Genomic DNA, 71686 nt, shown 5'->3' on the forward strand with positions numbered 1-71686 from the left:
GAAGAAACTGATGAACAGTCAAGAGGATCAAATCAACAGGTTGACGCAGCTGGAGGCTAGAGTTGGAGCATCACCACTGACTGTACTTCCTCCCACCCAGAGACCTCAAGAGAGTAGTGACACTGCAGTAAGGGGCGTAGTGTGCTATCGTTGTGGAAAACCGGGACACATCGCACGGCTGTGTCGGACAGTAATGACTGATGAGGCAGCCCAAGCTGAAAATGGAGCAGCGTCCAGGCAGGATTTAAATGCTTAGGGCCTGTGGTTACCGGGGCAACCACAGGCATGCAACAGAGTCCCCAGCAACATGAAACGGGCAGGTCAAAACCAGCTGATACCCCGCTGGTAGGTCCCTGTAATGAAGGGGTGGTTGGAGTGAATGGAGAAATGTGTAAGGCTCTCATTGACTCTGGCTCTCAAGTAACTACAATTACTGATGAGTTCTGGCGACAACATCCTGTCCTATGTACTCAGGAATTGCAGCCCTCAGACATCCCCATTGAAGGTGCCGCTGGCCAACCAGTATCTTATGTTGGTGTGCTTTGTATCAACCTCAAGTTTATGGGAAGGATCTATTCAAATGTTCCTGCTTTTGTTGTCCCTGTAACAGAGTACCGATCCAGTGTTCCATTGCTCATTGGGACTAATGTAATAAGGGTTTCCAGAAATTACCTCCAAGCGTCATATGGCAAAAAATATCTGGCCAAAGTGAAGTTGACCCATCCTGAGTGGCACTCTGCAATGGTTGCTGTGAGTAAAAGTGAACCTGGTGGAGCTACAGGCAAAGTTGGTCAAGTACAGTATGCTGGTCACAGAATAAGGATACCAGCTGGTAAGGAGCAGGATGTTATTGGCAGAGTTATGGGTGGACCTAAGAGAACTCACTACACAGTTCTAGTGGAGAGCCAGTCCTCCAAAAGGGTTCCAGAAGGTCTTATGGTTGCCAGGCTGCTTGCTAATGTGGAAAAAGGTTGTGTTCCCATCCGGCTCTTGAATCTGTCTGAAAAGGATGTTATTGTCAACCCAAGGACCCTGCTTGCAGATGCTTTCCTGGTTCAGAATGTCATTGAAGAGGAAGAAAAGTGCCAAATGCTGTGCCAGAACCAGTTCATGTGTCAGAGTCAGTGTGGGAATTCAGTGACAGCGTCTTGTCAAAGCCAACAGCAGACTACCAGTGTTGACTCTGTTAATGATATGACATGTGGAGTTGATCTTAGTGCTGCAGCAGTAGAAGGTGAGGAGCAGTTGGCGTTGCTCCAGGATTTGCTGAGGAGAAATGCTGATGTCTTCTCCAAACACTCCATGGACTATGGACATACCACCACTGTGCAACATGAGATACCTCTGGTAGACTCTAAACCTTTCCGCCTCCCTTATCGAAAAATACCCCCGTCTCAGTACCAGGAAGTGCGGAAGGCCATATCAGAGATGGAAGAAGCGGGAGTCATCCGTCCAAGCAAAAGCCCCTATGCATCCCCCATCGTTGTTGTTTCAAAAAAAGATGGCTCCCTGAGGATCTGCGTGGACTACAGGAAACTGAATTCCTGCAGCACCAGAGACGCTTTCCCGCTACCAAGAATAGAGGAGGCATTGGAGGCGTTGGGACAGACAAGGTTTTTCTCGACTCTTGATCTTACATCTGGTTACTGGCAAGTAGAGGTGGCTGAACACGACAAGCTCAAAACTGCTTTCAGCACCCCCATGGGGTTATATGAGGCTAACAGGATGCCGTTTGGTCTGCAGAATGCCCCATCAACCTTCCAAAGATTGATGACCTGCTGCTTTGCTGATTTGAACTTTGAGAGCCTCCTTATCTACCTTGACGACATAATTATCTTCTCTAGGACCTTTGAAGAGCACCTTGAGCGGTTGGAAGTAGTGTTCAGCCGGCTCCGCAAACATGGTTTGAAGCTGAAGCCTCAAAAGTGTAGTCTACTGAGGAAAGAAGTTCAGTACCTAGGCCATGTGGTGTCCGCGGAGGGTATTCATACAGATCCTGAGAAGATAAGCAGAGTCAGAGACTGGAAGCGGCCGTCAAGTGTGAAGGAAGTGCTGGGGTTCGTTGGTTTCGCTGGGTACTACAGACGGTTCATCAAGGGATATGCAGCATTGGCGGCACCCCTGTATAGACTTACCTCTGGAGACCCAAAGAAAAAGAAAAGAGGGGTGAAAGGAACTTCTGGACCTGTGAAACCGTTTGAGTGGTCAGATGAATGTGAGAGAGCTTTTGAAGCACTGAAGGAGAGACTGACTACAGCACCAATTCTGGGCTACCCCAACTTCAGCTTACCATTTGTACTGCAAACGGATGCTTCTGGTGAGGGTCTTGGGGCGGTCCTTGCACAAGTTCAAGATGGTGTGGAAAAAGTGATTGCTTATGCAAGCCGAGGTTTGAGACCACCTGAAACCCGCTACCCCGCACATAAGTTAGAGTTTTTGGCTCTAAAGTGGGCTGTTACAGATAAGTTTTATGATCACCTTTATGGGCATAAGTTTTCTGTGCTGACTGACAACAACCCACTTAAATATGTGATGAGTACAGCGAAGTTGGACGCCACAGGTCAGCGTTGGGTATCACAGCTTGCCATGTTTGACTTTGACATTGAGTACAGGCAAGGGAAGTCCAACTCTAATGCCGACGCACTCTCAAGGATGTCTAATCAAGAGGTCATAAAAACTCTACAGTCCTGCCCACAGTGCATTTCCTCCACAAAGCAAGACCAGTCCTTCGCCGATGAGTCAGGGAAGAAGGAAGACGTTAGTGAGCAATCGGAGAGAACTGTTATGTGCAAGGAGGGAGAGTTTCTGGGTCAGGCTGACGAGCTAGCCAATCCGTTTGATGGAGCGGGTACTGATGCGCTGCCTGCAATGACAAAGTTGGAGATCAGAGGATGTCAAAAGGAGGACCCTGTCATTGGGCCAGTCCTACATTACAAGACACTAAACAAAAAGCCAAGACGAGGAGAAAGGTTGGAAAAAGGAAAAGATGCACGGCTTCTCTTAAAAGAGTGGAGGAGGCTGGTGGTCAAAGATGGAATTCTTTACAGGCATGTTAAGGATGTGCAGGGACGGTCCATTGCTCAGCTGGTCTTGCCGGAGAAAATGCGACTTTTGGCAAAAACAAGTCTTCATGACGACTCTGGTCATTTGGGATTTGAGCGTACTTTGAATCTGTTCCGGGAACGATTCTTTTGGCCGAGAATGCAGTGTGAAATAAAGTCATGGTGTGAGCAGTGTGAAAGATGTTGTTTGAGGAAAACTCCCACTGGAAATAGGGCTCCACTGGTGAGCATTCACACTAATGCCCCTATGGAACTCATCTGCATAGATTTTCTTGTCCTGGAGAAGTCTAAGGGAGGAATAGAGAATGTCCTGGTGGTCACCGATCATTTCTCAAGATTCGCTCAGGCTTACCCCACGAAAGACCAGAAGGCTGTCACTGTGGCAAGGGTGCTGTGGAAGAATTTCTTCTGTCGATTTGGTTTCCCAGCAAGACTCCATGCAGATCAAGGCAGAAATTTTGAGAGTACAGTAGTTAAGGAGTTGTGTAAGCTGACGGGAATTACAAGGACTCATACTAGCCCCTACCATCCGCAAGGAAATGGGACCACAGAGAGATTTAACAGAACTCTGATGAATATGTTGGGCACTCTTGATCCTGATAAGAAACCCAGGTGGCATGAATACATTGACGCACTGACACATGCGTACAACTGCACTCAACACGATTCAACTGGTTTCTCCCCATACTTCTTGATGTATGGCAGACATCCACGACTGCCTGTTGATCTCCTTTTTGGTCTGTCAACCGCAAAAGAGCCATGTGAGTACAGTGAATATGTTCAGACTCTGCATGAGTGCTTGACGTATGCTTATGAGGAGGCAGACCGAATGTCAAGGCATGCTAAGGATCTTCAGAAAAAGCACTATGACAAGAAAGCCAAAAGCCACATGTTCCAACCTGGTGACAGAGTGATGGTGAAAGTGTGTTATGTCGAGGGGAGACAGAAGCTGGCAGATAAGTGGGAACCACATCCATATGTTGTGGTGAAGAAACAGCCAGGAATTCCAGTGTATGTGGTTCGTCCAGAAGATGGTGACAGGGAAAGAGTCATCCACCGAAATCTTCTGTCCCAGTGCATGTTTTTCCCAGTGAGTTCCAAGTACCTTGCCCGAGAAGAGCCTGGCATGGAGGAAGTGTCTGGAATGGACTCAAGTGTTTCCGAGGAAGAAGAGGAAGTAGTGGAGACAATTGAAAGTGGAGACAGCACTATTACACAGTGTACAAGTGTGGAATGGTCAGATGTTGTGGATGAAGAGCATGAACAGGATGGAAGTCAGTTGAAAGAGACTGTGAGTGAAAAAGAGAAGCATGGGGAGCAGACGCCGTTGGAAGTCTCCAATCCTGAGCGGCCAGAGAGGAGATATCCTGAGCGGAAAAGACGCCCACCAAACAGACTCTCCTTGGAGATACATGTCCTCCAAAGTGAAAGTGACAAAGAGAAGGTACTGTAGAAAGAGGAAGGAAAGTGTGGGAAAAGGCTAAAGCAAAGAAGGAGCTCTACATTAGCAATACATATAAACACACACCCCACACAGACATTTTATAGAGAATCATAAGATTTAGACCGACTTAATTTTGCTTTTTAGTGATGACTGGGACGGCATCATTTAAAGAGGGGGTGGATGTAGGGAAGATGTAAAATGTTTTCTCCCAGCCTTAGGGGGGAGCTGTTTCGTTCTGTGAGTGAGCCCTTCTTCACATGGGTGGAGCTGTTTTTTTAATTCAGTTATATTTCCTTGTGGAAAGATGTTGCTGTGTGCTGCATAGTGGCTGATGCAGATTAAGAGCCAAATAAAAGAAAGCTTCACTGCTGTGACGACCACGATCTTGGTGTCCTCCTCATTCATCGATCACAAACACAACGCAGAGACATTTGGGGGAGCACACCGACGAAGAGGGTTACATATTCAAAAAATGTTCAGACCTTTTTTTCTAAAATAATTGAATGGATGCTATCTTTTGAACTCTTGGCATGAAAACAAACTGAGGTTTCTACCATTCTTTCATGATTTTTCATGTTCATCACTATTTCAAAATAAAGGTCTGAACACGCCTTAGGAGTATGAAAATATTCTTGTTGCAAATTGATAAATTACGGCTCCTCTGTAATTTATTTTGAAAATCAGTCACCAAATATGTAAACTAGACTTTCAAATGATATATAGTTTGTCAAGACTAGTTTAGGTTTAGTATAGGATTTTACTGTTTTAATTATGTAATGGCTGTGTATATATAATATAAGGGGTTAAATAAACACTGCATTTGGATCCTCAACCTTTGTGTCTCAGAACAGTTTGTGACACACATCGTTGTTTTGCACATTATCAAGTTTTGCTCTGTGGAAAAAAGGGCTGATCTTGGGCATTAAACTTCTCAGCTGCAAATGAGCTTCATTCCAGTCCTGCATAAATCTCACGTCATCTCAACACATAACCTGATGTGATTTTAATGATATCATGGAAATATGTTCATTTATTATTTATGGAGATCAATCGAATTGAAATAATCATCTGAGAGTGATCTGGCAATGAATTCTGATCTGCAAACGTATATGATAACGGTCAGATAAGTATGATTTAAAGGATTAGTTAACTGTTAAAATGAAAATTCTGTATGAATTCTTAGTTTCTGGTTCCCATTGACTTCCATAGTATATTTTTTTCCTACTATGGAAGTCAATGGGAACCAGAAACTGTCTGGTTACTGACATTCTTCTAAATATCTTCCTTTGTGTTCAGCAGAGGAAAGAAATTCATACAGGTTTGAAACAACTTAAGGGTGAGTATATATGATGACAGAACTTTCATTTTAAAAGTGAACTAATCCTTTAAACCATGTTAGTGCAATTCCACTAATGCCAACATAATGTTCGAGTCTAACACTTTAGAATAATGGTCCGTCATTAATAAGTCAGTATGCAGGAAGTAATGCAGGACTAAGGAGTGGCTCTATATTAATATTTCAGCTGCACTGTAAAAAAATATATTAAACATTTTTTTTACAGGTAATGTTCTGTTCTCTTTCATAGGTTCACCCAACGCTGCGTAGCTTAAGACGCAGTGGGAACGCCCTCTGGTGTGCCGATTGTCTGAAGCCCTGATAGAATCACGGCAATTTATTGGCTGATAAAATGAGAGCTTGTGGATGAGTTTGTTGCACAAATGTCAGATGTTTTGAAGGAAAAATGTGTCATCTGACATTTGTGCAACAAACTCATCCACAACACAACTTGCAAACGTGCAAAATGCACAACTATATACTATTTGTAAGCTTAAACAATACAATTAATCCATAAATACATGCAGGTTATTTTTGTATCTGTAATTCAATTCCACAAATAAATCTGTCATGCCCTATCATTCACATAATAATGCATTATAGACTTCTATAAGTCAATGTTAGGCTGCATAGATTAGGTCAGCCGGAACTGGGAACACTTCCCTTAAATCCTGATGTACTCGTTACATCATAAGAAGAATGGTATCTATGCTAATTTTAGTGTCTTTGTTTATCCCAAGGTTTTCCCGCAGCCTGCCGGATCCAGGCCGTATCCAGATCTGACGAAGGACCTTCGCCTGGACCCGATGTCAACGCAGTGCTGAAGTGCCAACTAGCCTCTCCCTATGAGGATCCCTTTACCACTCTACAGATAAAGCATTGTGGAAAATTTGCATATCTACCCCATAGTGATAAACAATAAAATAAAATTCTGTATCAAATTTATAGGCAGGACAAGTAGTTTGTTAAGGCTTGGTTTGTAGAGAATTACAAAAATGCACACATATATTCAAATGCGCATAACTATAGAATGAATTCTTAATGCGCACGTGAGCACCATCAGCGTTTCTCACAGGTTCGTGTTTAAAGTCTGTGTAGAGAGAACGGTGTCGTCTTAGCGGCCCCAAATCTAATAACAAATTATCCTTTCGACGGAAGTGAATCAATCAAAACTAACTTTAGCTGGAAAATAACATTATTCAAGAACCGCTATAAAGTCAAAATAATCTGTTTCCTTAAATTATACGTTTATGTCTGTAAAGCAGCGTTGAAACATCTACATTGTTAAAAGCGCTATATAAATGAAGATGACTTGACTTGACTATTTACATTTAAAATATCAACATTTAACATGCAAAGGTCATGTTGTTTTTTTTCACTTACTGATACCCAACCACAGACATGCATTGCACACAGCCAAACACATTTACAAGTCCATGTTTGCATTGCAAAAGCTTTAAAGGGGTCATGACATGAGAAACCAAATTTGCCTTGATCTTTTATAAGAGGTCTTTGTACCATTAAAACGTCCTGCAAGTTTCATAGCTTAAGACGTCCTCCCCATTATAAACGAATCATTTATTTAATCAAGCTCTAAATACAGCTCGATCTGGATCCACGGTAAGAAGTGACGTCACGGTACGAAGTGACGTACCAGCGTTTGCATATGAAAAATTCTCAACTTCTGCCGCGAGCAACGCCAGTGAAGCGCCGCCGACGGATCCACAATTCTTTTCGGCAACGCTTGACGTCACCCATTCAAAGTCAATGGGAAGCGTTGACGCCGACGCCCCGTGTGAACGTACCGTCACAAGTGTTCAGTCGACGGACAGCGAGTGGGTCTGTGTACAGGGAAATTACGATGCCGCAGATGTGCTGTTCCTGGCTGTGGAGCAAACAACATCTTTGAACACGCTGCGAAAGATCCAGACGTCAGGGAAAAATGGATGCACTTTATTTTTTGCGGACGTCCCAGTCCATTTGAAGGATGACTGTTTTGAGAACAAATCCCAAAATGATGCTTGCTTTGCCAGAAAACTGTTGCTCAAAGATAAGTCCATGCCGACTATTCTGGGCTCAACAACGACGACGCTAACTGTAAGTAATGTATTTAAAACTTTAAACTACTTTTTAAATACGCTGAATCAGCAAATGTTCTGGCTGGGGCGTTAATAATTGATGCATAGGCACTGACGTTAGCCAATCATAACAGTGGGCGTTAACACTGAACTCTTAAAGGGGAAACACCCCCAAAACAGACTGTTTGAATCAGAGGATGAGAAACAGGGTGGGACAAGGTCATAAATCACTACATTTTAAACGTTTTTTGTAAAAAAAAACTATAGTAATACTATAATTGCACCTAAGGGAACATAATAATAAAATAAAAAAAACCATGTCATGACCCCTTTAACAAAAAGTTGAGAATGTCGGTTTAAATGTGCTTGTTCTCCTGAGTATGGAAGCTTTCTCCTTTAAAATTAATAAATAAAACAGTTTAGAGTTTTTTTATGCTGGCTCTACTGTGGTGTGACCGACTAAAAATCTGGGAACAACAGGGCTGAAAACATTCATGGTCAAAAGATTTTTTTTTCCTCTTGCAAAACAAGGAACTATTAAAAAAAGCCTTTACATCTGTTTAGCTATATGCAAAATCACATGCACTGACAGATCATTTGATTAAACTTTAAAAAAATACTTTTTTTAAATGTAGGTGATAATCACATAAAATACGTGATTATATATACATATTCCTCAAGCTTGACAATGTGATCAAAATGATGAAACTCACTCTGATGTGTTTATTAAAGATTCAGTTTTTGTCTTTCACAATGTCTCAGGTCTTCATGATTTCAGAGGAAATGAAACTCATGATTCTAAACAGGTTGCTTCACGTCCCACCCAGTGTGCAGGTTTTATACTTCTGAATTGCAGCTTTTGTAATTCTTTACTGTTTGAGCTTGTGTCCTGGCTTCTCAATAACTAAAGCCTTTTTATTTCAATTGAATTTTATTATGCAGAAAAAAAGAAGATACTTCTGTGTTCAGAAGAATGAAAGGCATACAGGTTTTAAATGACATGATGAGTAAATTATGACAGAATTTTCATGTTTGGGTCAAACCATCACTTTAAGAAGTTAGTTCAAGTAGACCTATACATTTCTTGCAATTCATAAACTTTCCTTTATCTTTAATTGGCAAGTACATTATGTAAGATTAAGTTTCTGTTTCAAGAACCGTTTACGTGTTAAACTTTCATTTTCTCACGAAGACCCTCCCATTTTGATACACTATAAAATGGCACTGAAACGGACACATTATTTTACTCTCCTCCTGATCAAAGATGGATCTGCAACTCTCAGTTTTTCTTCTGTTCATTCTCTTCACTGCAGGTATGAAGATAAATTTTTTTTGTGATTTTACTGTGTACAAATACAGATAATTGATGTCTCTTTCTCTCTGTTTTATTCCTAAAGGACACTCTCTCGACTGTTATAAGTGCCTGAGTGAGACGGGTTCTTGTGCAGGACAAACGGCTAAAACATGTCCCAGTGGATATTCTCAGTGTGAGAGTGCAACAGTAATAGCACAAGTTGGTAAGTCCAATGTAAACTGAAATGTACAGTTATTTGACTGATGGAGATGGTGCCATAATTTACTGGCGCTGCAACAGAATGGCTACTCATTTTTTTTGGCGGAATATTCTATGCAGAATATTCAACATATTTCTGATATTTCATTTATGATGATTTTGCATTTAAAAAAAATGGTTTGAAATTAGAAAAATGCTCAATTTTGACATTTATAAATACATTTACCATTAAACTAATATGCAGTTGGTCTTTTCTGTATCATTCATATTTTTAGGTGACATTACTTCTAAAGTGAAGGCTAAAGATTGTTCTGTTGCCTGTCAAAGTGGGTCCATGAATCTCGGCATTGTAAAGATGACTTCTTCCTGCTGTAACACGAACCAGTGTAACGCTCAAGATGCTCCAGGTATTGTACTTCAATGATCATACGAATATCTTCTTATAAGTCAAGATTAAATTTACTTCCATATGAGATTCAATCAGGAAATAAAAAGCAGGGCGAGGCTTGTCTGTGGTGAACTGCTTGAATGGAACCGCAAAAAGAGTGTTGTTTCATTCGATATTTTGTATAGAAAATAAAATAAAGGATACTTGTTTTCCTCCTGTAGATCCCTCTAACATCCCCAATGGAAAGAAATGTTTCTCTTGTGATGGACAGACCTGCTCAAAGACAGTGGGCTGTTCAGGGACTGAAGATCGCTGCATTAAAGCAACAGGTGAGAATCTGGAAAACGGAAAAAGATTAGTCATTTTCTTTTAAACTGTCTTAGGTTTAAACATTTGCTAAATATCACATATATCAATGTCCAGCTTAGACTGAATCAACCTTTGTTTTCTTCCTTTTCATCAGGGACTTTTGGAGGTCAGTCAGTTGTTGTAAAAGGCTGTGCGTCTAAATCAGTTTGTGACGCCACATCAGTTAGTAGTGTTGAGGGCATCTCATGTTGTGAGGGGAACCTGTGTAACGGGGCTCAGAGTGTCACCCAGAGCTTCCTGTTCCTCTGCGGTTCTCTGCTCTCCTACTTCCTCATGCACTGATTACAGCAGATCCTCACATTCTACAATCACACACACTGCACTGAAGCTATATAGATTGTATTTCTTTGTACTATTGGTGTTCTGATGTGGATTTTTTTTGTCCTTGCTGTAGAACTGTGACATTTTATGAAATAAAATACATCAACTTGTTCCTGCAGTCATGTTTAATAAAGATTGTCATGCTGTAAAGAAGTTGATAAAACCGCAATAATAAAAATACCTAAAGATCAAAGGGGTAGTTCATAAAATGAGAATATTTAGTTCCTGGTGTTGTTCTAATGCAGTACGCCCTTTTATTTTCGGACCACAAAAGAAGAAAAAAAAAAATCACTTCCACTTGTTGTATATTCCAACTGTTCTAAGAGTAGCTATATGATGGGTTTGGAGAAAAACGAACCGGATAATATATTATTTAACGAAATCCTGACCTTGGCCGTTGGTATTCTGTCCACGGCATACATTCACTTCGACTCGAGAAATCAAGATTTAATAAAAGCTCGACATGAAAACTAAAGCTTTCAATACACTGTGACTCACTGTGTGGGCATGACAAAACTAAGGGGGCTTTCACACTGGGCATGTTTGCTGCGGTCCGAGTCTGAGCGAGATTGTTCCCGGTGCCCCCCTGCAGCATTGGTGTGGTTTCACACTCAACTTGAATCTATCGAACCCTGGTGCACTTTCGTTTATGTTACGTCAAGTCACCTTCATTTATATAGCGCTTTTAACAATATAGATTGAATCAACGCAGCTTTACAGTGATAATAGGAAATTAAAGTTACAGCGATTGTTTTGACTTTACAGCAGCTCTAGATTAAAGTTATCACAAACATGCAGGCCGACAGACGTTTTTGAGCGTTGGTCGACATCGTTTTTTCCGGTGTGTTCTGCACCGTTGGACGTCATCGTGTTTTTTTGGGAGAGGGAACTAATGGCGCTTTTCCATTACCAGTACCGACTCGACTCGACTCGGCTCGGCTCGCTTTTCGCTCCGTTTTCCATTGCAGACAGTACCTCCACAATAGTACCTGGTCGTCATAGCGACGCGACACACACCCGCTACCCACACACACAGGACAATGGAGGAAATCGAGTGTATGCTGTTTTACATAATATTAGTAATGGGTATATCACGCAATCTCTGGCAAAACTATTTAAAAATGCCGGGGTTATTCAGGATACTCCGTCTGGCGCGTGCAATGATGATGCAGCGAATAGTGACGATTCTCGCTGACCAACGTCTGCTGTGTTTCACGTCACGTTTTAGTATCGCCTCAGCTCGCTTAGAACCTCGCTGAAGGTGATACGAAAAAAAGTACCTGGAAGCAGGTACTGGTACAACTTTTACACAGTGGAAAACCAAACAAAGGCGAGTCGAGTCGAGGTGAGGCGAGCCGGTACTGTGTATTGGAAAAGCGCCATTGGCTGTTCAGCTTAGTGATCGAGTCAGTGCACGGCAATAAAAGCAAAACAGCGAGTAAGAAGAAAACGGTACAGATAGAAGGCTGTTCATAATACGTCATCTTACCTGGTGTTCCTTGGCGAATATTTCATTATTAACATAAGCAGAGAGGAATAAAGAAAGTGTTTAGCAGTATTGATATTCAAAACGGTAAGCACGCACTGCTTTTGTTTACGGTTTGTGTATCTGCAGCCGGCAGCGTCGGTTTCCCTTTTTGAATGACGAATATCGATGAATATATCTGCAGAAATAGACAGTTGTCTCATTTACATGCAGGCGTAGAACGCACATTCTAGCTGACAGTCGGCTTTCTTCCGTTGTGTTCGCGTGCAACTTTTCCCCCCCGACGCAGGCGACGCGAGGCGACAACACAGTCGGCTTTCATCAGCGCTAGTTCTTTGGCATCGGTTTGGTGTAATACCTTAAAGCACCTTAAAACACACTTAAAGGTGCATTGTGTAATATTTAGGAGGATCTGTTGACAGAAATGCAATTTAATATACTTAACTATGTTTTCAGTGGTGTAAAAAAGACGTTACACAATGAACCGTTATGATTTTATTACCTTAGAATGAGCCATTTCTATCTACATACACCGCGGATCCCCTTACCTTGAAATAGCCATTTTACACCACAATGTTTCTACAGGAGCAGTAGACGGACAAACTGCTCCACAGAGCGCTTTCGTCACTGTGTTGTTCTTCATGCAAAGAAGCAAGCTAAAGTCAGCGAATAAAACACTGATACAATGATGAACAAGTAACAATAATATTCGCAATAACATATCGTTTTACTTAATAATTAAGTAAATATAATTTCTTAATTAATCTTTGGAAAGAAACCTCATTGCTTAACTGGTTACCCTCTGCTGTCTCAGACGACGACATCTTTTCCTTTCGGCCACCGTAACTTCTGTTGGTTGCAATTCGCAAACCTCACCGCTAGATGCAGCTAAAATTTACACACTGCACCTTGACGAACCCTGACGAACTTCCGGCAAATTTGAGATTCGCTCTGCGAGTCCTTCTGGCCAAGAGGCCATTCAAGCCCAATTCCAATTTTTCCAAATCGAGGCACCAATCACAAACGTTGAGGCGGGCTTTACACGAGGACGATGGCTCTGATTGGTTTTAGGTTTATCCAATTGCGCCCAGAGGCATTTGAGCGACGTCCGTTGGTGACGCCCCTTTGGAAATGGGCTGTGAATGAACCTTTCCCAGACCCACTTTCAGTTACAACTGAGAATCGTCTGATGTCAACCAGACTAGTGTTTTTTTTAATTAATTTGATGCTATTATGCGCAGCTGAGTAAACGACTCTTGGGTTTGTTGTATGTGCTTCGCATGAAGGGGGCTTTTTACTGTTTGTAAATGGGATCTTTAGAGACAGCGGTATGCCTTTAATTTGCCGCTCTGAATGCTCTCGCTATGGGCGATTACACTGCAGGCTCGCTCTCGCTCGTATCCAAGGTAAATCATCAACACTATCATGTGGTTTATTTAAATAAATTCATTGTCATCGGCTAAAACGCATGCGCAGGTTACTTTTCTTCATGAATCGCGCCACAGTTCCAGTGCAACCGAACTCAGACCACCTCCTTCAGGTAGTCTCGGGTTCAGTACCCCGGTGCGCACCCGGAATCCACATGACAGCTTTCACCAATTTTTCATGTGAACCGTGCCCCGTTTCGAACTAAACTGCAGTGTGAAAGCACTCTAATGGCGCTTTTCCACTGCATGGTACGGTACGGTTCGGTACGGCACGGCACGCTTTGGCGCTTTTCCACTCCATGGTACGGTACGGCTCGGTTCGGTACGGCTCACTTATGGCGCATTTCCACTGCATGGTACGGTACGGTACGGCTCGCTTCGGCTCGCTTTAAATTGTACCACCTCTGTTGAGGTTCCAAGCGTACCGTACCGATACTAAATGTGACGTGAAAACACTGCAGATCACTGATTGGTCAGACAGAATCGTCACTTCAGCGTCATTGTATTTGCGACACGAGACACTAAACCCGCTAGATTTAAATAGCCAGACAACGCGGTAGCACCTGTTTTTAGAGTATTTACTTGACAAAAAAAGTAAAAAACAAACAAACAAGAAATGTCTGAATCGTGGTCAGTGGACGAGGTGCAGACGTTCCTCTCGTTGGTTGCCGAGGAGCGGAAGTAGCACAGCTCTTAGCCGCACACGGCTACCACCGGACCTACAATAACGATCAGTCCCACCCACTTTGAAGCGGTACTAACTGCAGTGGAAAAGCAACCGAGCTAAAGCGAACCGAACCGTGCCGTACCGAGTCAAGTCGTACCATGCAGTGGAAAAGCAAAGCGAGCCGAACCGTTCCGCGCTGAATCGAACCGTACCATGCAGTGGAAAAGCGCCATAAGTGAACCGAACACGTGGCTTCCCTCCCCAGTCACCCTACAACATTACTCCTGTCGTGCATTCATGTTTATTTCGTGCTACAACTAGCAGTAAAGAGGAAGAGAAAATCGCTCCACTCAATCTGTCAAAACGACGGATATTATTTGAATATGCTGAAACTCTCTGAAACATTTAAACAACAGGTTTTCCATTACTTCTTCACGCAAAGTAAACAAGAGAAGACATCTAGAGAGGAGAAGGCTGGTAATAAAAGGATTCTCAGACAAATAAAAAAAACTTTTTTTGCCCAGCCCTCTAAGCTGGTTCTCAGCGGGCAGGGGGGCGTTCAGAGAACAACGGGGGCGTTGGAAGCTAAATTTTCGTTCACGAGTTTAAATATAGGCTAACGCAAATTTGTGTTCATCTACTTGTATTCATTTTAAGCATTTAGTAATATATTTGTAATAAACACTTTAAGTCGGCTATTTAAAAAGTGTTAGGAGTAGCCTATTTATATGTTAAATTATGTTTTTTAAAACATACGCGCAGAGTGTGACGTCATTGTGTGTGTGCGTCTATGGTGCTCGTAGAAAGAATTTGCTGCCACAAAAAAAAAAAAAAAAAAAAACATTCGTCCGCAATCGCTCGACTCCTGGCCGCAAGTCCACCGTCAGTGTTGTATAAGGTAGGTAGGCACTAGGCAGGTTTTTTGTGTTCATTAAATATTGAGATTAAATATTCACATGTAAATCTGCAACGTGTTAGATAGATCACATGGACAATTCTGCAGTCTCTCTGGATAAAAGCTAAATGTCTTCCATTTAAATGAGATCCGTTGTGGATTATAGTGATATTATTTCTAAGCATTTCAACCTTTGACTTAAACCTTAATAGTTGAACAACCAAAAGAAACTGAAGTTGGACAAATTTCCCAGTCACTCACAGAAATAACTGAGACATATGTTTAATATACAGGTATGTAAATCTTTTACTACAGCATTTTAACACACTTTTTTAAACCAGTAAAGTTTTTCTTTAATTCTTACATTCTTTAATAACTTTTATTTTAAGCATATTTATACATGTTAGTGCTGATGCAGTATTTTGTTTAATATGAATTTAATAAAGTACATACTTTCAGTTCCTTTAATCAAAGAACATCAGGGCAACAAACAATCTTTATTCAGTCAATAGCAATGCATCATCCATATTCGCTGGTGTTGAAGAGCAGAATCTGGACTCACTGACACATGAAGTAGAAGAGCAGAGGAGAGAAGAGCAGGATGAGGCTTCCCTTATACATTCCATCTAAAAAACAAAGAAATGAGGATTCATTAAAGGTGGGGTATGTAATTCTCTTTTTTGGCCATTTTTTCAAAATCACTTAAAATCCTATTCCTAACCCACTTACAGCCACTGAGTTAGAAGCACTGAAATAAAAATTAAGCAATTTAATCATCTGTGGAGCAGGCAGGACTCAAAAAACACCAGCCAATCATTTCCAAGACCACCTAGAATCATTGGACAGTAAGTGTGTCAATCAATCGGTCGTACCATTGATTGGTCCATGTTCTTTGAATGGGTGGAGTCAAAGGAAAGAAGGTAGGACCATTTGAGTTGTGTATTTTCAAAATCTACCGGCCGTTTTGCAAATCACATACCCCACCTTTAATATAGGAATAATAATACTTATAATAACAGTGGTTCATAAAACGGCATGTTTATTGGTCAATTTCCTCAGTTTTCGAAAAACAATAAAAACTCTTTGAAGCACTTGACTAATTCATAAGCGTCTCCTTTTCGTGCTGTTCAAGCTTTACACTATTTTTTACATTTTGACTACTCTTGATATTGTCTTATGAACAATCACTTGTGTATATAGTATTGTTTGTTTGAATTACTTGTGTTTGTATCATTTCCTCATTTTAAGTTACTATGGATAAAATCAAACCGTCAATTAAAGCGGAGTACCTGCTGCATTGCAAAGGTCAGTGTCACAGCACTGGACAGAAAATGACCCTCCATCTATCTGTTGTGTCCCTGGTTTACATTGATTTGCACACGCTTTAGTGATGAACACCTTAGTGGAACCTGCAAAAAAAAGACATAAACAACCATATAATAGGATAATAAAACAAGATTTACAGTAATGTGAAAACATCAACAAGTATACTTTCTCTCCAGCGGTATCAGTTCCAGTAAATCATGACAGCAGATTTCCACATCACACTGGACTTACCATCTGATTGTTCCACTACACTGCTCGCACATTTAGAAAATCCAGCTGGACATGTTTCCACTTGTGCTTTACAGGAACCCGTCGAATCAGGCAAGCACGAGTAACACTTGAGAGAATATCCTTAAAGACAGAGAGAGATATTGAGTAACCTAGGTATGTGTACCAAATAATACATTCAATACTTGCTGTTTCTTGTACCTCCAGTGAGAAAAACGAAAAGAAGAACAACAGAGATTTGCAGATCCATCAGGAACAGAATGGAACAACAATGTTTCCGTTCCTTTTATGTCTGTTCGGTTGCGAGATGGGACAGTTGCAACATGGCTTATTTCTCCACTCAGGAATGAGAGCTGATGTTCATAATAGGCCTACACATGTTCAGTTAGCCCATCTTCCTTCCTGGAAGAAAGCAGTCATATGACCAATCCTTCTCCAAATAATTAATAACTAAATACATTTGAAGTCAAAAAGTATATTTATTTTATTTTTCATACAGTCTTAAATGTTTGCGGGAAGCATTGTAAAGTTATATTATTTTAATCCGTGTTTTCTTACCTTTTAAAATGCATAGCTTGCATGTGTCAAAGCTATTGTGTCAAGCTTTTTATCATGAAGGTCTTCTCTTATCACAACATTGATGTAAACATTTATGTAAAATCTTGTCATAACTTAAAATTATAATTTTATTTATTAATATACAACCCATTTTAAATGGTCAGGTTTATCCCCTTTTTAAGTAAACAGTTTTTATTTAAGTAAAAATCTGACTAGGCATATATTGATCTGTCCTGTGTTTTTTCAGTATGCCTCACGAGACGAAATGCACAACAGATAGAGGTTTCCTTCTGTTTGTAAGCAGCAAACATACTGAAGCGTAAAGGCAATGCACTGAGTCTGAGGCAAAAAAAAAACCGTCTCAGGTTACATACGACAGTAACCTTCGTTCTCTGAGAACAGGGAACTCGCATTGCGTCGATGACGCTTTGGGGAACGCCTCAGTGTCAGACGCAGTGTGTTCCCTTTCGACAGGGAACTTTGCTATTTGCCTCATAACCTTGCAAGAATATAAATCACATTCACTTACCACACCGTTACAACATTCACTTACACACAGTTGATGTAAGCTTTCACTAACGTATTATTAAATGTCAGTGTGTTGATTTTGATTAAAAGTAAATATTTTGCAGTTCGTAATAATTTAGCAAAACCTGGTTGTCACTTGAAAATGTTTTCTCCCTGCCAATTTAACTTAAGGAAGACCCTGTGCACAAGTAAAATAAATACATTTGAAAATTATGTTTAAAAATTGTTGTATTACCTTTTAATGAATGTTGCACTTGCAGCTTCCCCGTGGCCTGTTGCAACCTTCCCTGGTGTTTTGGGTTCATGTTTCATGTTACAGTCATGTTTCTTGTCTTGTCATGTGATTCCCTTGCCCTCATGTGATCCTGCCATGTGCTTCTCTAGTCTTTTGTGTGTCATGTTGTCATTGGTAAATTGTCTAATCAAGTTCACAGGTGTCTTGTTTAGTGATTATTAGTCCATGTGTGTATTTAAGCCCTCGTGTTTGCCATGTGTTTTTGTCTAATTGTTCATATAATCACTGTGTGAATGTTAGTTTATGTCAAGTCGTGCTTAGTCAAGTCTTTGTTTTGTATTTTGATCATGTTTGGATGTAAATAAACTGCTATTGGGTTCTGCAACTCGCCTCCAGTGGATTCGTCACACCCGGCCTATCATGGGGTCAGTTGTAACGTTTGACTTTGTCTGTTCAAGAATAAATTGTACATTTATTATCATACACATGTTGCAGCAGTGTGGGTGGGTAGCTGACAGATGTGGGTATATTGTATTAAAATGTTGACTTTACAATACAAATTGTCTTTGAGAAACTCAATGAAATGCAAAAAGTGTTGCAACCGTCCCCACTCTCTCCCTACAAAAGATTATCTATGAATTAAATAATGTTAATTTTAAATTGAATACTTGATTTAGTATTTTACATTAATGACACTAAAAAAACACACACAGTTGAGAAAGAAAATGCATGTGTAACAGTATAATGTATCCATGCGTCAGGTCTTAAAGTGACAGCAGCCTAATATTCCTGCTGCCAAATTATGAGAGATTTGTAATACTATCTACCGGTATATGGCAGTTTTCCCCATGCTGTCAACTTCAAAAGAGTGGCTAGTAACTTTGGAAACCCACTAACCACAGTGGCTGGTGAGCAAAAAAAGTTAATGTCAAGCCCTGTGTGTGTAAGAAGTCAGAATTGTGAGTTATAAAGTCAAATTCTGAGGAAAATTCGTCCTTTATAAATTGCAATTGTGACTTTATATCACCCAATTCTGAGATAAAAAGATGTAAACTCGCAATTGCAAGGAAAAAAAGTCCGGAAAATTGCCAGGTATATGAACTCTATGGGCCTTATCTTGCACCCAGCGCAACTGACTTTTAACACCGACGCATGTATCATTCCTATTTTGCACCCGCGCACAGCGGACTTTTCCCTCCACAGACGCACGTCGGTAAATTAGGGAATGAACTTGCGCTCGCGGGGGCGGTTCAGCGAAAAGAGGAGGCGTGATCCGGCGCAAAACTCCCCTGGTGCTATTTTCCAGTTTTAGAAAGCAATTGCGCCACTGACCAGGAAAAAAAACAGTCTAAAGACAGTGGCGCGTTGCGCGTTAGTGATATGGTATTTTAAGGGCGCGTGATTGGCCATAATGTAGCGTGTTAACGCGCATACACTTTGATTCTCTAATATAAACAGATGCAGCGGTTTTCATTTTTGCAAATCATCCATTATTACAAGGAAAAATATTAACACACGAGGGAAATCATTGTTGTGTTCGTGAAGATGTGAAAAAGATCTATCTAGATTAAAAAATAATAATCTAGATTAGGCTACACATTTACCCAAATTATACGCCTGTTTAACCGAAGCTAATTTGGGTGGGTTTCTCCCATCATCCCCATTGTCACTTCTCTGTGTTTTACGGCCCTGACGAGAACGTCGGCCTCCTCGGATGTGAACCGCTCCTGGCGTGCGCTGGCAAATCCGCCGTTATAATAGCGATCCGCCATGGAACAAGCGCGCCGGCTCTTAAAGGGAATGTGAGAGGACGCTCTGATTGGTTTATTTCACGTTACGCCCAAACCACACCTATGAATAATGAAGCTACTTCAGACCAACCCCTTTTAGATTTGCGCCAGGCGCAACAGTCGTTTATCCGCCGGGAAAATAGCAACAGCGCCGGGAACCGCCCACAAAGTTACTTGCGCTTTGCGCTTTGACACTTGCGTTTCAGATCGTTAAAATAGCGCCCTATAGGTGTTCATCAACATGAATGAATGAAAAGACACAGGAAGTGGATTTGCGGCAATGTTTATTCATTGGAACAAAATAAAGAAAGACAATGTTTGCTTCATTGTTTGCATGAAAAACCTGCTCACTCCTGTAATCAACGACAACGGCTTAAAGAAAAGCCCTAACAATTATCCTTTATATTTATTGCTATTTATGGTCAAATATAATAATCAACACTCAAACAAAAACTGAGTTGTTTACAAAAAATGTAATTGCATAATATGCATGAGGTGAAATGACAGACAAAAGTATTTGTGAAATGTTGCTGCTCATCATATCTGATTATTTCTGTTGTTGCTTTTGTGATCTTTAACTGAACAGGGAAATCCTGATATTGAGAATGTTATCTTCTGGTATGTGATTTGACTATTCTTTTGTTGAGCAATTCACACTGTTGAATGTGAAGATCTGCTGTAATCAGTGCATGAGGAAGTAGGAGAGCAGAGAACAGCAGAGGAACAGGACGCTCTGGGTGACACTCTGAGCCCCGTTACACAGGTTCCCCTCACAACACGAGATGCCCTCAACACTACTAACTGATGTGGCGTCACAAATAGATTTAGACACACAGCCTTTTACAACAACTGACTGACCTCCAAAAGTCCCTGATGAAAAGAGAGAAAACAAAGATTGATTCAGTCCAAGCTAGACATTGGTATATGTGATCTGTGTCAAATCCTTAAAGTGAAAGATATAAAAACAAAATGAATTCTTTTCTTTTTACAGATTCTCACCTGTTGCTTTACCACAGCGGTCTTCAGTCCCTGAACAGCTCGTTATGTTTAAGCAGCTGGGCCCATCGCAATAGAAACATTTATTTCCATTGGGGACATTAGAGCTGAGATCTACATCAGGAGGAAAACAAGTGTTCTTTCATTTTGTTTTTTGTACAAAATGGAACATCTAATGAAACAACAATCCTTTAGAGCAGGGGTGGGGAACGTCGGTCCTGGAGAGCCACTGTCATGCAGGAATAGTTCCAACCCTAATCAAACACACCTGAACCAGCTAATCAATGTCTTTAGGTTCATTAAGGCTACAATCAGATGAGTTTTTATGAGGGTTGGAGCTAAACTCTGCAGGACAGGCTCTCCAGGACCGACGTTCCCCACCCCTGCTTTAGAGGCTCCATTCAATCAATTCCTGACAGAAAATCAATACCCTGCTTTTTCTTTTTTACTTGATTGAATTTCATATGGAGGTAAAATGAGGCCCTGTTTACACGAGAACGCTCGCGGGTGAAAACGTACAAATATTTTATTGGATGTGCCTTTCGTTTACACGGCGACGGCGTTTTTGGGGCTTAAAAACGCAAAAAAGTGAAAGTGGAAATCTTAAAAACGCTCCACCATCGCGTTCCCGTCTAAAAGGTAAAAACGCTAAAGTCTGCTAGACAGTGAAGGCTCGTACGCGTTTACGTCACAGGCATGCGTCAGTACAGGAAAATAACAAAACATTATCAAACTAAAATATAGCATTAATTTCATTGAAAAAAAAAAAATCTGTCATTTTTGAGCGACACGCGAAGAGCGCCGAGGGTTAAAGCAGCAGCTTTACCGTATTAAACATGAAAAACGGTGTCAGCGTCTCTTTCACTTTCAGTGCTTCACATTGCCACCTAGCCGCCTGGAGTGCACACTACATCGAATTTCACACACTTTTGCGTCACCATATGCACGCATATTTCCTCCCCATAACGCTCGTCTAAACGCAGAATAAAAAGTGATAACGCAACGCCACTTTTGCGTTTTCTCATCAGATCGTTTCCGTGTAAACATAGCCTGAGTGTTGACTTTAAAGAAGATTTGCACATGATCATTGAAGTACAATACCTGGAACATCTTTGGCATTACAAAGGTCAGTGTCACAGCAGAAAGAAGACATCTTCAAATCACCGAGGTTCATGGACCCGTTTTGACAGGCAGCAGCACAATTTTTAACACTCGCTTTAATGTCACCTAAAAATGGAAAGACTGGTTCAACTTCACATTATGAAAAAAATTATTCATGAATATGCTCAGAAGTAGAAAGCAACAGTGAGTTAAAAAAGAAACGCGTGTATCATCTCACAGATCCAAAACAAGAAAAAAGAAAAAATTGAATTTTTTTTCTCATTTCAAATCATTTTGTTGTTAATACACAAACTGTATTGATGGCAATTCAAGAAAACGAATTGCACAAATTAAATACAAAAATTAAATAGCAGAAACATTATATACATGAGTGAATTTGTCAATTCCACCAGGAAAATTTGTAGATGTTATGAGAGAAGTAACATTTACACTGTCGCAGGACCAGTAAATTATAGCAGAATCTCCATCAGTCAAAATGTAACATTTCAAAAACAACATGACTTACCGATTTGTGTCACAGCTGTTGAACACTTGGTTAATCCACTGGGACAAGTGAACTGTTGTTGTGCACAAGAACCCGTCTGACTCATGCACTCATAACATTTGAGAGAGTGTCCTTTAGTAATAAAACAGAGAGACATAAGTTATTGGTATTTGTACACCATAATAATTCAAGCAATTTGTCTTCATACCTGCAGTGAAGAGAATGAACAGAAGAAAAACTGAGATTTGCAGATCCATCTTTGATCAGGAGGAGAATTAAATAATGTGTCTGTTTCAGTGCCATTTTATAGCTTATCAAAAGGGGAGGATCTTCATGAGAAAATAATATTTTAAAGGTTACATCATGAAAATGTAAGTTTAAGTGCTATAATTGGATCCCCGGTGCATCTACCAACCCAGAAAACATGAAAAGTGACAACCCAGTAACTTTGTTTTGATAAACCTTTCTCTGCAAGCATGTCAAAAAATAAGCCAATCAGATTTCGCTCCCCTTTATGATGTAGAAAGGGGATCTTATTATAATATTACCGGCCCTTAACCTGCACGTTTCCACCCGCGGCGCCGGCATTTGGCTTTCGCAAGCGACCACAGTGTAACCAGTTCTAATGCAATGGCAAAACTTCGAGCAAAGCATGCAAACTGTTCTGTCGTAGGCTGTCGGCTACAGGCAAGCACTGAACACTATATTTATAGAGTCCCAGTCTCAGATGAGACCAGAGCAGTGGATTCATTTTTTTTTCAACAGAAATCCCCCAGAAACAGATTAATCAATTGTAGGATTTCAACTTTTTTTCTCGATATTTAACAAGTTTAATCTCGACTTTAATCTCAAAGTTTTATTTTTTTATTACTGTTTGGCCCTTTTCCTCTTCCGTACATGCAGAGGGATGATCATTTTTACTCTTAAAAACTATTATCACATTATGTCACTTCTTGTCACATTATGTTTAGTTTGAGTTAGACTAGTGGGATTTTCATTGTTTGATTAATAATTATTCAATCCACCTGTTTTTAATTTCCTCCCTTTGTTAACGTTTGTATATGTAGAGCTTGTTTTCATTTTTTTCCTTTGTTCCAATATCATCTAAGTTAAATGGTGGTTCTGTTTTGTGTACTGTATTATTTAGTGTTTACATAAACTTATGCGATTAGATGATGCCTTTTTCATCCCTGCTGCTATCACTGTGTGACAGTGTGAAGATGCACATTCTGAGAAGTTCCACATAGTGGCATTAGTGGTCATCTAGAAATGAACATTCCCCCCTTTTTTCTTCTTCTTCTTTTAGTCAAATGTCCTGTCATTTTAAGTTCCTTTCCATTTTCTATTTACACAGTTTCTGTGTTAAAGACATATGAAACAGCATTTACTGCACAACTGTCAAGCAAAATACCTTTCTATTTTTGCTCATTTTTATTTTTATTGAAACCAAGTTGCAAATTCTCATCAAGTTTAGATGTTCGTACATTTCTCTCAGAAATAAATAGTAATCATTTTTGACGCTTTACAATAAGGTTACATTTGTAAATATTTGTTAACATGAACTAATCTCATTTACTGTAATGTTATTTCAACGTTTACTACATTATTAAAACTGTTATAATTTAAGTGTGTGTGTGTGTGTGTGTGTGTGTGTGTGTGTGTGTGTGTGTGTGTGTGTGTGTGTGTGTGTGTGTGTGTGTGTGTGTGTGTGTGTGTGTGTGTAAATGTTACAGGTTTTTAAAATTGCTTGCAAACAATTTCTCAAACTATGGCTTCTTTTCTCGAAACTACACACAAAGCCTAGCCTGGGAAAACCCAGACCCTCTCAGTTGTAACTGAGTAAGGGTCTGGCAAAGCTCCATAGACAATTCATTTCCACAGGGGCGTCACCAACGGACGTCGGAAAGATCTAAAACCAATCAGAGCGATGAATGACATGACGTATGCAGAGCGACGGAGAAACATCTCGAGACTCTCAGCAATTCTCTGTTTGTGTTAACGAAAATGACAATTTTAAATCGCTTGAAACAGACACGATAGCTGATTCGAACGAGTGATGTTGTGATGTTCCACGGCGGCATCCATCTCTGTAATGTATAAAATCTGCGTCACCGTCTCTGCTCTGTCGTCATCGTGTAAAACGTTTCTGATTGGTGCCGCGATTTCGGCGGATTGGAAATGGGTTTCAATGGGCTCTTTGCCAGACCCACTTGCAGAGCAAATCTAAATTTGCCGGAAGTGGTCTGGGTTTTCCCAGGCTACACAAAGCCACAAAACACACACAAACAACATACAGAACAACACACATCTCTTGCAAAAGCAAACCATTCATTCAAAACTATGTTAACTCTTCTAAAAACAGTGTTTTTGTAACTCTACATCATCCATGCAGCCATCAAATGATTAACCATGTACTGTCTGTATGATCTTTAGTGATTCTCATTATAAACCTGTGACCTCAGTCAACATTTGCCATTGCACGCCATGGCCCAATTTTTCAGTGTGTGGTGACGAAAAGTTTTTTTTTTTTTTGTGGATGTGTGTGGTGCTTGTGAAACGAGTGTCTGGTTGTGTGAATATCACTGAGTAGGAAAAACTTCTTGCAAGTCTCTTTTGCACATATATGCTAAATATTGTAAATGTGTTGGATCAGGTGAACACTTGAGACAATATCCTTAAAAACAGAGAGACATTCAGTGACCTCAGTGTACCAAATAATACATTCAATACTTGCTGGTGTTTTTTTACCTCCAGTGAGAAAAACTAAAAGAAAGAAGAACCACAGAGACTCGCAGATCCATCATGTGAACAGAATGAAACGACAATGTTTCTGTTGCTTTTATGTCTGTTCAGAAAGGGGTGGGTTTAACAAGGAAACTTTGTGAAGTCCTACACGAACTTGACAAACTCAAACACAGTTCAGTGTTTCCTCTAGGATTTTTTCCAGCTGTGGTGGCAGGCCCATTTCCCCAGGGGGAGGGGGCGTCACCCATGCGTGATATTCCCATGGGCCACGCCCCCTTGCCCCAGGTGTTTAAACCTCCCCTAAGTATTATAATTAGGGATGGGTATCGATTCAGATGTTCCGATTCGATTTCAATTCGCAAGCTCTCAATTCGATTCAATTTCGATTCTCGATTCCACTCAATGAATATACTGTAGATTTAACACAAAACCTATATTTATAAAAAAGAACAGTGAACATAAGTTTACGAGTGGTTAATTAATAAAAAGAAATTAAGAGCCAGTATATTAAACTCTTATTATTTTAGGTACACTTGGGTACATTAAAACAGCATATATCAAATGCATACAATGAATAGACAGGATTTTGATGCAAGATGAAAAATTGATTATTGAAAAAGTCAGAACAGTCTCATGCCTTGATCAAACAGGATCAGGTTATTTTATGTTTAAGATAAAACAAAAAAAATAAAAATAAAATCTCACTGCATTAGAATAACATGGAGGCTGCAAGCCTATGAAGTGTAGGAAAACTAATACTGGCTTTTGGGTGATATATAAATAAATATGGGGAAAAAAAATCGATTCATAGCCTTTGAGAATCGATATTGAATTAACCACAATTTAAAAAACGATTAATCGAAAAATAGTTTGTCTAGTTATAATATGAAAGGTCCCAATTTACAGCGGCAATGCGATTATGCGCATCCCGTGCGCCGAATGATGCACTTGAAGCAACTCGAAGTCACAGCGTGCAGCGCGTCGCATTGAAAAGTGTTAGCAGAGTACACAGACAACACACGAAATACTGTTTCACAACTACCAGTCTCTCTGACTGGCACACTTTATTTAAAAGCACAAAGCGAAGAGATATTTGATGCTTACTGTATTATATCTATGCAACAGTTTATTTAGCCTTTTCTTTTAACAGTTTTACATTTCACTTACAGTGCGCATGAAGAACAATTCGAATTCAGAGTTCTCAGTGCTGTAATCTAACAGAACTAACGCAATAAACTCCAGTAACAGTAAGATAAAGTAATTTTATGCAAACCATAGACCTTTATCTACAAATAAAGTATAATAATGTGAACATTGATCTTGGAGAGTGTCATCGTGTTACTCGTAACCGAACGCGACGCGCTGTTTGAGTTCTGAATGGAGAATGACTGAGGAGAGATGAGTTTTCATTCATTTTAACTTAACGACTTCAATATTAATTTTTACCTCACATTATGCTATCGAATGACTTTAGAAGTCTTGGAATATAGTGCACGAAAACTTTATCGTGCTTTACAATGTTTTGTATGCCTTTAGTGGGGCTTAACAATAACACAATAGTAGGCTATGCACAATATCGGACGGACCTCACTGAGAAGCTGCAGCCGTGGCGGGAGGATTTTTGGTGTGGCGGCCCACCACGGCTGAATGAATGTAGCGGAAACACTGCAGTTGATGTTTCTCCTCCAGAACGTGGTTTACAGTTGGTTTTAAAGGTGCCATCTTACAACTAATATTTTCTACTTTTTCTCACTGAGAAACACTGACGCTCAAAATATCGTAGTTACAACGCGGACTGTTGAGTAGACGCGTCTCAAACCGATTGACCCAATACCGGTCCGTTACACCTGTGGGTCGGACGGCTGAGCGCGTCTTCTTTACACTCACTTACAAACGAACATTTTCTACTTTTACTCACTGAGAAGCACTGCTGCTCAAAATCTCATAGTTACAACGCGGACTGTTGAGTAGACGCGTCTCAAACCGATTGACCCAATACCGGTCCGTTACACCTGTGGGTCGAACGGCTGAGCGCGTCTTCTTTACACTCACTTACAAACGAACATTTTCTCGCCTATCGTGCGTCTACATCACACCCGTACCATTAAAAAGACAGATTATATCCAAGATTTCAGTTATAAATTAGCGTTAATATTGATAGCATCACTGGTAGCGTCGTTGCTAACTTACTGTCCATCTGTTTAAATGGCGAATATATCAAATGTAACGTTATGTTGTCTACCTTTTGGTGCAGGTGAGGACACATTCGAGCTGCAGGCGGTGCAGTCTGAGCTGGAAGCTGTAGAAAAGCAGATCCGCGACCTTCTAGAGCAGGGGTGTCGAACTCCGTTCCTGGAGGGCCAGAGCCCTGCAGAGTTTAGCTTCAACCCTAATTTTTTTTTAGAACACCTGATCAGCTAATCAAGTCCTTCATGCTAATTTGAAAATTGCAGGTGTGTGTGTGTGTTGAAGCAGGGTTGGGACTAAACTCTGTAGGGCTGTGGCCCTCCAGGAACTGACTTTGACACCTGTGTTCTAGAGAGACAAGCCGAGCTAAGAGACCGGCGTTTAGCTCTTGAAACATCTCGCGTCGATGCACACAAATCAGTTAATAATCCGCAGACTCCGATTGCGTCAACACCGTGCGTCTCTCAGCATTGGTCCCGTGCGCCAAGGCGGTTCTCACAAGTTTCATACACCCCGGCTCCGAGGCGCCGTCACGAAGCTTGGGTTGTTTCGCAGCGGAAGACGCGAAGAATCTCTCCGCCCCTCCCGGTTTTCGAGATTTCCACTCAGAACCGCTTCTCCCCTCTTCGCGAAACGGAACGCGATGCTGTGATTATCGGCGATTCAATTGTTCGGAACGTCCACGCTACGTCAGGTAAAAGTAAGGTGCGTAGCCACTGTTTTCCTGATGACCGTGTTTCTGATATCGCTGCGCGAGTACCCGAGATCTTGAACGGTGACGAGCGCGTCGGAGCTGTCGTCTTGCACGCAGGAGCGAACGACGTCAGGCTGCGGCAGACGGAGGTTTTGAAAAAGGATTATAGGAACCTAATCGAGACGGTACGCACCGCATCGCCTGAAATAACGATCATCGTGTCTGGGCCGCTTCCCACGTATCGACAAGGGCATGAGAAGTTCAGTAGATTATTCGCGCTAAATGAATGGTTAATGTCATGGTGCAATGAGCAGAAACTGCTCTTTATAAATAATTGGAATCTATTTTGGGAGCGTCCTAGGCTCTTCCGCGCTGATGGCTTACACCCAAGTAGAAATGGAGCGGATCTTCTGTCGGATAACATCTCCAAGACGTTAAAGACCGTCTGACTAGTTACCAAAAATCCAAATCACAGTCTCTGCTGCACCAAATAAATTGATATAAATACTAGTGTAGAACATTTAATAGAAACTGTGTCTATTCCTCGTTTAGTGAGATCAAATAATAAATCTACTGTAGGATCTAGGAAAAATCTAATTGTTATTAAAACAGAAAATCTCGCTATTAGTGAACAAAAACAATTTCTAAAGCTAGGTCTTCTGAACATTAGATCACTCACACCTAAAGCAGCTATTGTAAATGAAATAGTCACAGATAATAGCATCGATGTACTTTGCCTTACTGAAACCTGGCTTAAACCAAATGACTATTTCGGTCTAAATGAGTCCACTCCACCAGGATACTGTTATAAGCATGAGCCCCGTCTGATTGGTCGTGGCGGCGGTGTTGCAACAATCTATAGAGATATTCTTAATGTTACTCAGAAAACAGGTGACAAATTTAATTCGTTTGAAGTACTTGTATTAAATGTTACGCTCTTAGATGTAAGGAAAAAATCCCTATTATCTCTAGCCTTGGCTACCGTATATAGACCGCCAGGGCCCTACGCTGATTTCCTAAAAGAGTTTGCAGATTTTCTCTCAGATCTATTGGTCAACGTCGATAAAGCATTAATTGTTGGAGATTTCAACATACACGTAGATAATTCAAATGATGCGTTAGGGGCTGCGTTTACAGATTTATTAAACTCCTTTGGGGTCAAGCAAAACGTCACCGGACCAACTCATCGTCTTAATCATACACTCGATTTAATTATATCATACGGAACCGATCCAACCGATATAGATATCATTCCACAAAGTGATGGTGTCAGTGACCACTTCCTGGTAACTTGTATATTACGGACTACAGTACTATGTCATACTGCGCCGCGTTACCGACCAGGCAGAACAATCCTTCCATCCACCATAGATAATTTCTCAAATTGCTTATCTGATTTGTCTCAGTTACTGCCTGAACCCAAACAAACAGACGAATTAGAGGAAGTAACTAGCACTATGAGCACCATTCTCTCTAGAACATTGGATATTGTTGCACCCATTAGATTAAAAAAGGTCAGAGAGAAAAGTAAAGCACCATGGTACAACAATACTACGCATGTTCTAAAGAGAGAAACCCGTAAATTAGAGCGTAAATGGAAACAAACTAATTTAGAGGTCTTTAGAATCGCGTGGAAAGACAGTATGTCACGTTATAAAAAGGCCCTAAAAGCGGCAAGGGCTGAGCATCTCCGCAAACTAATAGAAAACAACCAAAATAATCCAAGATTTTTATTTACCACCGTGGCTAGACTAATAAATAAACAAACGTCACCTGACCAAAATATCCCGTTACAGTTTAGCAGTAATGATTTCATGAACTTCTTCACTGAGAAAATAGAAAGCATCAGAACCACAATTGTAAACACTCAATCTTCAATCGCGCCTTATAAATCAGCCTCAATTATCACCCCGCAAGAACAATTACAGCGCTTTACAACTATAGAACAAAAAGAGCTAAATAAACTTATCACTTCATCTAAAACAACAACGTGCTTATTAGATCCTATACCAACTAAACTACTGAAAGAAGTGTTACCTGTAGTGGAAGAGCCTCTACTCAATATTATTAACTCGTCTCTATCTTTAGGTCACGTTCCAAAAACATTTAAACTGGCAGTTATAAAACCACTCATTAAGAAACCACAATTAGACCCACATAATCTAGCAAATTATAGACCCATTTCAAATCTTCCATTTATGTCTAAAATATTAGAAAAAGTTGTGTCCGCTCAACTGTGCTCTTTTTTGCAAGAAAATGACATCTATGAAAAGTTTCAGTCTGGATTCAGGCCGCACCATAGCACTGAAACTGCGCTCGTTAAAATCATTAATGATTTACTTTTAGCTTCTGACCAAGGCTGTATCTCAATACTAGTTTTACTTGATCTTAGTGCTGCGTTCGATACTATAGATCACACAATACTCTTAGATCGACTACAAAATTATACTGGCGTTCAAGGACAAGCATTAAGCTGGTTTAGATCATACTTATCTGACCGCTACCATTTTGTCTATTTAAATGGAAAAAAATCGATCATAACTTCAGTAAACTATGGAGTGCCGCAGGGATCTGTGCTAGGCCCTCTATTATTCTCAATATATATGCTGCCACTTGGAAATATTATAAGGAAACATGGAATTAGTTTCCATTGTTATGCTGATGACACTCAATTATATATTTCATCACGGCCGGATGAAAACGCTAAATTATCAAAATTGACAGAGTGTGTTAAAGATATAAAAGATTGGATGACGCGTAATTTTCTTCTATTAAATCCAGACAAGACGGAGGTACTACTCATCGGTTCAAAAAACCGCCCACAAAACCTCTCACAATACAACTTTAACATAGTAGGATGTCCTGCTACTTTATCCTCTACAGTAAAAGACCTGGGTGTCATACTAGACTGCGACCTGTCTTTTAAAAATCATATTTCATATGTTACAAAAACGGCATTTTTCCACCTTAGAAACATTGCTAAGCTACGTAATATGCTATCAGTTTCTGATGCAGAAAAGTTAGTTCATGCATTCATGACCTCGAGACTAGATTACTGTAATGCTCTATTAGCTGGTTGTCCTGCATCCTCAATAAACAAGCTACAGTTAGTCCAAAATGCAGCCGCTAGAGTTCTTACTAGATCAAGAAAATATGATCATATAACACCTATCTTATCATCACTACATTGGTTACCTATAAAGTTCCGTATTAATTATAAGGTATTGTTACTGACTTATAAAGCCCTAAACGGCTTAGCTCCAGTTTATTTAACGGATCTTCTATCGCCCTATAATCCATCGCGCTCTTTAAGATCGCTAAATTCGAGGCTTTTGGTTATACCTAGGATATCTAAGTCCACCAAAGGAGGGAGAGCATTCTCACATTTAGCTCCAAAACTCTGGAATAGCCTTCCTGATACTGTTCGTTGCTCAGAGTCGCTCTCCCAGTTCAAAACTAGATTAAAGACGCATCTCTTTAACCAGGCATTCATATAAATGTTTTAATCTTACAGTTAAATCCGGCCTCTAGTTCATAACCGCCAGAGGAGAACTGGCCCCCGACTGAGCCTGGGTTCTCCCAAGGTTTTTTTTTTTTCTCCATTAGGTCACCTGATGGAGTTTTTCGTTTCCTTGCCACTGTTGCCTTTGGCTTGCTCAGTTGGGGATATTCAATTTAATGAATCAATCAATATTACTATTGATTAGCATTACCAAACATGGACGTTTTATTATTATTTTAATTTAATACTGTGAAGCTGCTTTGATACAATCTGTATTGTGAAAAGCGCTATACAAATATTCTTGACTTGACTTGACTTGACATGTGTAATGTCTGGCAAAAAAAATCAAGTCATACTCCACATTCCATACCAGATGGGGGCAGTAATACCTCCATAAAGTGAATTAGTCTACGCTAGAGTAACAGACGAGAAACGGCATAGTCTCTATGCTCCGCCCCTACCTTCACAACAACCCTAGAGCCATAGAGGAACGTTGGGTGATGTCAAGTGATTTTGAAACATGACATCTTTTTTGTTTTGTTTTTTGTGATCAACTTTTTATTGTCTTTAGAAATAACATGCATTCAAAAAACAGACAGGGAAGGGGAAGCAACAGACATATTATCCATAATTTAACAATATGAGAGAGGAAAAATAAATAAAAAAAATGGATAAATAAAAATATATAAAAAAGTAATAAAAAAATATATAATATAAAAAATAAAATAAAAAAACACCTTTATAGAGCTGGTAAGTCCCGCCCCCTCCGTAAAACCCCGCTGGACCTCAAAGTTGAAAAACCGTCAATGCAAGTGAATGGGAGAAAATAATTATTTTCTGGTCCCGTTCGAATTGTGCCATGAATGTGAACATATGTTGTCTGTGAATTTTTTATATAATCTTTCGTGTGAAGAATGCTACAATTTAGCGGGTAGAAGTTTGATACGGGTAGACTTTGTGTGAGAGCACTTTGTGGACTACAACTCTTCACTGCTTTCGACGCGTTTGAAACGTCAACACCACTAGCTCACGGCTCTAGCTCACGGATCCCGCTAGACATGGCTGTCTTTGGTGCACTTCACCGCCTTCTTTCAGGGAGAGGACAAAATCGTTGAGGTTGGCGAAAACCACGGGTAAGTCAACTTTATGGGGTGACGTCACATAGGCGACATGTAGTCTTTCTCGTTATGTCTTTTCCACAACTGCTAGCCGACGAATCATACCATATACTGTCAAACTTGTAACATGAAAGATTATATAAAAAATTCACAGACAACATATGTTCACATTCATGGCACAATTCAAACGGGACCAGAAAATAATTATTTTCTCCCATTCACTTGCAAACACGAACACTGTTGAAAGATACAGTAGGCTACAAATGACCTGTTCGCGCCACAAATTGTTCTCCGTCCTTAGCGACCGAGTCATTGAATGTGAATCAGCGGCTGCTGTCGTCAGCGAGCAGCACTCTTCAGACAACGAGGGCGCGCGCGCCGCGTTGATACCTCCGTTTCAGTTTCTCGAACCCGCGCAGTGCGGCGGTCAGAACACGGAGACCATTCTGCCCCTAGCTATGCGTGCGAAAGCATGGGAAGCGATCCCGGGCGTGTCAGAATGGGTGCTGAACGTTGTAAAACAAGGCTATGCGCTGCAGTTCGCTCGCCGTCCCCAGCGCTATCATCCTTCAGCCATCCTTCCTCTCTCTTCCCTGAATTGAAATGAAGTAGTGGGCTGTACTTTCCACACGATTGACATCAGGTTCAAGAACGCCCACAAGCCATGCGAGTTATTCGTGTATTGCAGGTTGGCTGGTGGTTATGTTGCCCGCATACTGCCTCCCATGGCCGAAACTGGTATTACAACACCTGTCGGGCCGTGGCTAGTAATGCTAATGCTAATTAAGGTTGATATCTCTGCAGCACTATAACTTGATTTTTTTTTAATGACATCATCGCCCTTATTTCTTCTCATTCTTTTGAAGTGTGTAGCTCATTTTAGGGATATTTTTACCTCAATTTTTACACATGGCACCTTTAAATGAAAAGAACAGTTTCTCAAGACAAAATTTCAATGCTGTTCGTAGCTGGTTGCTATAAAGGCATTGTGAGTCTTTTCAGACTTATGGTATTTAATTTCCTCTTACCCAGCACTGACCTGTATTCATTTCCTACTCAGGGGTGTGTTTTCCAAAGCCAACTGTGGTTGCAAGGTCCGCCATTACCAACACAATTCAATGGAACTTGCGACCACACACTATAAAAAGTGAACATATCAGGATGTATTTTTTCCTGATTCTACCAAAAAAAAAATCTAAGGACTAATGAGTAGTTCTACATTAACACTTCAGCTACTACTATTAACTAATATAGAAACAAGCTTAACTAATCAGTAAGTAATATCAAATTTAGGACTAAGATAGTTCCTTATTAGGTCATCAATAACAATTACTTGATTAATGAGATTGGCATCATTAAGAACTAATAGGTAATTATGACAAATTATAAAGAATTACTAATCAATTACTAATCACAACATTAACTTGTCTGACACTTTAGCAGTTGTCTTCTTTTTTAAAATAAAAGATCATAAAATGCATCACTAATTACTCAAGTGTTACCAAGTCATTATGCAGGAACTAGTGATCTGGACCATTATTTTAAAGTGAAAAAATATGTTTTTCACTTTAAAATAATGGTCCAGATCACTAGTAGTTCCTGCATAGTGGCTAGGTAACACTTGTAATTAGTGATGCATTTTATGACTACATTCAGAGTAAAAATGATGACTGATTACGTCTCAGACACACGATAATGTTCTTTATAATTTGTCAGTTAGTTAATAGTTATTAATGAGGCTTATCTCATTAAACAATTATTGATTACCTAATAAGGAACTATCTCTTAAATTTGAAATTACTTACTGATTAGTTAAGCTTGTTTCTATATTAGTTAATAGTAGTAGCTGAAGTGTTAATGTAGAACTACTCATTAGTCCTGCATTACTTCCTGCATAGATACTCATTAATGACGGACCATTATTCTAAAGTGTTACCCAAAATTCAATAACAGAAACTCCTCTAAATGTCCAACTGAACATTAAACATTAACAAACTGCCAAGATATTTCCCTTTACTGAAAAACACAAAATAACACTTAATACCAAGTTAAGTTAATAAGAAGTGAATTTCCGTTTAGAGCAGCAAAAGTGCTGCTTGACCAACCTAAAACCCCAGGTAAACTGAATCCTGGGTTATCTTGCATCACGTCTCACACTGCTCATAATTTACCAGGATTAAAGAGCAGTGTGAAACATAAAGCAAGATAACCGGATTCAGTTTACCCGGGGTTTAGAATAATTATTTCAAGTGTGAAAAGCCCTATGGTGTACAAGTTTGGCACCGCAATGTGCCAAATAACTCTGCAAAAGTTTAAAAAAGTTTAAAAAACCTCCGGAGCAGCCGAGCAGGGTTTCATAACTCCGGCTAAAAAGCGGTGGTAACCCCTCTTACATTACAAGTGTGAAACGTTCCTTACCCGGGGTTAACAGCAGTGTATAGAGTGTCAATAACCTGGGGTTATACAGTATTAAGCGCAGTGTAAAAAGTCCTTTTAAGTGTGTGTGTGTGCATTGTCTTCTGTAGTATTTTTAGTCAATGGGGCCCATCAACAGTTTCTCGTATTCTTCAAAATATCATATTTTTTGTTGTTCAGCAGAAGGAAGAAATTCATACAGGTTTGGTGTTACCTCATGCTGACACATGACACAATGATATGTACATGGTCAAAAGCATGTGAACACCTGAACACCACACTGTTGAACACTTAATGTTCAGATATTTCTGTTGGACACTTAATCAAACAGCCAGTTGAGAAATAACTGTCTGAGAGAGCGAGAGAGCGAGAGAGAGAGAGAGAGAGAGAGAGAGAGAGAGAGAGAGAGAGAGAGAGAGAGAGAGAGAGAGAGAGAGAGAGAGAGAGAGAGAGAATCTGAGATTTGGAAGGTTTTTAAACCATAAAAGTATTATAACTTTTGCGAGAAAACTAAATTAAAATGTATAAAACAATCTATTGCTAAACATAAAAACAGGAGAATCAAACAACATGCAAGCAAACAATACATTTTGATCGATGATGACAAATTAATGCTGGGAACAGTGTGCTTTTACAGTGTGGGAAAAGCATTCCTGTCTTTGTTCAAAACACTCTGTCTTGTATCCTCCCAAGTTTCTCAATCATCCTCTCTAGTACATACTTGCCTACTAATTTCTAGGTGTGGTGCCTTATTGGTGTGCAAAGAGAATGGAAATCAATCTTGGTCTGATTTTTCAATAACTTCCCTTCATCACCACCCAACCTTATGCATTCTTATGCAAATTGAAGTCTTAACTGTCAGGTTTATACTACAAAGATGTACCATAATTACATATATTTTGTCAATTCCTCTTACTCATCTTTGGCTGTTAGCATGTACTCATTACTCATCGTTGGGTGGTTCAAGATTAATCTATTCAAATAAACAAGTTAAGGTCAAAAGTAATCAAAAAGTAGTCAATTAAACAACCTACATCACATCACCCCCATCCTGAAATCTCTTCACTGGCTCCCTGTCCCGCTCAGAATTGAATATATGGTTTCCCTCCTCACCCACCAGTGTAAAAAAGCTTTTCACTGAATGTATTTTATAGGTTTTCCTTTTAACTATTTATTGATCTTGATTTTTTAATTATATTGCTATATGCTCTGTAGCACTTTGAGATTGCTGTAATGTAAAGTGCAATACAAACCAAATGTATTATTATTATGTAATAGTTACGTAACTAACTAGTTTTCATCATGTAATTTGTATTCAGTAATTGACTACAATATAGGTAATCTACCCAGCACCGACTCTGATGTAGTTACTGTTGTATTAATGTGGAATGAGAATACTGTACAGTACGTATATTTCAGAGGTGTCCAATCCGTTCTGCCCAAACACACCTGCCTGAAGTTTCTGGTAATAAACTAAAGTAGCTGCTTCAAGTGTGTAAAGTTAGGGTTGGGGCACAAATTTGTGGGACAGTGGTCTTCCGGAGCAGGATTGGACACCCCAGCAGACATACTGTATACTTTCCTTAAACTAAATTTCTTATTCCCAATTTCTATTTCCTGAAAAGCCTGTTTTCTGTTAATCTGTCATTATCTCATGAAGGCCCATCCCTATTTCAAGGCTATAAAATAGGCACTGAAACATCATTACATCCTCCTAATCAAAGATGGATCTGCAACTCTCAGTTGTTCTTCTGTTCGTCCTATTCACTGGAGGTACAAAGACAAATTGCTTGTTTTATTTTTATATATTACATCCAAATCCAGATCATTGGATATCTCTCACTGTTTTATTCGTAAAGGACACTCTCTCAGCTGTTATGAATGCATTGTGACGGGTTCTTGTGCAGAACAACAGGTAACAACGTGCACTGAACCTTACTCGACGTGCATCAGTTCAACATTAGCACAAATTGGTAAGTCCAGCAGTGTGTGTGTGTGTGTGTGTGGGTTTGTGTATGTGTGTGTGTGTGTGTGTGTGTGTGTGTGTGTGTGTGTGTGTGTGTGTGTGTGTGTGTGTGTGTGTGTGTGTGTGTGTGTGTGTGTGTGTGTGTGTGTGTGTGTGTGTGTGTGTGTGTGTGTGTGTTTAAGATTTATGATTGCAAGCATAGAATCTTATATACAAATTTCTGCTACTTAATAAATTGAAAAGTTTGTAAATTTGGTCTTTTCTCTTGACTTCTGTTTTGCAGCTGTGATTAGAAAGACATACACTTTTTCTGTTTTAAATAAATTGTATACATGCAGTCATCATTCCTGTATCATTTGTTTTTTAGAAGGCAATCCTATTAAAGTGAAAGGTTGTCTTCCATCAAATGTCTGTCTATACCCAAGCTTCAGCAGTGCAGATGTCTCTCTTTTCTGCTGTAACACAGACCTTTGTAATGCCAAAGATGCAGGTATTGTACTTATCTGACCATATGCAAATTACTTTTTTTTTTAGTCAACTGTCATTTTACCGTAGAACATTCAATCAGAAAAGCAAGTGTAGGAATTGATTGAATGGAGTGACTTTGTTTCATTAGATATCTTATTTTAAACAGAGCTTTCTGGAGATTCCAATCCAATCCTAACATCAATCCCCCCAATATCTTCAATGTCCCCAATATCCCCAACATCTTCAATGTCCCCAATATCCCCAACATCTTCAATGTCCCCAATATCCCCAACATCTTCAATGTCTCCAATCCACCCATCCCCAATGGAAAGAGATGTTACCATTGTAATGGGCAGAGCTGCTTAAACATAATGGACTGTTCAGGGAGTCAAGACCGCTGCATTGAAGGAACAGGTGAGGATCTGGAAAAATAAGATTAAAGTAATTATCTTTATATCTTCGTCGTTGGTGGGTCTTATTTTTGAACATTTGATACAGTTCACATATACTAATGGCCAGCTTAGACAGTGGTTTTTATGTTACGTTCATTCATGACTCAACTTCTGTTTTCTTTCTTTTCTGAAGCAACTTTCAATGGTCAGACATTTCCTATAAACGGCTGTGCCAATAAAGCGGCTTGTGAAAGTGTTGCGAGCTTCTGGTGTTGTGAGGGGAACCTGTGTAACGGGGCTCAGAGTGTCACCCAGAGCGTCCTGTTCCTCTGCTGTTCTCTGCTCTCCTACTTCCTCATGCACTGAATACAGCAGATCTTCACAATCACATTCTACAATCACACACACAGCACTGAATACATATTTATTCTCTGTACTATCTTTAGTGTTCTGATGTAATGAACAGAAAAGTATACTAGACATTCAAAATGCAATAATAGTTCAAAAGAATATAAGAAATTATAGTCTGCTCCGATAAAATTTCCACTCCAATAAAACCTAAATGTTCCTTCACTTAAAAGAGCTTATTTATCATAGAGACAATTCCTTTCAATATCAGTAATATGTAAATAGTATCACAGAGTCACAGTTGTCACCTATAGCGTGGGAGCGACAGTGGGCAATCGAGAACCATCTTTATTACAGGGACTTCAATCTTGTCACCTTAACCTTTGACGGTTCTTATTTGAAAGAACATCAAGGATGTGGGACACAGAGAATATTCTCAGACCATGGGGTGTCTCAACTTAATTCACATACAGACCACAGCTGTTGCAACAAGAGCAACTTCTTTTACATTAAGACCAGGATAAAAGGTTTAGGATTTGTGATGTTCTGGGTTCATTCTGATGCCGGTGAACCCAAGATGCTTTGTGTACCTTGCCACTGCTATGCTGTAATAAACTTCATTTTTTTAGATCTTCGACATCCACTTCATTTTTTCTTACAAGAAAGAGCAAAAATTGTTTTTCTTTAAAAAAAGGTAATAAATCATCATTATCGTCCAGAAGAAACAGGTACTGTATGATCATTATCAGTGCTGGGTTCTTGAAATACACCTCTGGTGCAACTCAGACACATCATCAGTGATGTATCCTGGGTTCATTGGGTGTTTCGGGTCTCACAACATCTTACACCCTCGCCCAGGTGACCCAGCCAGGGTTGATCAGACCCTTGTGTGATCCACGGATTGCCCCGCTTGAACACCAGCCATCTTGACGCCTTTTCGGCGGCGTCCGTGATATTCTTGACGGCAAATTTTAGATGGTTACTGATTCCAAATTACATGACAAAAAAATTTGTTAATAATGTAGATTACTCAGGTTATGTATTCTGACTACTTTGATTACTTTTGACCCAACTCGCTTATCACATTGATTTGAATATGAATCTTGTATGAAATTGATATAAATTTACAGACAGAAAGAAAGTATTTTCCATTCTTTGTTATCAACAACATTATGGCCCGGTTTTAGACAGGGTTTAGATTAAGCCATGATGAGGCCTTAGATCAATTAGGACATACTGTATAAGTAGCTTTTATAAACGTGCCTTAGAAAAAAAAAACATTACTGGTGTAAATTTACTTCCTTTTTATTCACATCATATATTTTTAAACAATTACTTTATTGTGTAATACTGTAATAGGATTGTAGATTCAAGAAGTTGCCATCTAAAGTATAAGCATGTTTATTTTAAGGATTTTTTTCTAATTTATTTCTAATTTATTAAATATTGATTAAAACATATATAAAGTGTAAATATATATATAAATATATCGGCCATCGGCCACCCTGCATCAAAAATAACAATATCGGTCAATCACTAGCATCCATTAGCCGAGCTCTAGCGTGAATGACTGATATAACATAAACGTTGGTAAAATGCTTGCTTCATGCTTAATCTTTCCTCAAAGTAGTGAGAACGACAGACCGTCTGCATTAATCGACACAGTTTTAGGTAATAGCGCCCCCACAACTGATTAGCATAAGTATTTCAGTATAAGACAGTGATCATGTGAGTTAACCAGTTAGCAGGAGACCAACACAATAAGGGATATAGAGGAACAAGAGGGATATAGGCCTGTAGGCCAGAGATTTGGGACAATGGGGGAAATTGTGATGGTCTGATTGGTCAGTTTTGAATATCTCACACCTAGGTGCTAGTCACATGGTCGGGGGAAATGACAAAACAAGATTGTAACTGTTCTTCTGTCTCTTTGCTGGGGATGCTGAGCGGGTCTTGAGAGAGGCTCTCTGCCCCTCTCTCTCTCTCTCTTTCTATTTCTCTCTCTCAGGTAACATTTTACATTTATGCTGGGTACAAATGGTTTAAAATTCTCATTACATCCATGTTGTAACTATTTAAGTGTAAACATAACCTTATTGCACATTGAACCTTTTTTAATTCATGGAGTCGGATTAAACCGAGATAATTGCATATCAGAACATGTGTCTTATTTAACCAAAATTCCTTTAAAACGCTGGAAAGACTTGAACAAGCGCGTCCTTCACTGGCTGTTCGAGAAACCGGAAGTTGGGCCGAATAGCCGGCTTTTACAGTGGTGACCCCGACGTGATCTCAGATGGATTTCGCGAGCAAAGATCTTTCCAGCAAAAATGGAATCTAAAATCAACACAGAGGTTTGAACATCTTCTCTTTCTTCCGCCGCTGTGGTAAGTTCAACTTTTTCTACCTTTTTAGAAGTGTTGAGAAAATGTTTGCATTGTTACGGGTCGGAAGGCTCTTTGTCTAGAAACACGCGTGAGGACTTGCAGCGGCAGCGCATCAGATGAAGAATGAAAACACTTGTATAGATTTGAAAGATCTCCTTGTTTGCCTAAGCAACAAGAAACGAAACCTAAGATTGGAATAATATCTTCCAAATAATGAATAACTCGACGAAGAACCGAAAAAATAAAGCCTAAAAGTTATAAAATCAGCCGCATGTTTTTTACCATTTGCATTGGCTTGTAAACAAACCAGCAACACAAAGAGAATGAGCAAACAACAGAAATAAAAATCTAAGTTTGTAAACGATCGAAAAATGCGTGATTTTATAAATAAAAAGGCAGGTCGATGAATTGTTTATGAAAAGCAAAGAAAGTTTGGAAAAACAGGATGATATTATTTACAGGCTAGAAATCAATCTAAAGGCTAAGCTAAATGCTATTGTCCATGCTGCTTCCAAACGCTTAACTCTTTGTGCCTCCGGCCCACTGGTAGGCCCAAAGTCACATTGAAAACATTAATATTCTATACTAAATCTAAACTAATCTTGACAAACTCTATATTACATTTGAAAGCTTGAACTTTAACACAGATGAGATTAAAAAGCATGCAATAATTCTGTTAATTTTCAAATTTGAAATTGTGCTTAACACATATGATCATAGAACACAATTTAGTCGTTTGTGCAACAATGTGCACATAGGCTAAATTTAAGTTTATTCTTTAAACACAGGATTGCTTTACTGTAAGTGTAGTTAGAACACTTAGGTAAAGGCTGTAGATATTCTCTAGGTCAGGTGTCCTGTGTAGAACTGAATTAAACACGTGTGTCTATGCTTAATTTGTTTGTATCCTCGGTGGAAAGAAAGAAAAACTCCACGCGAAGGAGCATAGAATTGCCATGTGGCTATAATGTGATTCACAATGAATTTGAAAATCAAAAACAGCGAACGCGCATCTTATTAATCCTGAAACAACAAAACACTCATATTCAAAGTTCCAGAGAACGTCGCGCACATTAGGGTTCAGTAACTCTGAATCTTGAACAAAATTTATGCATTGTTACGTTTGAATTCATTCTAAATGACTCCGAGATTGTTTTTTTCCCCAAATAGATTAACGGATTCGTATGTTACCACAATGTCGAGTCAGAGATTAGCGACGGCTAAAACACTGATATCAGAAGCTCGCAGGCTGCTTGGGTGAGAGGATGAGTGAGTCCGACTAGGACCAGCTAGAGGCTGGTCGATTAATCTAGCTTGGACGCTTCCAACGACCTCTGTTCTAATTTAATGTTACTTTATGTAAGTGCACGTGAAAGATCACGGGCTTGGCCAATCCAAAGCCATTAAAGAGAAGTAAAGTTAATCTACTGGCATCTTTGATGGTGGCCAAAACCTACTGAAGTAAAACGGTTAAGTTAAGTTCCATGAGGGACACCCCGAGAGAGGGCTACTGAATATATCTTTGATTGTTGCGTGTAGGGATTACGGCAAAATCCTAGATATGTAGCCATTGCCTCAGCTTGTGATCTTCAGGACTGACCACTTGTGCCGGAGACCTACTGGGTAAGGAACTCGAAGCGACATAGTTTCCTGGTCCAAGCGGGTAAAATATTATTAAAGAGTCAAAAGAGAATAATTAAACATTAAAATGGTAATTTTGCTTTCACATAGTCCTCAAAGAGACTAAAAATGAAAGAATAGGCATTTGAAATATAAAAAGAGAAAATGATTTTGTCAGCCCGCCTGAACCAAAGATCTTTTCATAATCAAATGTATTGACACGAGAACGTACAGAGAAAGGGCCGGATAAAAAGAATCGCCTTTTGAAAAAAACGAATACTTTGACAACGAAGTTGTTCCAGAGACTCTTCAGAGACCAGAAATAATATTATTTACCTTATATTCTTTTCAATATAACATAATGGTATTATAACTCGAATTCTAATATACATTGTGTTATAATCGCCAAGCAGCCCTGGATTCATTGGAAAAGTGTGACATCAGTCTTATAATTAGATTCTATTGGCCTGTTAACCAGTGACAAAAGGGCAGAGGATGTGCTTTTACGTTTGCAAATAAGTGTGGCACAGGTAACTGCCAAATAAAACTGAATCTGATCAGAGAAGTAAATTTATGAGGTGGGTGTGAAATGCTAAACAGCAGACAGATACCACAGTTTCTTGCAGGTCAAAAAATATCTGCACTAACCGAATGTGTGAATGACACCATAAAACAGGCAACACCGATCCAGGTGAACAAATTTCTGCCCACAGATCTGATTGTAATGAGAGCAACTTAAAATGACAATATGAGTGATAAAAACTTAGATGAATCCAGAAGATTTCCCCAGCAGAACTGGGATCTCTAATGCGCATGACACAAGCAGACTGTGAAGGGAGGCTGAACTGCAAGAGCAGCTTTAGGTGTCACACACTGTCCTGAAACAACAGCAACAATTTAGACCTGGTCAATGAAACTCGGTTTCATGTGAAAACAGGAATTAAAAATTTGAAACTGTTGAAAATATCTGAATTAACTGTGGTTCTCTGCATTTGTTTCTGTCTCAGGTTTAACACTGGAATCCCTCGGAAGATGGACGCCAGGACGGGCCGGACTCCACCTGCACCAAAGCAGGACAGCGGGATTGTAGAATATAACCTGAGACTCGAGAGATGGGTGAAAAGACAACTCAAGAGGCCACTCACACATCACAGTAACACACTACTGCATAACTATGGCCTCCCAGTTAGAACTGGATCTAAATTTACAACACAATTGTCATATTTGATTCCACCCATCTCTTAGGCATGAACACTGAACACACACCTCCATTACCGCTGAACACTACACATAAGATAAAGATGGCATAGAGACCAAAAGTGACACTTCACTAATGATCTATTGTCCATCATCACACTGAACAGATTCAGACAGCTTCACACACATAGGATGGCAAGGCTGATCCCATGATGACAGTACACTCTACCAACTCATGGGAAAACACTGTAACGTACACATGAATGGCTACAGTCACAAATTGATAATACAAATTCTAAAGCAGAGGCAGACCTACTATTAAAATTCAAAAATGTTTAACTGATTGTTATTGGTGTGGTTGGAAAATCATAGGGCCCATGATTTCTCAACAATGCCTCTAATAACAGACACATTATAAAAACAAACTAGATCTGAAGTGTGAACGCTTCAATCAATTACAAAAAATTACAATTCAATCCTGTCATCGACTGTGACTTAGCCAGCAACACACACAAACACACACACACACACACACCAAAACACACACACACACACACCAAAACACACACAGACACACACACACACACACACACAAACACAAACACAAACACACAAAAACACAAAAACACACAAAAACACCAAACTGTTGAATGACTAAACACACACAAACACTCACTGTTACAAGGAATGAACGATCTCCATTCTTGTATTATGCCAAAGCCACTCGGAATAGGTGGCTTGCATTGGAAGATTACTGAACAAACAATGATTATTATATATGTATTTCTTCATGATTTTTGATTGAATATTATTATTGATATTACGTGAAATATTGTTGCATATACCTTGCATATTTGTATTTTGACCATTTGACCTACAACAATGTTTTTGGACATTGATTAAATTGAATCTCTGCGTTTGGGTTACAAACCAGCATTGTTGTTTTGTTGTGATGAAATTTATTTGAGTGTTTCTTGAAACAGTGTAAGAACTTGTTGATCTTCTTTTGTCCTCCCTTGACCATGTTTCTAAATACATCAATTTAAGGGCCTTTTGCCAGAGACAAATTTGAATCTGACCATATCAACCCGTTGACCAATGACAAATGCCATGTGTCTACTTTTGCTGTTTGTTGTATTGGACGCTCTTTTAAATCACAGGATCACTGCTACCGAAGTTCATGTCCTGGTTCAGAAAGAGACAGCTGCCAGATTGCTGTCCCACTCGTTTGCTCCCAGATTCAGTGCCTGTTCTTGTGTGACGAGTGTGTGACGGATGAATTGCACATCTATGAACGGTGAAAGACCATTTGATGGAGTCTCCTCATGCAGGGCTGGATGGTGAACAAAGACTGAACACTGACAAACTGTTATTGCTACAAAGCCTGGACGAAAAGTCTGAAGATGCAACTGCACACAACAGAAAGCATGTCTCTCTGCATTGTGCCACCTTTATTCCATGTGTATTGCCAATGGTGCCAAACGGCGGACTGTAAGGTTGGAAATAATCCAAGATTATTTCCAACCAACAAAGACATTTGCTTTTCTCTCAGACATGTCCAGCACAGCGGTGCTAAGAGGGATATAGGCCTGTAGGCCAGAGATTTGGGACAATGGGGGAAATTGTGATGGTCTGATTGGTCAGTTTTGAATATCTCACACCTAGGTGTTAGTCACATGGCCGGGGGAAATGACAAAACAAGATTGAAACTGTTCTTCTGGCTTTTTGCTCTGGATGCTGGGCTGGTGTTGAGAGAGTCTCTCTCTTTCTCTCTCTCTCTCTATCTCTCTTTCTCTCTCTTTCTATTTCTCTCTCTCAGGTAACATTTTACATTTATGCTGGGTACAAATGGTTTAAATTCAAATGTTGTAACTATTTAAGTGTAAACATAACCTTATTGCACATTGAACCTTTTTTAATTCATGGAGTCAGATTAAAACGAGATAATTGCATATGAGAACATGTGTCTTATTTAACCAAAATTCCTTTAAAACGCTGGAAAGACTTGAACACGCGCTTCCTTCACCGGCTGTTCAAGAAACCAGAAATTGGACCGAATAGCCGGCTTTTACAGTGCCTGTGCTGCATAGTGTTATTAGGCTTGTTCGACTTCATGCAGCTCTGCTGCGCAGACCGATTGGCGGCTGACTAAGCAGTGCATGCCGGTTAGAGATTTTGACTTGATACAGATAAAGATTCGTTCACTCTGATGAACGAGAGAGTCAGTGACTGATCCGAACGGCCCATCACTAGCCATGCAAGGCCTCGTTTACACTGTCAGTGAATTGTGACCCAATTGACCCAAAATCTGAAATTAAATCTGTTCATTATATAAAGTGATCTGGGGCCTCATTTATAAAACTGTGTGTAGGGCGCGCTTGACAGGGCATAGCAGAGAGAGAGAGAGAGAGAGAGCCCCGGCCGCGCGTGCGCACTCACCCGAGCGCTGTCTGCTCTCTCTCTCTCCCTCACGCATATTAATCAAAATCAATTAATACGATGGTGTCGAGAAAAAAAACCTCCAGTGATTAAATGTTTTCTGTGTTGACAAATCTTGTGCGATATCCTAAACTGCCGAATTCATTGCTGGTTTTTTCTGTTTAGCTACATTTCATGGTGTGACACTTCTCTTCATTATGCACCATAATGACGTCACGTAAGCGTGCTCCGGCACGAATGCTGAAACCCTATGTGAGTGCAGGCCAGAGGGGGAGTGGGGAGGGGGGACAATCGTACTCGGGCCCGGTTCATGACAACCGTGCCTAGAGTGAGTACACCCTAAGAGTCAAAATTTAACACACATCAATCAGATCCTTCAATAGATAGCCTAGATAAAAGGGCCCGAATCAGTTTATTGAGTTTTGGAACAATAGATCCAGAAAGACATGAAGAAAGAAGTCGAGGAGGGATAGGAGGAGGAAAGGTAAGGGGAAGGGCAAGAAGACAAGTGGTCTCGGATGAAATTCAAGCCACTCTAGTTGACCATGTCCTTGCCCATGGTATGACTATGAGGGAGGCTGGGCTATGATAAGGCAAAATTTGAGACACTTCACCGTCACCTCCATCAGAAGCTTCAGGGAGGTGTGCTGGCAAACAAAATTCTATCACTGAATAAGAGGCAAACATTTCCCATTGTCTTTGATAAGGTTTATTTTCTAGCAAGAAAACGCCAGCAGTCGTACAGTCACACAGAGTGTCTGCAGAGTGTGACAGTGAAATATAAGATATTCTTCATCCTGCCTCCTTTTCATCATGGTTTTATAAATTATATATATGAGGATGATGAAGTAAGTTTTGTTGGAAATATCCATGAATTAAATAAATATAATCAATCAATCAATCAATCAATCAATATTTTATCCTTTCGTGGAGGCCCTCCTGTCACGACCAACACTCTTTACCATTCCAATACAATTCCATATTTGAATAAGGTTTGTGTGTGCTCTATTACTGTCATATGATGGTCACACACATATCTTACGTAAGTAAATATAAAATAAAAAGTACTTTTACAAGAGTACATGAATGAATAAAAATATGCCAATGTATCCATTGGTTGTGTCTTTTGTGTTCATCATGTGAAAAGTTTGTGAGGAGGGGAACCACGAGCAACATAACTTACCAGTTATGGAAATGTTGTTTTGAATTTATTGCACCAGTGTGTAAGACTATGTTGTAGTGTGTTTGATTTTGATGGCTTGTGTGTCCAGTCTGAGGACAAAGTTTGGTTTTTCAGCAAGAGTAAATGGTTTTGAGTGTAGAGCTTCATTTTGACCTGAAAATAGGATGTTTGGGGAATTGGGTGAGACGTTATGGATTTGTGTTTAGTGTTTTGAGAATATGAGGCATAGTTTCAAGAAATGTGTTTAAGCAATCGAGAAAAACTGTAAGACAGTGACTTACTGCCACCTACTGGCGGGTTTAGTTGCATATTTAAAGTACCCTTGAATTAAAATGTTAAAATTATAAATCATTTCATATTTAAATATTGAATACCTTTATTTATGCAATTGCAAATTAAGTGTAAATATAGTAATGCCAGTTTGGATGCATTACTGTGCATTAATTGTGTCACATTACTGTCACCTCTGCACTGCGAGGATAGATTTTAATTTAATTATTTAATTTGACAGTGGTACTGTGTTATTCTAATAGAATTTATTTGAATGTTAGAATTTGACATAAAAGGTGATGCATACCTCTAAATACGTTTAGAAATAATTTCCATATTTAGGTGAAAATGCCCCTGGAAATCAATTTAAGGTGGTAAATATTGCCCCTTAATAAAAAATTTAATTTCAGTCACTACTGTAAACTGACCACTGCATAGTTAAATATAATATATTGTTAAATAGAATATCTTTGTGAGTCTGCTATCAACAACAGGCCTAAACCAGCCATGGTACCAGCACAAAATCAGTAAAATACCATCTAATTATTATCAACAAAACTTTGAAAATATCAAGATATATTTTTGTTAATATTGCACACTCCTAATGTACGGTATTAATTTTGATTTCTTCGGGTCTTAAAAAGGTCTTAAAAAGTCTTAAACTTGACTTTAAAAAATTTGCAGATACCCTGAATATAGGCTACCATGTTACACTGACTGTTCACAGCATTATAGTTGAGACATTTTTTTCCTCTAGAATAATTGAAGTAGCTGAAAAAGGCTCCTGAAATATTTCCAAATGAATCAATATCGAAGCAAAGCTAATGGAGATCGGAAGTTTATCAAAACAAGAGCTTGTCTGAATCGAATTGTGAAATTTGGATCAATATCAAGAGCTAGACCTTTATAACATGATGTATGCGGTTAAACTGTACACCTCTTCTGATAGCTATAGTTTACACACTTAAAACGAAAAGTATTGAGCAAAAGTAGGCCTATTCAGCAAAATATATATTTTTATTTAGTGGAAATTTAATTTGTAGGACAAATGCAAAACATAAGGTGAATTATGTTCTTATAAAAGATGAAAATGTTCCTTTTTGAATAATTAAATAATGATCACTTGTTTCTTCTGGACATGATGATGATTTAATCTATTTTTTAATTTAAGAAAAAAAAAAATATCGCACTTTCTTTTGAACTTTTTACATCATGAAGATTTAAAAATGAACCCTGAAATTAGGTGATGAATACATACATTTTCCTGTATAAATTCAGTTTATCACATCTAAACACAATCTAGTACAGAAAAACACAAGCTATATATTCAGTGCAGTGTGTGTGATTGTAGAATGTGAAGATCTGCTGTATTCAGTGCATGAGGAAGTAGGAGAGCAGAGAACAGCAGAGGAACAGGACGCTCTGGGTGACACTCTGAGCCCCGTTACACAGGTTCCCCGCACAACATGAGACGCTCTCAACATTAGGAATAAATGTGGAGTCACAAATAGATTTAGACACACAGCCTTTTACATCAATTGACTGGTCTCCAACAATCCCTGATGAAGAGAAAGAGAACAAAGGTTGAATTAGTCTAAGCTGAACATTATGTGATCTGTATCAAATATTTAAATTGATGGTGGAGAAACAAAAATAACAACAATCTTCGTCCTTTTCTTCTCACCTTTTGCTTTAATGCAGCGATCTTCAGTCCCTGAACAACTCACTGTGTTTGAGCAGTTATGTCCATCACAAGAGAAACATTTCATTCCATTGGGGATGTTAGGGGGATCTACAGGAGGAAAACATGTATTAGTTTAATTTTTTTTTTTTTTTTTTGTATAAAATATAATCTAATGAAACAACACTCCTTTAGCTACTCCATTCAGTCAGTTCACCACAGACAAGCCTCACCCTGCTTTTTATTTCCTGATTGAATGTCCTTTGGAAGTCAAATTAATGTTGACTTTAAGGAAGATAGAGTGGTAGATTTTTTCTTCTTTTACACCTGACTTAAGTTTAGGGTCTCGCCTACAATCGACGTCCCTGACCGTCTACAATCGACGTTAGTTTCCTTTATCTTGGTCTCGACTACAATCCCGACTAGCGTCCCGGTTCAATAATCTTTATACTAGCGTCTCCTCATCGACGTGTACGAGTTGCCAAAATCGTATGAATTCATGACCTACCCCTGACCCCGCCCCTACACCTACCCATCACGTGGGTTTAGACAAATCGTACAAATTCGTACGAGTGAGGTCGTACAAATTCGTACGAATTAGCCACCTTTTAATCACTCGAATTGGTCGTGATATAGCATTGACCTCTCAGACAAATTTCAGAGAGAATCCCACCCACAAATAGTAATACAACCGTTTTTATAGAATATGAGCATATGAATATTGTTCCTGCAAAAATAAATATTAGTTAAAATTCTATCACAATTTGCACAAGGTCAGTAAAGTACAATACCTGGAGCATCTTGGACGTTACACTGGTCTGTGTTACAGCAGGAAGAAGAGATCTTTGAAATGCCGAAGTTCATGGACCCACTTCGACAGTCAACAGCACAATCTTTCATCTTTATATTTACACTAATTTGGCCTAAAATATGAATGATACAGAAAATAAAAGTACATGTTATTTTGATGGAATAATTATAAATATTAAAAAAAAAGTTTTTTTTATACAATTGCCATTGTTAACAAAACAATCGGAGAGAAAACAAATTAAACAGCAGAAATTAATTTAATATTCAGTGATTGATCATATGCGTACGCGTGCATGATACGCACTTTATGGAATGTAATACGCACGCTCTCCCCACCCCTAATCCTACCCAAGGGTTTTCAGTGCGTAGCATATGCACGCAAAAAAAAAAACATTTTTGGTCCATAAATGTTAGGCTATGAGAAGTAATATTTGTGGTATAAATACACACTTTCATGAGATCGTGTTGCAGCGATTTAGTAAATTCTGCCAAGAAAAGAGTCACAGTTATATGAGAAGTTACATTTACACCACTCGATCTGTCATACTCGTCTTCCTACCTTGTGATGCCACTGTTAAACTGATGCACTTGGAAGATCCACTGGGACATGTTTTTAACTTCTGATCCGCACAAGAATCCCTCAGACCCGCACACTCATAACAGCTGAAAGAGTGTCCTTTAGTAAGAAAACAGAGAGACAGTGATAGAGAGATCCAATGAAATATATATATATATACATCACAAACACTTTTTGTCTTCGTACCTGCAGTGAAGAGAATGAACAGAAGAAAAACTGAGATTTGCAGATCCATCTTTGATCAGGAGGAGAATGAAACATCATGCCTGTTTCGGAGCTCATTTTATAGCTTATCACAAGAGGAGGATCTTCATGGGAAAATAAGAGTGGAGAAGCAGAAACGATTACACAATTGACTTAATTTAAGGAAATTACAAGCACTTTGCAGGTCTACATAAACCAACCTTCATAGTTCACCCAAAGATCATTCACTCGTCCTCATGTCATTCAAAACCTGTATGACGTTTTTCATCAGCAGAAAATGTTCTAGAAGAAAGTAAAATGTCTTCTTGTGTTCTGCAGAAGAAAGAAAATCATATATAATTTGGCTTTAGGGATTTGTGGCCATTTGGTGAGGAGGATGGAAAGTTATTCAGAAACCAGTATAAACATTAAAGGATTGAAATAGCTGCAGTTACAGTAAGTAGTATATGACCATATATGACATTAAACGCCCTATCAAACATGACCATAAGTTTGATTTCCTCTGAAATCAGGAACAATCAGACTTGAGGCATTGTGAAACACAAAAACAGCATTTAATGACACACCACGGCTTCATCAATTTCATCACATTTTCAAGCACATGACTAAAAGAACTAATCCGGGCATTTCCCAAGCTTCATGTCATCTGGGATGCTGGAGCCTATTGGGTAAACTTTCTTTTTCTTTCTCTGTTAATGTCTTATTTGAAGTTTTTAACAAAAAAGCAAGAGGATGAAAGCAAGAACAATAGCCATACTTCAAAATAAATACAAACCAATTAAAGGACAGTGCAACATAAATAAAGCACTGAAAAAAAGGGTTTAAAAATTGATTCTTCTCAGACTCTATTTGTATAACGTGAGATATTTCTATTACAATATTCATTTATATAAATGTATATACATATATATATTTGCAAGGATCATAGAATGATTATATATTTCTCTGCAAGAGCAACATCATTTGTGTGAAAATATGTGGTAAACTCTTCTGGGAATAGTGAAATTCAACATGCAAATGCGTATTGTAGTGACAACAATACAAATGTATTTTTTATTCAGACCTAATGAATTGTTAGCGCTGAAGAAAGATGGTCTGAGGCAAATGTTGATGAAAGTAAATAAATAGTCTTTTTTTTTGTGATGACCTCCATAAATCTGCAACATTTCAATGATTTATACATTTTAGATCAGATGATCTCAATCAACCTTTTGTCATTGCATTCAATATTACATTGCGACAAACATGTTTAAAGAAGTATGGTTGTGGTTTCCTTTTTTAGTTACTTGTTTTGCAAGAGAAAAAAATCCATTGACCACTGAATGTTTTAACAAATTGTTGTTTGCTGATTGTTATTCAGTCAAACCACAGTAGAATGAATCGAAAAGCTTATGACATCAACATTTACACTGTTCTCAAAATAGTTAACACAATGATCTGAACGCTTTGTAATTGTCCTAAACAGCTTTATTTCATGCAAATTACAAATCACATTCTCAAATGTTTTCACATTAGTTCTAACAGCCAACCAAAACTTTAATATATCAGGGAAAAACAATTGCAGCTCTTTTTATGTGTTTAAATCACAATAATTTGTGCACCATTTTTCCAAACACAACAAAAAAACTGTTATTTGTTAAATATTCTTAGTTGCACTTTGTCCTCAATTAGCCCCAAATAAATATCTGCTGAGTTACCGTAATACACACAAAACAGGGAATGCGAATTTCCTAATTGTTTACACAGCTATCTCAATTCCAAACACTATAAAAGGGGAAAGGAATAATGACAAACAAAAAGAGGAATGGGAAAAGGAAGACATGTAAGAGTAAAAGATTTTGGAGAGGATAGAGGAAGGGTAATATTGAGAGGGAGAGGAACAGTGGAGGAGGTAGAAAGAGATGAGGGGAAAGGAAGAGGAGATGGAGCAAGAAGAGTTGAGGATTTAGGAGAAGCAAGAAGAGCTGTGGATGTAGAAAGAGGGAGAAGTGGAGGGCAATGGTACTGTATTAGTGGAAAGAGCAAGAGAAAAAAATATAAGAAGACATGGCTAGAGGGGAAGGGAAGAGAAAGGTGTAAGAGGAGGGAGGAGAGATAGAAGGATGGGGTACAGACGCGTTTCAGATTAAATCAGAGCTGCCCTAATTGACGACGGTCTTTCCTTGAGAGAAGCTGGACAGAGAGTCCAGGCCAATATAAACATCGTGCCACAGTCAATGTCCCTGGACAACAAGCTGCAGTCCACTGGTGTTGTGGCACTCGCCGCTGCCTTGGAGCCGCACAACCCAGAAAGGCTTCTACATTTTATAAACTCCCTCAATGAAATCCACTTTCCGCAGCATGGGTGATCAGGAGCAAATTGTGCGAAATTGTTTGGGACTATTCACAATTTCACCATTCAGCAAGAGTGGTTTGTGCATCTCCCACATTTCAGGATGGTGTTCCTCCCAGCATATTCTGCTCTTGGAGATGGAAAGTGCATGATCTCATTCTCAACCTTTACAACCAAGTAAGTCTTCTTCAAGCGATAGAAGAGGCCTGTGGAGAAGTTGAGGCCCACGGATGGATCCAGCATTCAAGGCTTTTTTCCCCACGATCCATGACTCGTGAAAATATACACTGTGATGTTGATGAATTCTTTGACCAGATGTAAATGAGAGGCAAGATCTATAAAGTTCAGATTGCAGTACATTTATTTACAAAAATTCATCATTATACAACTAACTCGTCATTAAGGAACTTTGAAGAACACAATTACAGAACATGAAAAACATATTTTCATTAATGTATTTATGTCTATACTGAATTTACCATCAAATCAACAGAGAACATTTGTAGTTTTGATGTTACTATTTATTTATGAGAAATCATTATTAGAATAAAATGCAGTGCTTCATTATGCAGAGAATACTGAAATATTTTGTCAACATAAGAGTGTGTTTAGTTTGCTGTGTTAATTGTTTTGACACCAAGTACATTTGGTCAAAATTGTGTCAAATAGATTGATAAAAACTGTAATATACAAATTTGAAACAAATATACTCCATCATCATGAGACGAAGAAAAAATTATATCCAAATAATTAGACGGTTCAAAACACAAACATTTATTTCATACACAGAAAATGAGATCTCAATAACATATGACATTGAACTTTGAATATCCAAAAACAAATATCAAAATCAAAACAAAAATGGGGCACAAAAGCAAGCATCTGCAATGGCCATCAGTCCCTGGCCTGAACCCTATAGAAGATGAGTGGAGAACTGAAGAGAAGAAGCGCCAACATGGATCTGGGAATCTGCAGGATCTGGAGAGATTCTGTGTGGAGGAATGGTCTCTGATCTCTGGTCAGGTGTTCTCCAAACTCATCCGGCATTATAGGAGAAAACTCGGAGCTGTTATCTTGAAAAAAGGAGGTTGCAAACATATTTAATAAAAGGGGGCAAATAATTGTTCCCAACGTGTTTTGGAGAAAAACATTCATTTCATAATGTGATTTCCCCCCCCACTTTCAATTATTTTACTTCAATGAAAGGTTAGTTTTTTTTTTAAATATAATATCAAAAGGATTAACAATGCAGATTTATTTTTTACAGCCATCTTTGATCATATTTATTACCAAGGGGGCAAATAATTATGAACAGCACTGTATTTGTTCCATACACCCACAAAAGTATTACTTCTCTAAGGTACTAAAATGCTCCTTTTATGGGCTGAGAAGGTTCCAGAGACACGTTGTTGATGTTTTACTTATTTGGTCAGTGTGGCTTATAACTATAAAGCATGTTTTCTTTAGTTCAGCTTGTAGTTTTTTGGCCTTTCAGTTTTAATGATAATGGTAATGTTTTGAGTTTTTACAGGCTTTCTTTTTTTACATACAAAACAAATCCACTGCGTGTTTTGATGTACAGTAGCCTAACAAATTACAAATATAGGTGTAGTCCTAAACAAGAATATCTGTCACCTGCTGATAAATGATGATAAATACGGTTTTATATTTTATTTAAATTACAGTTTTTGACACATTTCAAAAGTAAAGTAGGCTACATGTTCCCAATAATATTAATTTAGCAACGCATCAGAAATGTCGAATCAAATACACAGGTTTCTTGTATACAAACAATACCGGATGCGCGCGCATCCAAGAGGCAGTTATGCCGAGTTCTGTAAAAGAACATTGTAATTAACGTAGATTTCGCATTGTTTGTACATTCTTGTTGACTCAATAATAAACTGCAATTTCAGAGTTGGATCTGTTTGCTTGTGTTTCATTTGCATATTAATATAACATTATGTAAAACGTTAGTTACTTGACTAGAATGAAATTGTCCAACTAAGTTTGCGAATCATAAAAACCTGACATACCCTATGCATTTAGGCTAGTTTACAGCACAACAGCTCCGCGTCATCTCTGCTTCTGCCGTAAAGACTGTTGCTTTCTGCCTCTTAGATGCGCGCGCATCTGTGTGATGACGTTGCACAGAAGCCCGTGTATAGTAGTCACACTCACATGGTATTTCAAAGGGCTGGCAAATTATTATTATTATTATCATTATTATTATTATCATGGACAATTCGATAGCCTAGTAGTCGGTTCTTAAAAGCTGTGGATCGTTTTGGGTTTTTTTTAAATAATATTTTATTTGCAAAATACAACCCTGGTTCTGATTTAGATGAATCATGTTATTACCATTCTTGTCCTCTAGATGTCACTCTCTTATCTACGTTGCGCGAAGATACAAGTGAACCGTTCAACTCTCCCTTTTACGATTTAATATGGCACAGAATAAACATAAATGAACATCAGAAGGTGTGTTTAAAGATAGGCTACAGTTGCTGCTATTTAAATATTTTCAAAAGCAAAGCGAATGGAGATTCAGAATCAAAACAAGACCTTGTGAATCTGATTGAATCGTGAAATCTGGATCAGACCTTCATCGCATGATGTATTACAGTTAAACTTTTACCTCTTCTGCTAGCTAGTTAAACACACTTAAAACAAAAATTATTGAGCAATATGTTAGGTCTAAACGGGTCAGCATTTGTTTTTGTTTTTTGCATTAAGGGGAAATTTTATTTGTTGTAAGGCTCCTTTAAGAGAGGGCCTGCTGAACTGTTATGTTACGCCGATTGGTGAAAAGACATTTATTCCTGTTTATCTGTTATATTTGCTGCAGAAGTTACATTGAGGTGTTAGTCATTGGACTACCAGTAAGCCCGTTTACTTATGTTTGTGTTTATAGAGATCGGTATTGAGATATTTATAACTAGCCTACGTCACACTGTCCAGACCTGGGGCCTCATTTATAACCGTTGCGTACGCACAAAACAGGCCCTGAAAGAGGCGTACGCCACTTCCGACGCATAAGTTGTGATTTATAAAAACAAACTTGACGGGAAAATGTGCGCACCTGCACGCAAACTCTGACCCATGCGTACGAACGTTTTGGAGACGGAGCAGTTTGGCGACACCGATGGTGAGCCGGAGTTAAATGTCTTTTTTTGTCACTTTTAGACAGAAAATCTAAATAAATGTATACATATAGGCTACAGAAAGATAATACAAATATAATTTCACTCACAAAGCCTATCACTTGAAGCAAATATCCACATCTTAAATGTCCGCGCCAGCGAGCGCGTTGGGCCGTTTAGTGAAACTGACGCATATCTAACGGCAGATGTAAAACTGTAAATCTTCATTATGAGTCCTAATCATAAATAGGCTACAGTGCGTGTTCACAATAACAGTTTAAACAAAATAATGATTTTAAACTATGTTTTACTTCTGATATAAACATTTTTATGCCACTCTTAAAGGAGTTAAACACTTAAAGTTAATATATATATATATATATATATATATATATATATATATATATATATATATATATATATATATTCAATAAATAGCCTATACATATTTGTTGTGGATGTGGATGCAATGCTTTTGAACACTTTTCCTTTGGCATGCTGTGTTTTAATGTTTTAACTACAGAGATAATTGCTTATCATGATAATAGCAGATTGTGGAAATATAATGCACAACAAGGTCTATCTGTTTCCATTACAAATATAAATCAATTAAAAATACTATTTGGCCAGTGGGATGTAATGTAATGTGACGGCACATCCGTATTTCATATTTTCCTAATATCTTTATCTTGTACCGTTAAACATGTTATCACGTGGATGAATAATCATATGTAAATGATATGCAGATCAGGATATGCATAGTAAAACTAGGCGTTGTTAGCTCCATATATGGTTATTTCGGGGAGGAGACGCATGTGCGCACAATCTCCCGCGGAGTGGGATTTATAAAGTGAATTCTGCGCAGGTTCTGGCGTACGCACGGTTTTATAAGTCAGAATATTTTTTTGCGCACGCCATTTTTGGCTTTCGGGCGCATGCACACTTTTAGTAAACTGACGCACAGTTTTATAAATGAGGCCCCTGGGGGGATCCTTAGCCTACTAAAGGATCCTTAGCCTACTAAAAGTGTAGGCCTACGTGCGCCCGAAAGCCAAAAATGGCGTACGCAAAAAAATATTCAGACTTATAAAACCGTGCGTACGCCAGAACCTGCGCAGGATTCACTTTATAAATCCCACTCCACGGAAGATTGTGCGCACATGCGTCTCCTCCCCGAAATAACCATATATGGAGCTAACAACGCCTAGTTTTACTATGCGTAGACTTAGACTTTTTCTACTTCCTGCTCAGCTACTGTTCGGACGCTCTTGCTTACTGCTCCGCGCTTTGCTCTATCGCTTTTATATTTTTTATATTTTATCTTCTTTTATCAACTAATTTTAACCTCAGCAAATCAGCACAGTGCTCAAACGCTTGGATTACTACAAAAAAGCTGAATTATTTTATTCGACCAGCCTCCCACTGAAAGCTTACATTCCGGGGAAGAGAAAACACAACTGCATAAGGATAAGAGAAAATGCCTCTTCTGGAATCTACTTGCTGCACTAACTGCCACAGACTTTTGCAAAGGATTGCAGTTCTTGAAACAAAGTTATTTGCGGGACCACCAAACCAGACGGAACACACAACAGAGCTCCGTCATGGACGCCCTCAGCATACCGGTGAGTGCCATGAATCTACTGCTCCTCCACAGGCCATACTGAGTGTAGAGAAACAACCCGATCGACTTACAAATCGATGGCACACACAGGGAGCGAGACCCAAAGGCACTCGAGACATCAGATTGTCACGAGTATCACATATTGCCGCAATAGCATCCTCTACCCCAGATACGGCTCTGACAAGGATTGCAAACACTGGTCTCCTACCACCGCCTATACATCTTGAGAACAGATTTGAAGTATTAATGAATGTAAATGAGGAATCTCCAAACGTGATGAATGTGATCGAACACAGACTGGATAAGCCAGTAGCTAACACTGATGCTAACTTGCGCTCAAGGTCGAGCAGACAGCGGCACACAGCTCAGAGCACAGCCGAGCACACGACTCTGATAGTGGGCGACTCCATTATCCGAAACACTAGTAGCAGGGATACAACTACGTGCTGCCTTACACAAGCAACAATTTCTGATGTAAACAGGGAACTTGAGAACATTCTGATGAAACATAAGACTGCAAATCGACTCATCATTCATGTGGGGAAAAATGATATTCATAAAGAGCAGTCAGAACTCCTTAAGAAGGATTTCAATGAACTTCTTGAAACACTTAAAAGACTGAAAGTACAAACATTCATCAGTGGACCACTCCCAGCAAGAGGAACAAACAGGTTTTCACGGTTGCTTGGGCTTAATACATGGCTCCAAAAAACCTGCAATATAAAAGGAGTGAACTTTATTGACAACTTCAATCTTTTCTGGAGTCAGAGGCAACTGTTCCAACAGGACGGCCTCCACCCAAACAAACTTGGTTCAAGAGTGCTAAAGGACAATATCTACTTCTCCCTCAATCATCCTTCTGCAGTGTGTGCCAATCCACTCAACCTGAATGGCACACACACACCTGGACACAGTATGAATGACCACAGGACTTCAATCCAGCACCTGAATGGACATGCGGTTGACACGTCACACAAGGACAATGATAACACCACTCAGCCACAACAACTTCTGCTCACGGACACAATCTCAGCTGAGCCCTGCCCACAGACAGACTGTGACATACTAGAACTGCTCCAAGATTCAACACCCAAGGACGACTTCCTGGAAAACAGCCAGGGAAACCAGGTCAGCATATTACAGCCTCCGATAACACCAGAACAACAACAGCCCCTCTCACCAGACACGCTATCTCTATCTCCAGCATCTCCACTTCTGTGCTTCTCAGAGAGAATGGAAAAACTGGTCTTTGCTGGAACCAAACTATCCCACTCTTTTGCAAGCCCACAGATATCAACCAAAAAACGACAGGCCCCAAAACCACCAAAGCCTGCGGGCCCCGCTCGCCCTCCCCCTCCTCCTGCAAGAGTTCTTCGGGCTCTGCCACAACGACAGGGCTCACACCCTCCTCCTTCTGCTCGAGGTGAACTAAAAACAACTGATACCAGCTCTCATTGATATGTGTCGGGTCCCCGCTATGATAACAGTAACTTTCTCAAATGTTTACAGAACAAGCGGGAACCCTGTGTGCCTGTATCTTTCTCTATTGCTGTTCGATTACATGATAGAAAGTCTAAGGCCTTCAAAAGCCGTACAGCAAACCCATCTAATCTGGTGCCTATTACACGCCAAACTAAGACTGCTGTGCGGACAAAAAGTAAGACTGTTAAGTTAGCACTCTTAAACATCTGCTCACTTAAAAATAAATCACTTCTAGTCAATGACTTAATAACCACATACAACCTGGATTTTATGTTTCTAAATGAAACTTGGCTAGAAGACAACTGCAGTGCAACTGTCCTAAATGAAACATCCCCTGATAACTATACTTTTATGAGTGTCTGCAGACCGGGTAGGAGAGGTGGGGGAGTAGCTGCTCTTTTTAAAGATGTCTATCCTTGTAAGCAAATATCATTTGGTAATTACCCGTCTTTTGAATATCTGGGTATTGTGTTAAAAGGTGCTCCACGCATTTTACTAATCATTGTTTACAGGCCTCCAAAATACTCTTCAGCCTTTGCTGAGGATTTTACAGAACTGTTATCAACCATTTCCTCAGAGTTTGACTGTTTTGCTATTGCCGGAGATTTCAACATCCACATAGACAATGCAGAAAACAATATGGCAAAAGAAATCAAAACTGTTTTAAAAACCTTTGATCTGACTCAGCATGTACATGGACCGACACACAATCGTGGACACACTCTAGATTTACTTATCAGTAAGGGTCTAAACATTTCATCGATTGTTATTAAGGATGTAGCACTGTCTGATCATTTCTGTATTTTCTTTGATATATTGATCTCTCCTGCCATTGAAGCTAGATCTGTGTCTGTCAAAAAGAGATGCTTAAATGAGAACACTAGTGTACTATTTATGAAGGCTATATCTTTAACACCAAGCATATCTGCTGACTCTGTTGATTTTCTCCTTGATTCTTTTAACTCAAAAGTTAAAAGTGTAATTGATGATATTGCTCCTGTGAAGGTCAGGAAGAGTGGTAGACAAAAGGCACCCTGGAGAAACTCAACAGCAGTGCAAAATATGAAAAGACAATGCAGAAAAGCAGAGCGCATGTGGCGGAAGACAAAACTTGTAGTCCATTATAACATCTACAAAGACACCATCCATGCTTTCAATATGGAACTAGGCAAAGCTAGACAGACTTTCTTCTCAAATATTATTAACAGCAACTTAAACAACACACGCACTCTTTTTGCTACTGTAGAGAGACTGACAAACCCCCCGAGCCAGATTCCCAGTGAAATGCTCTCAGACAGCAAGTGCAGTGAGTTCGCTTCTTTCTTCTCTGAGAAAATCAATAATATCAGAAAGGTGATCAGCACATCCCTGAGTTGCACTGGGGTCAGACAGATCAGACCACAACCTGAGAAAGTAGTTACTATGTCTGATTTCAAAGAAATTGATGGCAAAATCTTAGAAGAAACCGTACAGCACCTTAAAACATCAACCTGCGCCCTTGACGCTCTTCCCACATCTTTCTTCAAAAGTGTGTTAAACAGCTTAGAAGCAGATCTCCTAGAAGTGGTAAATGCCTCACTTCTCTCTGGAAGTTTTCCAAACTCCCTGAAAACTGCAGTTGTCAAACCCCTCCTAAAAAAGAGTAATCTTGATAAGACTATATTAAGCAATTATAGACCGATCTCAAATCTTCCTTTCATTGGCAAGATCATTGAAAAAGTTGTTTTCAATCAGCTGAACAAATTCTTAAGCTCGAATGGATACTTTGACAATTTTCAATCTGGTTTCCGATCGCATCACAGCACAGAGACAGCGCTCATAAAGATAATTAACGATATTCGCTTAAATACTGATACAGGCAAATTATCAGTGCTGGTACTACTCGACCTCAGTGCTGCATTTGACACTGTTGATCACAACATACTTCTTGACAGGCTGGAAAACTGGGTGGGGCTTTCTGGGATAGTCCTAAAATGGTTCAGGTCATACTTAGAAGCGAGAGGTTATTATGTGAGTATAGGAGACCATAAGTCTGAGTGGACATCCATGACATGCGGAGTTCCTCAAGGCTCAATTCTTGCGCCACTCCTATTCAACCTGTACATGCTTCCAATGAGCCAAATAATGAGAAAGAACCAAATTGCTTACCACAGCTATGCAGACGACACACAGATCTACTTAGCCCTATCGCCTAACGATTACAGCCCCATTGACTCCCTGTTCCAATGCATTGATGAAGTAAACAGTTGGATGTGCCAAAACTTTCTTCAGTTAAACAAAGACAAAACTGAAGTCATTGCGTTTGGAAACAAAGATGAAGTTCTCAAGGTGAATGCATACCTCCACTCTAGAGGTCAAACAACTAAAAATCAAGTCAGGAATCTTGGTGTGTCTCTAGAGTCAGACCTTAGCTTCAGTAGTCATGTCAAAGCAATAACTAAATCGGCATACTATCATCTGAAAAATATTGCAAGAATTAGATGCTTTGTTTCCAGTCAAGACTTAGAGAAAATTGTGCATGCTTTCATCACCAGCAGGGTGGATTATTGTAATGGACTCCTCACTGGCCTTCCCAAAAAGACCATAAGACAGTTGCAGCTCGTACAGAACGCTGCCGCCAGGATCCTGAGCAGAACCAGAAAATATGAACACATCACACCAGTCCTCAGGTCTTTACACTGGCTTCCAGTCACATTTAGGATTGATTTTAAAGTATTATTACTGGTATATAAATCATTTAATGGCCTAGGTCCTAAATACATTGCAGATATGCTCACTGAATATAAACCCAACAGATCACTCAGATCATTAGGATCACATCAACTAGAAATACCAAGGGTTCACTCAAAGCAAGGAGAGTCCGCTTTTAGCTATTATGCCAGCCGCAGCTGGAACCAGCTTCCAGAAGAGATCAGGTGTGCTCCTACAGTAGCCACATTCAAATCCAGACTCAAAACACTTCTGTTTAGCTTTGCATTTACTGAATGAGCATTGTGCCACTGTTCGATATTAAAGTTTTAGTCTGAGAAAGAGCTAAGAATGTGAATGCTGGGCTAAGGAAAGTGAAAAGAATGTGCAAGTAAATGAAAGAGAAAAGAAAGTTGATACAGGGAAGTCGTAAGAAGATTGAAAGAGAATAGAAAGTTGATAGATGGTAAGTAAGAAGATTGAAAGAGAAAAGGAAGTTGATAAATGGTAAGTCATAAGAAGATTGAAAGAAGATTGAAAGAGAATAGAAAGTTGATACAGGGAAGTCGTAAGAAGATTGAAAGAGAAAAGGAAGTTGATAGATGGCAAGTCGTAAGAAGATTGAAAGAGAATAGAAAGTTGATAGATGGTAAGAAGATTGAAAGAGAAAAGAAAGTTGATGCATGTAAGTAAGAAGATCCTTTTAAAAGAAAGATCTATAATAGCTACCGGTCGATATAAAATACGTCCGACTGTTTGCACTGTATTTTATTTTTTTTATTTTATTTTCCAAACTGTGATTCAGGAAGATTTTATTAATTTTTAGGGCTGTCTGATTGGAAGAGATTTTGAAGGGGAACGGGAGAGCTTCACTCCGACGAGGCGAGTGAAGATTAGCTATACTATGGAGAGTATAGAGGTTCGCTGTTTGTTTAAAACAGCAAAAGTGAAACGTGCTCTGTGGGGGCCCAGTGGGGCAATACTGGTGTGGTACACCACCCCAGCAGAGGACGTCCCTGGATTAGGTCCAGTGGCACCGCAAACCTGCTCAATCGCTTCCATCTCAGATAGGGGTGATTATTAATTATCAGGGCTGTCTGATTGGAAGAGATTTTGAAGGGGAACGGGAGAGCTTCACTCCGACGAGGCGAGTGAAGATTATCTATACTACGGAGAGTATAGAGGTTCGCTGTTTGTTTAAAACAGCAAAAGTGAAACGTGCTCTGTGGGGGCCCAGTGGGGCAATACTGGTGTGGTACACCACCCCAGCAGAGGACGTCCCTGGATTGTAGGTCCAGTGGCACCGCAAACCTGCTCAATCGCTTCCATCTCAGACACGGTTTTAATTATTCTTATTTCTTTTGATTATTTTAATTTCTTCTATGTAAAGCACTTTGAATTACCACTGCTTAGCTTTGCATTTACTGAATGAGCACTGTGCCACTGTTCGTCCGACTGTTTGCACCGTATTTTATTTTCTAAACTGTTTTAATTATTCTTATTTCTTTTATTATCTATGTAATTATTTTTATTTTTATTTCTTCTATGTAAAGCACTTTGAATTACCACTGTGTATGAAATGTGCTATATAAATAAACTTGCCTTGCCTTGCCTTGCCTATGCATATCCTGATCTGCATATCATTTACATATGATTATTCATCCACGTGATAACATGTTTAACGGTACAAGACATTAAGGAAAATATGAAATACGGATGTGCCGTAGTAGCCTATCCTTGCCTTGTTTTTGAATAAATAAATCAAATAGTGTAAAATACATTTCAGAGAAAGTTTTTCTCAATCTTTTCCACTGACCAAATAGTATTTTTAATATTTGTAACAGATAGACCTTGTTGTGCATTATATTTGCACAATCTGCTATTATCATGATAAGCATTATCTCTGTAGCCTATTAAAACATTAAAACACAGCATGCCAAATGAAAAGAGTTAAAAAGCATCGCATGCACAACAAATATGTAGCCTATAGGCTATTCATTGAATAGGCTATTTAACTTTTCAGTAAATGTCATGAAGTTTAAGTGTTTAACTCCATTAATGAGCATATTTAATCTAAATGTTTATATAGTAAAACATAGTTTAAATCATTATTTTATTTAAACTGTTATTGTGAATGTGAATACGCACTGTAGCCTATTTATGATTAGGACTCATAATGAAGATTTACAGTTTTACATCTGCCGTTAGATATGCGTCAGTTTCACTAAACGGCCCAACGCGCTCGGTGGCGCGGACATTTAAGGTGTGGATATTTCCTTCAAGTGATAGGCTAGTGAAATTATATTTGTAGCTATTATCTTTCTGTAAATGTATAATTTTATTTCGATTTTCTGTCTAAAAGTGACCAAAAAGACATTTAACTCCAGCTCACCATCGGTGTCGTCGCCAAACTGCTCTGTCTCCAAAATGTGCGTAGCCTACGCATGGGTCAGAGTTTGCGTGGAGGTGCGCATATATTCACGTCAAGTTTTTCTTTATAAATCCCACCTTTTGCGCAGGAACTGGCGTACGCATGTTTTCAGCCCCGTTTTGTGCGTACGCAAGCTTTATAAATGAGGCCCCAGACATGTCCAGAGTCAGACCATCGGCTGTTGTTTCTGTTAGTCTAGCTTAATGACGCTGTTATATAGGCTATGTGATTATTTCTTTTCTTTTTTTTTAGATGTATATCACTGTTTTGGTTTTCGATGATGTGATTTTGATATTTTGAGCTGGTTATACCAAAACGAGCGATTACATTGGCTGCCTTTATGTCAATGAATGTTGTTTATTATTGTTTATATGCCCAGCTATTTTTATTATTCATTATCCTTTATGGCATTTCTTGTTTTTCAGACTAATGCCTCTACTGCCTGTAATTGATACCTACCTGTGAAATACCTGTAGGCCTACCTCAGTCTGCAGCTTATCCTTTAGGCCTATCTATCCTGTCTCCTTATATCAAACTGTGCTCTGACAGGCTCCCATGAGGGTGCGAAGCAGATCCAGGCAGTCAAAGTCTCACAAACATAGTTCGTATGTAATGCAAAACAAAACAGGTGAAATGTTCCTTTTTTTAATAATTAAAAAAATTATCATACTAGTTTTTTTCTGGACATGATGATGATTTAATACTTTTTTATTTGAGAAAAAAATATCGCACTTTCTTTTGGACTTTTAACATCATGAAGATTTAAAAATGAACCCTGAAATGAGGTGATGAATACATACATTTTCCTGTATAAATTCAGTTTATCACATCTGAACACAATCTAGTTCAGAGAAAAACACATATTCAGTGCAGTGTGTGTGATTGTAGAATGTGAAGATCTGCTGTATTCAGTGCATGAGGAAGTAGGAGAGCAGAGAACAGCAGAGGAACAGGACGCTCTGGGTGACACTCTGAGCCCCGTTACACAGGTTCCCCTCACAACACGAGATGCCGTCAAGACTAGGAATAAATGTGGCGCCACAAAGAGATTTAGACGCACAGCCTTTTACAACAGCTGACAGGTCTCCAACAGTCACTGATGAAGAGAAAGGTTGAATTAGTCTAAGCTGGCAGTTGCTGTGATCTGTATCAAAATTTTAAAATCAATGTTGGAGAAACAAAAATAACAACAATCTTCGTCCTTTTCCAGATTCTCACCTGTTGCTTTAACACACCGATCTTCAGTCCCCAAACAGCTCACTGTGTTTGAGCAGGTCTGTCCATCACAATAGTAACATTTCTTTCCATTGGGTGTGTTAGGGGGATCTACGGGAGGAAAACATGTAGGCTATGTAAATATAATATCTAATGAAACAACACTCCTTTAGCTACTCCATTCAGTCAGTTCATCACAGACAAGCCTCACCCTGCTTTTTATTTCCAGATTGAATGTCCTTTGGAAGTAAAATTCATGTTAACTTTAAAGAAAATAGTAATTTGCACAAGGTCAGTAAAGTACAATACCTGGAGCATCTTGAGCGTTACACAGGTTTGTGTTACAGCAGGAAGAAGAGATCTTTGAAAGGGCGAAGTTCATGAACCCACTTCGACAGTCAACAGCACAATCTTTAATCTTCACTTTCATACTTTGATCTAAAATATGAATGATACAGAAAAGACCAGTACATGTTATTTTGATGGGGAAATTATAAATGTCAAATATTTACCAGTTTTCTTATTTCAAAGGTTTTTAATAGCCTAATACAATTTCCATTATTAGCTAAACAATCAGATAGAAAACAAATTAAACAGCAGAAATAAATATAATATTCTGTGATTGATTTTGTAAATTCTGCCAAGAAAAGAGTCAGTTATATGAGAAGTTACATTTACACCACTCGATCTGTCATGCTGGTCTTCCTACCTAGTCTTACTGTTGATAAACTCATGCACTTGGAGGATCCACTGGGACATGTTTTTAGCTTCTGATCCGCACAAGAACCCGTCAGACCCGCGCACTCATAACAGCTGAGAGAGTGTCCTTTAATAAAAGAAAAAGAAAGAAAGAGACATCAATTATCTGGCAGTGGTGTAGTCTACGTGATACGCAGGTATACGCCGTATAGCCTACCCACTAGGAAATGCCAGGAATTTCCGTATACCCACTTAAAAAAGCGTGAGCATACTTAACAACTTCGTTTTGTGACAGAACTTTCACACTTTCATTCATAAATTCACCGCGTCTGTGTTTGCGAAGCGACACGGATCAAATCGCGGAATCCACTCACAACTGGAACTTAATGTGTGCTCTATACACACACACACACACACACTGAAGCACGCGTGACTTCGCGCTCATGGTGTTTTCAGCATTTCACTGTAGCTATGAGGACATGATGTAGGCTACACATGTGAACTTCATCACAGACCTGCTATGAGAATCACTTCACGAGAATTTCACCATTTCAATTGATAAAACTATCATCATTCATTTGTATCATATAGCTACACACATAAACTAATGTCTTTACGACAACCTGTCAAAATAAAAGTTCGGTATAACTTGAGGAAATTATAACATAGGCCTACATATATTACTAATTGCACAGTAGAGTAGGCTATACTTCAAATAATAATAGTTTATTAAAACACACTGAAACTCAAATGTCTACAACCCACCAAAATAAAAGTTCGGTCTAACTCACAGAAATTATGAAAGAAATTGCACAGTAAAATGTACTTTTAAAAAATTCGGTCCCACTTTATATTAAGTGCCTTTAAGTAGCCTATGTACTCACATTGAAATTAACTTATTGTACATACATGTTTTTACATTGTAGCCTACTTATATTTTTAAAATATCTGCATGTAATTCCAGCTGTAATTAATGTATATGTAATTACATTTGTAATTACACTGTTGACCCTTCCCTTATATCTTAACCCACCCTTACACTTAACCATACCACCACACCTGTCCCTAACCCCGTATCACACCGCAATAGCAGCAAAAGTGTTTTACAATAAAACATGAACACAATAAGTACATTGTATTTATTTTTCGATGTAAGTAGGCTACATAGTACTTAAAGCCACTTAATATAAAGTGGGACCAAAAATTATAATAATGAAATCTAAAATTTTATTTTAAAAAGGAATATCAAGGTCAAGGATCACAGTATACTCACTACAAAAAACTAGACTACACCACTGTCTAAGTAACATCACAAACACTATCTGTCTTCAAACCTGCAGTGAAGAGAATGAACAGAAGAAAAACTGAGAGTTGCAGATCCATCTTTGATCAGGAGGAGAATGAAACATCATACTTGTTTCAGTGCCATTTATAGCTTACAGCAAGGGGAGGATCTTCATGAGAAAATGAAAGTAGAGAATTGAATTGCTACTTAACAATAAATGAAAGTTAGGAGAGCAACATAATTTATGTGAAAAGATGTGGTAAACTCTTTCTGGGAATAGTGAATGCAAATATATGCAAATACCACAAAAGTAAAAATTTAATTTTTCATTGAGACCTAATAAATTGTTAGAGCTGCAAAAAGAAGATGGTATGAGGCAAATGGAAGATGGATGTAAATCTTTAAAAAAAAAAAAAAAAAGTTTTAAGTTTTTTAAAAGTTTTATATTTTAATTGTGGTAATCTCCAGAAATCTGCAACCTTTTAACGATGTATTACATGTTAGATCAGATGGTCTCAATCAACCTTTTGCCATTGCATGTAGCAGATTCTGTACATAAAGAATTCCAGACAGCAGGATGGCTTCAAAACAAACATGGGACAATTGTTCAGAATAATATCTGGTGCGCCAAACGCTTCCCACGTTATACACAATATTAACTGGGAAGAGTGAGAAGAATTGCGTATTGCCTCTCCCGCGTCCATTTGGGATCTGAGGCTGACGTAACTCGCGCACTCTCCAAAGGCATAGCGCGCAACAACACCCGCGTCCCACTTAACGAAACAGCCTAATAGATAGTTCCTAACAATAACATTGCATGACTCACTCGTATAAGTATTTAATAAAAAATGAAACCGAAAGTCACTTCATATGAAAAGTGGGTAACACTTTACCATAAGGTTCGTTATTTAACATTAGTTAACTACATTAGTTAACATGAATTGCACGTATACAGCATTTTTTATGTTAATTTCAACATTTACTAATACTTTATTAAAATCTTGTTAACACTGCAAACTAACATGAACAAACAATGAACAGCTGTATTTCTATTAACTAATGTTAACAAAGATTAACAAATACAGTAACCAATATTGCTCATGGTTAGTTAATACATTAACGAATCTTATTGTAAAGTGTTACCGAAAATTGTTTTGGGAAGCTCATCAAATAAAAAATAAAATACAATTCATATTTCTCTCTTCCCAACTTGCTATGCAATATTGCAATTACGACAAACATGTTAAAAGAAGTACTGTGGTATTTTTCCTTTTTTACAGTTACTTGTTTTAGAAGAGAAAACAAAATCCGTTGACCACTGAATGTTTTAACATGGTTGTGCGCTGATTGTTATTCGATCAAACCACAGTAGAATGAACTGTAAAGTTTATGACATCAAACTGTGTATTTTTAGTCATGTAGATTCTACTATTATGTATTGTTATATGTTTTATTGTTATTATATTGTTGGTTACCATTTGGTTACCATAGATGTCTATAGTTAACATCATAGATATGGTTAAGCTTGATGGGATGTTTTTTGTTATAGACAGAGAAATTTGGGGATTTTCTGGAGAAAGAGGATCAAGCTCAAACCAAGTCACCTTCACGCCCCACGGATCCGAAGGACAGACAAGCGGCACAGGTTTCCAAGGTACTTCGCCTGGAAAACCAGATTCCCTTGCTTGGGAAGCCTTGGGGAGGAGCCGCACCTTCCTGTGTGAGGATTCAGGTGTGACTGGAGTGTGTGTACATGAGCTTACAAATGGAAGTTTTTTGAGAACAATATTTGGCCAGTATTTGCTTAAGCAGAGCACAAAGATTTGGCCTCCGGGTGTTGCTGTAACAGGAACAATCATTCATAGAGTAATATGAAAACCAAGAAACAAACGAGTTTGGGTGGACCACTACATGGATGTGTTTCACACTAGCATGCTGACAAATTATGTATATTACCCAGGGGGCAAAACACTTGTTTTTTAGAATATCAAATACATTTTTACAGCAGTTTAAAGTAGTGGCTGTCTTCAGCCACGAACATAACGAAAGGATAGTGAATTTGAACATGTACATGTACAATCAAGGCATTAGATGAAAGCGTATCTTCCACTCTTTTGAAAGGTGTGCTCAGTTTGTTTGTAGCACAAAGTATCAGGGAGATATGGCTCAGGATTCATGAATATAATTAAACCTTTTTAGCATGTTTGGGTGATTCCGGGGAGTTAAAGCAGAATTTGAGGTATTGTTTTGACCCTAATTACAAGTTTCCAGCAGCTTGTTGACCGGGTTGTCCACCCAGGTTGTGATCCTCAGACATCATAGATTTCATTTTTATATGACAACCTTTTACAGCAGCCCATGTCTGCTAAACCCCCTTTGCCCCCTGGTATATGCGCTGCTTGCCAAGTATGATAAAGACCTTGAAACTGGAAGCTTAGAACAGGATAATTGCAAGGAGTGGGTGTTGATGAAGATGTTGATTATGCAACTACTCTCTTGTTTAACGTCTGTTTTGCTTAGTAGTATCTTTATGTAACCCAAGTAGTAATGCTACATAAAAATGTATTGGTAAATTATACAAAAAATAATACCAATTACTATGATAATATGCATGTACTTAACCATATAAAAGGAGATGTTTTACTAATATGTGTATGTTAAGAAAAACTATTAAACTGTGATGTATTATATGAAATATATATTAGGTAACTTAGAGTAGAGAGCATTTATGTATTAGATAAAAATTGCTTTTAAGAAAAATGTAATGCTGTAGATATTTTACAGACGGGAAAGAGAAGGACAAAGAGGAAAAGGGCCAACAAGAGAGCTGGCAGGCTACATCGGAAACACCTCAAAAGGGTTATGGAAGACTTGACAGCTCTCCAGTTGATGACAGCAGAAGAGAGTTTGACATCGGCAGTGAACTGCTTGAGTATAAAAGACTGATGAGAAGACTGACCAGGCAGAAACTGATCGAGCGGTATCTCTCGACGCCAGAAACCCAGCTGATTACACCAGTGATTTAGACTTTGCTTTATATTGTAACTTTGCTATTAGTTTTTGGTTTAACCTTTATTTCTTGAATATTGAACATTAATAAATAACTATTATACTAATTGCAAGCAATTGTCTACCAGTATTGTTGTTAATAAACGCCACAAAATAATTTTGTCTGTTGTTAATAAATACCACAAAAGAAGAAAAAAAAAATCACTTCCACTTCTTCATATAATGGCAGTGAAAGCAGCATGACCAGGATCAAGCTTTTAAAAAATATGCAGTACAGAATGATCCCATGCAACACGTGTCGTATATTCCAACTGTTCTAAGGGTATATGATGGGTTTGGTGAAAAACAATCCGAAATCAATATATTATTTAACGAGAATCCTGACCTTGGCCGTTGGTCCTCTGTCCACGGCGCACATTCATGACACTCTATTAGCGCCACAGTTCACTTTGACTCGAAATCTAAATTTATAAAAGCTTGACATGAAATACAATGGTCTCAACATACTGTGACTCACCATCGAAACTAAGGGGGCTTTCACACTGGGCATGTTTGCTGCGGTCCGAGCATGATTGTTCCCGGTCCCCCCCTGCAGCATTGGTGTGGTTTCACACTCAACTTGATTATATCGAACCCTGGTGCACTTTAGTTTATCTTCACAAATGTGCAGGGCGCATGATAGAGCTGTGTAAAACACTCTTAAAGGTAGATTGTGTAATATTTAGGAGGATCTGTTGACAGAAATGCAATTTAATATACTTAACTATGTCAGTGGTGTAAAAAAGACGTTACACAATGAACCGTTATGTTTTTATTACCTTAGAATGAGCCATTTCTATCTACATACACCGCGGGTCCCCTTACATTGAAATAGCCATTTTGCACCACAATGTTTCTACAGGAGCAGTAGACGGACAAACTGCTCCACAGAGCGCTTTCGTCACTGTGTTGTTCTTTATGCAAAGAAGCAAGCTAAAGTCAGCGAATAAAACACTGATACAATGAGTAACAATAATATTCGCAATAACATATCGTTTTACTGAATAATTAAGTAAATATAATTTCTTAATTAATCTTTGTAAAGAAACCTCATTGCTTAACTGGTTACCCTCTGCTGTCTCAGACGACAACATCTTTTCCTGTCGGCCACCGTAACTTCTGTTGGTTGCAATTCACAACCTCACCGCTAGATGCAGCTAAAATTTACACACTGCACCTTCATGAAAACACAATGAAAACACATTAAAGTATAAAGGATGTTCTTGTGCATTTTAACAGATTTGGAAGTACGCAGCAGCAGCAAAAAAAAAAGAAGAAGTAATTTT

At 38.9% G+C, this 71686-nt stretch overlaps 5 protein-coding genes and 1 long non-coding RNA gene across 6 annotated transcripts; 2 read left to right on the forward strand and 4 right to left on the reverse strand.

The window, feature by feature from the left end:
• The first annotated feature begins 9128 nt into the window (after window positions 1-9128).
• On the forward strand, window positions 9129-10622 carry LOC306984655 (urokinase plasminogen activator surface receptor-like). Its single transcript, XM_079586157.1, has 5 exons — window positions 9129-9233; window positions 9318-9437; window positions 9709-9840; window positions 10043-10150; window positions 10285-10622. Exons 1-5 carry the CDS (start codon window positions 9185-9187, stop codon window positions 10470-10472), a joined length of 597 nt encoding a protein of 198 aa, XP_079442283.1. The 5' UTR covers window positions 9129-9184; the 3' UTR covers window positions 10473-10622.
• A 4422-nt stretch (window positions 10623-15044) lies between these two features.
• On the reverse strand, window positions 15045-17991 carry LOC306984869 (ly6/PLAUR domain-containing protein 2-like). Its single transcript, XM_079586575.1, has 5 exons — window positions 17862-17991; window positions 16742-16942; window positions 16544-16663; window positions 16276-16395; window positions 15045-15612 (listed from the first exon to the last, which is right to left on the reverse strand). The coding sequence occupies exons 2-5, from the start codon at window positions 16788-16790 to the stop codon at window positions 15545-15547; spliced, it is 357 nt and encodes a 118-aa protein (XP_079442701.1). The 5' UTR covers window positions 16791-16942; window positions 17862-17991; the 3' UTR covers window positions 15045-15544.
• Window positions 17992-19919: 1928 nt separating this feature from the next.
• LOC306984953 (urokinase plasminogen activator surface receptor-like) lies at window positions 19920-22574 on the reverse strand. The gene is made up of 5 exons (XM_079586768.1): window positions 22462-22574; window positions 22275-22385; window positions 21749-21874; window positions 20651-20761; window positions 19920-20521 (listed from the first exon to the last, which is right to left on the reverse strand). The coding sequence occupies exons 1-5, from the start codon at window positions 22508-22510 to the stop codon at window positions 20334-20336; spliced, it is 585 nt and encodes a 194-aa protein (XP_079442894.1). The 5' UTR covers window positions 22511-22574; the 3' UTR covers window positions 19920-20333.
• A 14063-nt stretch (window positions 22575-36637) lies between these two features.
• On the forward strand, window positions 36638-38686 carry LOC306984582. The gene is made up of 5 exons (XR_013794563.1): window positions 36638-36687; window positions 36774-36887; window positions 37248-37370; window positions 37515-37762; window positions 37934-38686. It is a non-coding gene; the product is annotated as an uncharacterized lncRNA (long non-coding RNA).
• Window positions 38687-48184: 9498 nt separating this feature from the next.
• LOC306984870 (urokinase plasminogen activator surface receptor-like) lies at window positions 48185-50540 on the reverse strand. Its single transcript, XM_079586576.1, has 5 exons — window positions 50439-50540; window positions 50235-50351; window positions 49657-49788; window positions 48869-48976; window positions 48185-48743 (listed from the first exon to the last, which is right to left on the reverse strand). Exons 1-5 carry the CDS (start codon window positions 50485-50487, stop codon window positions 48556-48558), a joined length of 594 nt encoding a protein of 197 aa, XP_079442702.1. The 5' UTR covers window positions 50488-50540; the 3' UTR covers window positions 48185-48555.
• Window positions 50541-64783: 14243 nt separating this feature from the next.
• Window positions 64784-67469, reverse strand: LOC306984954 (urokinase plasminogen activator surface receptor-like). Its single transcript, XM_079586769.1, has 5 exons — window positions 67402-67469; window positions 66078-66194; window positions 65678-65806; window positions 65372-65479; window positions 64784-65249 (listed from the first exon to the last, which is right to left on the reverse strand). Exons 1-5 carry the CDS (start codon window positions 67448-67450, stop codon window positions 65062-65064), a joined length of 591 nt encoding a protein of 196 aa, XP_079442895.1. The 5' UTR covers window positions 67451-67469; the 3' UTR covers window positions 64784-65061.
• Between the last annotated feature and the right edge of the window lie 4217 nt (window positions 67470-71686).

This window comes from Phoxinus phoxinus (assembly GCF_949152265.1).
Source record: "Phoxinus phoxinus genome assembly, chromosome: 17".
Taxonomy (NCBI): domain Eukaryota; kingdom Metazoa; phylum Chordata; class Actinopteri; order Cypriniformes; family Leuciscidae; genus Phoxinus; species Phoxinus phoxinus.

Excerpts from the sequence above, each read along its gene's own strand:
- LOC306984655 (XM_079586157.1), top strand. The coding sequence starts at position 9,185 with ATGGATCTGCAACTCTCAGTTTTTCTTCTGTTCATTCTCTTCACTGCA. Across the intron at positions 9,841-10,042 it reads TAACGCTCAAGATGCTCCAG|ATCCCTCTAACATCCCCAAT; the intron begins GTATTGTACTTC and ends TTCCTCCTGTAG. Across the intron at positions 10,151-10,284 it reads TCGCTGCATTAAAGCAACAG|GGACTTTTGGAGGTCAGTCA; the intron begins GTGAGAATCTGG and ends CCTTTTCATCAG.
- LOC306984869 (XM_079586575.1), bottom strand. The coding sequence starts at position 16,790 with ATGGATCTGCAAATCTCTGTTGTTCTTCTTTTCGTTTTTCTCACTGGA. Across the intron at positions 16,664-16,741 it reads TTTCGTTTTTCTCACTGGAG|GATATTCTCTCAAGTGTTAC; the intron begins GTACAAGAAACA and ends TCTGTCTTTAAG. Across the intron at positions 15,613-16,275 it reads TGACCTTTGCAATGCAGCAG|ATGGAATGTATAAGGGAAGC; the intron begins GTACTCCGCTTT and ends TTTGTTTTTTAG.
- LOC306984953 (XM_079586768.1), bottom strand. The coding sequence starts at position 22,510 with ATGGATCTGCAAATCTCAGTTTTTCTTCTGTTCATTCTCTTCACTGCA. Across the intron at positions 21,875-22,274 it reads AACAGCTGTGACACAAATCG|GTGACATTAAAGCGAGTGTT; the intron begins GTAAGTCATGTT and ends TTCCATTTTTAG. Across the intron at positions 20,522-20,650 it reads CCGCTGTGGTAAAGCAACAG|GGACTTTTGGAGGTCAGTCA; the intron begins GTGAGAATCTGT and ends TCTTTTCATCAG.
- LOC306984870 (XM_079586576.1), bottom strand. The coding sequence starts at position 50,487 with ATGGATCTGCAAATCTCAGTTTTTCTTCTGTTCATTCTCTTCACTGCA. Across the intron at positions 49,789-50,234 it reads TTTAACAGTGGCATCACAAG|GCCAAATTAGTGTAAATATA; the intron begins GTAGGAAGACGA and ends TTCATATTTTAG. Across the intron at positions 48,744-48,868 it reads TCGCTGCATTAAAGCAAAAG|GGATTGTTGGAGACCAGTCA; the intron begins GTGAGAAGAAAA and ends TCTCTTCATCAG.
- LOC306984954 (XM_079586769.1), bottom strand. The coding sequence starts at position 67,450 with ATGGATCTGCAACTCTCAGTTTTTCTTCTGTTCATTCTCTTCACTGCA. Across the intron at positions 65,480-65,677 it reads TAACGCTCAAGATGCTCCAG|ATCCCCCTAACACACCCAAT; the intron begins GTATTGTACTTT and ends TTCCTCCCGTAG. Across the intron at positions 65,250-65,371 it reads TCGGTGTGTTAAAGCAACAG|TGACTGTTGGAGACCTGTCA; the intron begins GTGAGAATCTGG and ends TCTCTTCATCAG.